Consider the following 72,089-nt stretch of genomic DNA (forward strand, 5'->3'; position numbering starts at 1 on the left):
TTGAAAGAACATCAATAGTACAACTTCAAGCAAAATATGTAGTAAATTGTAGACGAAAACCTCAATAAAAATTGAGCGTTTGATTGATTGTTAGACTACATGTAAAGCCGTATTTGTTACAGATATAGAATCAATTAATATAGAGTCTAAAAGTAACGCTTTATAATGTGTAACTACTATATACAACTGACCTATTAGAATGCCGAAACATGCTGTTTAGCGTTTTCACAATTCCACGAAAAAGAAAAAAAATCTCGCGATCATACTCATTATTTCAAATTCGCGAAATTTTGACCCCGCTAAAATATGTGCTTTAAAGTAGTTTAAGTCTGTGTCAAAAGTATCTAGTAATAATGACATAAAGTGTATCGAAACATTAAATAATTATAAATAAACATAGTTCATGGAAAGATTCTGCAAATGTAATGTACCATGTAGCTAATCATAAAGTTTAAATCACATCTATTTAGAAATGAATCTAGTAAGAGGGGGAATAACTAATTGCGATTTCTTGCCAACATTTTCCATTTTTGTGTAATATAATATGGATGACGATGCGGAACAACCGTTTTAAGTTTAAATCAAATTCAGTTAGTAACAACAGAGGTATGGTTAAAAAGTATCAACATTCAACTGAAGTTCTAAAAGGCGAAACAATTAACGAAATATTTGTGCCAGAGTTATTGACCTTGTGTTATAAAATGACAATGATGAACAAGTATTATTTTAAATTTGAATCAAATTCATTATGTTATTACAGAATTATATTGAAAGAGCACTAACATTAAACTGGAAGTCTAAGCAAAAAAAGAAATAATCTATGAATAATTGGTACAGGAATGTCCTTATTATGTTGTTGATTTGGTATAAGTATATAAAGTTGGATCCAAACGTTTTTTTTTTTAATAAAAGATATACAGTGAAATAGCATCAAGACTTTCATCTGAAGTTGTAAATAAAAAGGAAGATATATCATAAGTTATAAATGCCAGAAGTATGGCCCTTCTGTCAAATGATGTAAGTGAAGTTGTTGAACAATTAGTGGTTGATGACGTGGAACATCTGTTTAAATTATCTATTTTTTAATATCAAAGAATTGTTAAAACTGCGTCAAAATTAACCTAACATTCTGGGTAATAAGGGACCTAATTCATGAAATATTGGTGCGAGAGTTATGGCCCTTGTAAAATAATATGTTGATGATGAGGAAGAATAGATATTTTGAGTTGGAATTAAACCTATCTTGCAATTTTAGAGATATTGAGAAACAAGAGCTCCACCAAATTGATCATTATACGCCTGAAAGGTTATGCCAGAGGAGGAGAATTTAAAGATATTTTCTTTAGTGTGGGGTGCAAGCTTGAGAGGAGGGGAGAGGAGGGGGAGGGGGGGGGGGGGGGGGGGGGTAGAGGTGCAGGTGACAGGATACTAATTATGCTAGAAGGACTTTTGATTGTTTCAGTCTGGTCATCGGCTCATCACCACCTGCCTATATCCAATCCTTAAAAGCAAAACCTTTAATACTATTTTTTTTCATGCTCAGGACGCAAAATATGGTGGACAAATTTTACCTTGCTGTGACCTTGACCTAAGACCTACCACCATGGTTTATACACTTTTCTCATTTTTTTATCAACACCTACCTTCATCCCAAATTTGAAGTCAATACATATAACGGTTAATAAATTACGCTCCGGAACTTTAACCTACAAACCTGGTTAATGCTTTGTTAACCTACGTACATGCCAACTTTGAAGTCAATACCTTACACTGTTATTTATTTTTATACTCCGGGCACAAAATATGGTAAGACAGTTTTTGAAATTTATCTAATTTGTGATATTGACCTTTGACCTACAGAGCCGGTTCAAGCGTTTTGTGTATCACCTCACTACATTCGTATACACTCTAATCACTGTTTTCATGTCTCACAAATAAGTCTAGTGGACAATATATCCTCGAGATCCAGTTATCTTTCAGAGAGAGAAAATAGATCTCACGTACGGGGAAGTCAACTGTTCTGAATATAATAATATCCCTAAATGCAAATTATCTATGTATATATTCAATGTATCCTCTAGATCCAGTTAATTTTCAGAGACAAAAAATATTGCTTCTCTCGTCACAATCAGTTAAAAAGACTAAAATGTCACTACTGATTTGTGAGACATGAAAACAGAGATTAGAGTACTAGTATATATATGCAAATGCTGAACCAGTACGAATGTGTAGTTCAATTCGAGCTGCAGTACATAAAGCTGCATCGGAACTAATCTTATTGGATTAGTGGACTTGCTAGCGGATCCCATTTATGGGAAGGAAAGTCAACTGTTTATCCCTTAATGCAAATTATATATATATATATATATATATATAAAACGAATAAAAAAGAACCCGGAACGGGTACAAAATATCGTTAAATTATAAAATGACTTTACAACTCGCTTAGTTTTTCTTAAATTTTAATATAAAAGTCACAAACTAGTTTCGCCGTGAATAGCTCATCAGTGTGTGTAAATATATAACAATAAGAGAAAGGGAATTAATTCAATAGAATTGATGTTGACGTCAAGGAAACAAGGGGCGTAATTTCGACGTCAAACAGGGGAGTTATTGACGTTATAATGTTATTTATCAATCCGTATCATGTGACATGTTCCGCATGTTAAATTTCGGTTTAAAACAGTCAATAAAGTATTTTTCTTTTATCTAGCTGATAAACTGTTAGTTTTCATTTTATGAAATGGGAATATAGTAAATTTTGGCTACTGACAGGTAATTGTCTTACCGACGGGTCTCTAATTTGTTGAGAATGAATTGTTCTTCTAGTTCTTAATTTGTCTCCGGTTTGACCTATGTAATATTCATGGCAGCCATTACACGTCATAACATAAATTACATTTTTCACATCACAGGACATGTTTTCATTCACGTAAAATATTTTCCCATTAAAGTTAAATGAATCAGATTCTTCTATTTGTTTACATAGGTTACAGTTAGGTCTATTGCACTTGTAAACTCTGTTGTTCCTTTGTTTATTGAATTCAGAAAATTTTGCCCTAGTTTCTTCAAATTTGGCGGCTGCCTTTTGCTCCTAATGATATTATTGGTTCTTAATAGTTCGTTCATAATTGAATCAGTCTCTAAAATTGATATATTGTTTTTATATTGAAATAATAATGAAGAACTAAAAAATGAAGGTATTAGGGTAGTAGACAAATTATTAAAAATGAATAAATTGTTACCAGAACAACATGAAATGTTATATAAAAAATATTTTTCTTGAACATATAAATGGAACAAAAAATAGTATTAAGTTCTGAAACAGTTAAAGATGATAATAAAAATACTCCAAGTGATTTTACAATCAGATTTAGTCGTTCTTTAATTTTAGATAAAAATAAAACTTCTGTTGTTGGTTTGGATAGTATTAACACTATGACCTACTCTTGGCATAATATTAGTGACGAATATGATAATACAATAATTCGTTATAATAATGGTAAAGAATGGAAAGATATTATATTTCACAATGGTTCTTACAGTTATACAAACATCAATAATTATATCAAAGAAACCTTAATGACCAATGGTGATTATGAATTTAATAAATCAGACATTGCTCCAATAAGTTTTGAATTTGATTTAAGTAGTTTTAAGATTTTGATTTCAATTCATGATAATTTTATGTTGGATTTAAGATTCAAATTTTCATACATTGCTTGGATTTGAGAAAAAAGCATTGAGAAATACTGAATGGGGAACTACAACACCAAATATAACTAACTCTGTGGATACAATTTACATTCATTGTGATCTTATTGATAATTCACTTGCTTTTTAGTAATATTAATTATGCTTTAAGTACTGCAGATTTAACAAGAGCTTAACCATTTACAAAAGAACCAAACAGAGTTGGATATTCTGAAATTAATAAATATATTATAAATTCAATAAGAATATATATTACAGATGTATTTGGTAGAATAATTAATTTTAATGGAGTTGAAACAAGTTTTACACTAATATTAAATGAAATATAAATTTTAGTTTTATATAATGGACAAGAAAGTTTATGATAAAAACAAAGGAATATTTATTTATGTTGATGCTCACACGGGAAAAGAAAATATACACGGCACAGGTATTTTTGACACTTTAACGAAATTGTTTTCAAGTGGAGTTGCATCTTCAATTAGCACAGCTGGAAAAAAAGCATTAGAAAAAGCAGGAAAAGCTGCGCTAGAAAGTGGAATAAAAAAGGTTGGAACGGAAGTCGGAAATTTAGCTGCTAATAAAATTGTTGAAAAATTTAAAAAGAAAACTTCTCCGAAATTTAATTGTTAAGGAATTACAAAAAACAAATTCAAATAATGAGGAGGAGGATATAAATATGAGAATAAATAGAATATTGTCAGGATCGGGAGTGGACCTTGGTCCCCCGATGTCTGCGGCAGCTTCAGCTCGACAAAAACGTATCAACAGATTAATTTATAAAAAATAAAATAATATATAATATATAATGTTTAGAACAAAACAATATTGTGAAAGGTACGAACTAACTCCTATTCAATTAGATACAACCTTAATATCTGTCTTGGGAAATAATGTTAAGCAACAAAAAAAAAAAAAACGGATATCACTTTACAATTAATGATAGAAGCTCATATTTTGTATAATGGTTATTTTGAAGTAAGTTTTAAAGTAAATAAGCTTGCTAATGGTAATGATTATGCTGATGGAAATCAGATTGCTTTAATTAATAATGCAGCTTCAATAATTGATCAGTTAGTAGTTAAACAAAATAGAAAAATTGTATATGATTGTAATAATTTAAACAAAGTAATAAATGTAAAAAAATTAGTTGAACTATCTAAGGATTATGCAGAATCAACTGGAACAAATTAATTTATCTCTTTAGATACTACTGCTGTTGATGAGAGTAGGAATGATCAAGCTGGATATAATAAAGGTTTTGCTACAAGGAAGTTATTAATCCAAGGTGGTAATGCGGTAAATGTTAAGATTCCGTTAAATAATTATTCATTTTTTCAGGGTTTAGAAACTAATATTTTACCTCCAAGTCAAATTCAAATAACACTGCAGCTGACGGATGATGATGATGAATTAATTTTTAGAGCTAATGCTGCTGATGCTGGTAGAGTAATTGTAACAAAATAATTCTATGGGTTCCGCGTTTAATTTTCAATGAATTTGGACTTAATCTAGTTGATGAAAGATTTACAAAAGCAAGATGGTCATACCTTCGGGAAATGTTGGCACAGTCGACAGATACACAACAAAATAATATAACCTTTAGAATAACAGCTGGTATAACAAAACCACAACATGCATTTGTTTATTTACAACGACCTGACAAAAGTAATTCATAACAACATAACCCACGTTGATTACATACATTTGAAATTAATGCAGCAAATAATAATTGCACTTTGAGCTCCTGTCGTCTTGAAGTTGGTAATGGTGTTTTTTATTCAGAAACAGAATACACAAGTATATCAAGAATATATGATGATGTAATTAATTATTATTATAAACAAAACAATAAGACTACTGGAAGTCTGCTAAATAGATCAAACTTTTATAATTCATTTTGATTTGTTCATTTTAACTTGGAATATAAAAAGGAAGTAATAACAGAAGATCCTAAGCATATTACATTAACAGCTAAGTTTAATATTCCACCAGCAGCTAATATTCGTGTTTACGCAATTGTATTGTATGAAGAAACAGTTGAAGTTTATAAAATTCTTTTCCTTCGTCTACCCATAAATTTGTTGGTGTTTTACCTTCTGAAACTATTTTTTCAAATGCTTCTGTAACAGATTCTCCAGTTTTATTCTTTAATGGAATAACCCAAGCATATTTACTGAATATATCAATAACGGTTAACAAGTACTTTACTCCCATATTATATTTTGAAAAAGCTTGCATATCAACTAAATCAGCTGACCAAGTATCATCAATGTTATGGACTATCACTCTTCGTTTCCTAAATTTTCTTTTAATTGGTTTGTGTAATTCTTCTGCTAATTCATCACTCCAGCGGTAGCTTGGTGCAATTATTTCGGGGGTATACTCTACCCCCTTTTCACGTTTGTTGACTTATGTCCCAGCCCAAGTTTATATTTCGTTTTAGATATAGGTTTCACAACTAAACGTTTTGCAATCTTTTCTCCAAATGTTTTTGATTTAGTGTTTTTTAAGTCGGAAAGCATTTGCTGATCGCATTTGGCTTTATCAATGCCGTTGTCGTAGCAAAGGTCATGAGTCATACATACTGCGTCCAGTTCGTTGACAGGGGGTCCATTATCTAGGGGATTTCCAGGCCCACAATAGTTATATCCTGGAATTGTTAAACCCTTTTTAGGTAATAAAGGTAACATTGCTTTGTGAATATCAATTGCACCTCCAGAACGTTTAACAAACTGTGTTTTTATATTGCCGCAGGATGCACACTGAGCTCTTAACATAAGTCTACCATTTTTTGTTGTAACATATTGAGGATTTATACTATCAGTAAATTTCTTTTCTTTTACACAATATATTTGTTTTTGATTCATTTATATTATATGTATTTAAATTTAATAGAACTCTTATATTAAATCAGCTGTAAAACGTAAAGTTTTAATAGAACACTTATATTAAATCAGCTGTAAAACGTAAAGCAAAGTATCAAATGTAAATCAAACAAAACAGGGAAGTTTAAACAAAAGTGGTATTCATTCATAAAGTTAGCCGATATGTTTACTTTGTACTACCAGTAAAACGACACCGGTGTCGCAAATACTTTCATTCATAAAGTTAACCGATGCGTTTACTTTGTATAAGTGTATTGGAGTTTAAAGCGTGTGCCATACTCAAACGGTAAAATGATTTTATATGTCTAATAATGTACTTACTAATTGAAAATAAGATCAAATACCTTACATTTTATTAATGAAATTAATCTGCCAAATTTCTGCCAAAAGTTTGTCAAGTTGGCAGACACTGCCACATTGCTGCCACTTGGCAGAAAAATGACAGGCTTTTGATTGGTTGAATTTGTGGTTTCCTACATAGCCATTTTCAGAAAATATGTCAGCTATTTATAACCTGGTTTTCCGAAAGTACGGAAAAAAGTAAGGTTACAAACCTGTGTTTTTTAATTGTGTGAGTGGATCTTGGTCCCTTCAACTTACGTAAGTCCGTCAAACCAGAGGTTTTCATTTGGTTTAACCAAAGATGTTGAGGGTATAAGTGTACCGGGTTAGTATTATAAGTTTAGGATAAGGTTAAAGTGCACTAATAAAATAGGGACAAGAGGTCAAGTGAGGTCAGATTGGCTCAAAACCATCATAATACATTACTACTCATTCACTTAAAATTAAGACAAAAATGCACCAGATGCCACCACTTCACACCTGTATTTCAAACTTTTCCAGGTGGAGAGCCCCTGACAACCCTCTAAAATGACAGGGGTACCCCCTCCCATACATCTAAATGCACTAGAGTCAAACATTCAAACATTTCATACATGTATTTCAAAATGTTCCAGGGAGAGGGCCCCTACTCCCCCCACCCCCACCCCCCTCCCACTAAAATGAGGTTGAGTAACCCTCCAGTACCTAAAGCAATGCACCAAAAATGCACCACAGGCCAACATTTCATACCTGTACATAGAAAACTCCACCACACAACCCTCCCCCCACCCCCACCTCGAAATAAAAAATGTATAAACGGACAGAGACCCCCTCTCGTACTTTTCGCACCTCGACGGTGACGCCTTTGTTCTGAACTGGTGCCCCCACCCCATCTACTATTTTTGGATCCCGGTCTGTTGTGTAATGAAATTCTACCAGGTCCATGCAAGATATATAATACGACGCGCGCGACGTTAATGTCTCATCAGCTAAACATAGAGTTACGTAGTCCTGGAATAATTTTAGTAATGCGGCGAGTACCGCATTAGTGCTTAAGCCGTAAAATATTAAATATATAACGTGCGTATGGCGCGGGACCATTGAAAAGCAAACGTGCAGTTCAGACAGTTTTGCCATTTCAGCCCCCATTGCATACTCATGCATACAAGTCATCCAATCTTGTCTCTAAGTAATGACTGTTGAACTTACCTTATTTTGCTGTGCGACATTTAGCGTTGGTGTTGCGACAGATAAAGGTGGGCAAATTTTTGCGACATTTAATGTTAATTGTGCGACATTTAGCGGCAGGCGATTTTGCGACATTTAACGGTAGTTGCGACATTTAACGTCAACCTTGCGACATTTAACGGTAATTGCGACATTTAGCGGTGTTGAGACGTTTAACGGTGCCACAAGCATATTTATCTCACGGTGAAGTGGTTGTCAAATATTGTAATACGAGTATCGTATATGACTTGTACCGGTGAGATTTTCAGATTGACAAGGTGTAAACTGGGAAGATTAACAACAACAAAAGATCCTGAATATCTGTTCTGAAGCTTTTGTCCTGTTCCTTTTGTCAGTTTAAAGATAAATATAATCTCCTGGTGAAAGGTGAAGGACATTTTCTGTTAGATTTTCTCTTTCTGTCATTTTCTGTTGATATGATGTAATATTGCGTTTCACTTCAGTCCCAATTATATTCAGTTTGTCAATTTGATTACGAACGTAAGACTGCATATCAGATGGTATTAAAATCCGATGGTATTGTTGTACTGAGAGGAAATTTTGGTCTGTGTCCGAACACTTTTTCATGCGGTAAATATCCCATACCTGAATGAACTGACTGATTAATGGAAAATCAAACCGAACTGAGAACTTCATTCCAAGTATTTCCATTGTGTTGAAGGTATGGTGTGAGACGTTCTGCGATAGTTCTGTGTGTGCGTTCACACGCTCCAAGACAATGGTGACTAAAACTTGGTGTGAATTCCTGCGCAATATGCAAATGTTTACAAATATTCTTGTAGACATTTAGAAGTGAACTCTGTTCCTAAAGCACAAATTAATGTATCACATACTCCATATTTGGTAATATTTGCACAAGAGCTGAAGAAACGGAAAGTGTATATCTATTTGCAATAGAGATGGTCACTAAATATTTACTAAACATGTCTATAGCTGTCAAAACATATGAATATCCTTGACGTGTTACTGGTAAAAGCCCATATAGATCTACTTGCCAAACTTGAAACGGCTGTTTGTGTGGGGTAGGCTGTAACCCGTGCCTTTGTCGGTTGTTTGGTAACTTTGCGCTTTTGACAGTAATCACACGATCGTACTTTATCCGTAATTATAGGTCCCATACGTCTGAAAAAATACTTTTCACGCAATCTATCTAAAGTGTCATTTATTTCCGAATGTCAACTCATTGGCGTGTCATGGTCAGGGATGTGCCTAATTATAATTGTAATTTAATTAATTATAATTAATTACAAATTTTGATCTAATTGAAAATAATGATTAATTAAGCACAAACTAAATTAAAGTAATTGAAATTAATTAATTACTGACTTAGAGTTGGGTTGTAATTGTCAATAAAATCTAATTACTTTCAATTACTTTGGCTTTTTTACTGATTAATGGGCGTGTAAAATTTTCACAGTGACAGTAAATAGCTAACAGGTATTGTTGTATCAACAATCAGGTGTTAGAGGTGTTAATCCCTATTCAGTTCTGTTAAGTGTGATCACTGGGTTGAACATTTTAGTCACTAAACCTAATAATTAGAAATGTACAAAAAAACTGATATTGACAGGTCCAGGCTTACAGACAAAATTTTTGAGGCACTCATGTTCTTAAAGTGTAATAAACCTTTGTGAGTTGCAGGATACTGTCTCATATGAATGTCAATGTGTACATTTGCTGATACGAACTGAATGACTGAATTTCAGTATGTTTTCTTGCTGACATTTGCTGATATTAACATGCATGTATTAAGTAAATGATTTGATTTACTGCTTTTATGCACATTTTGTCAAAAAAGCTTTGAATTGTAAATAATTACGTTGAATAATAAAAAATGTTTTGCAAATGACTGAATTAATTAATTATAATTAATTACTTTTGGCAAAATAATTGTAATTAATTAATTAATTTCTTTTTGAAAATGGCTTGTAATTTAATTTAATTTAATTAGCAATTTTCTCATTGTAATTGGAATTAATTAATTAAATTTTAAAAATAATTAGGCACATCCCCGGTCATGGTATAATTGTACAACTTCTTTGATCATAAGAGCAGGTATAACGCAATATGATATAGACACCAATAAAGAAAAAGTAAACATGCTGTTTGTTTCTGCTTGCATTATCCTATAGAATTATCTGGAAAAAAGAAAGAAAATTTGAAACTTGGAAATGTTGATATATATTTTCAAGTCCTCTAGGACCTTTGTTGAATTCCTTTACAAATACAATATCCTGATATCAGGAGGTGTTTTGTAGGGGAAATGGCCTGGCACTATTAAAATTGAACTTGACTCTTGACAGCCTGAAAAAAAAAGATCACTAGGTGTCAGATGAACAGACTGAACAAAACCTGGTCCGCAATATTTTAGTGTGACTACATTTTTAGGTTCTAGACGATTGTCTTTGTGTCCTGACTATTTTTAAGCAATTATTAATACCTAAGAGCAAAAATACTATAATACCTTCATCTTGTCGTATTTCAAAAAGCATTCTGCAGAATAGAATAAGTAAAATACATTCCACGACTGAAGTAATGCCCATTTGTCTCTCCCACCCCTCCAGTTTACGTGCAAATGCGCGAAAATGGAAAAATTATGATCTATTTATTAAGACTGACATTTTTTCGATACACCACGGGAGCACATTTTTTGAGAGAATTACTGCTATATATAAACCTCTTTGCAGTGACGGACACATGTCGTATTTGCGAAAAATGAATTAATTCTGAAAAACTTTTTAGTCTGCCAGCTAACATTTTGCGAAGTGATTCTAATACCCGAAATCAAAACAACGACATCTTGTTTTTGAAAAACAACTAAAAAAGATATATCGTATAATATTATAACGATTTAGATATGTTAGATCTTCACGGTCACGAAGAGTCAAACCTCATTCGCTCGACCAGCAAAATGTTTTTCGAGTTATCAGTTATTGCATCTGGAAAGGAATGTTATTGATCAGCGAGGAAACGGTTACCTATTTTCTGAATCAAGCGGTGTTTATGCCTTTGGCATTTGTTAACAATGTAAAAGAGAGCTACCACTAAGAACGAGTTACATGTCCCAAAACAATAACTCTGTTCTGGATATTTTATCTTCCAATTTGTCCCTTGCCGTGTCCTTAAAACATTTCAATGAACCTTTAGTTTATGCTAATTTGTTTTAGCTCGATTGTGATGAAAGCTTCAAACTTATCGTAACCACTCACGAGTCCGCTTCCTGGAAAAACTAGTATTGGTGTCATATGAGAAGTATTAGTCGTGACCCTAGTGGGACTCGAAAACAGACCCCTGGATTGAGCGGCCGACACCTTATCCACTAGTCAATGAACTTATCAATAAACCTTTATTTCCAGTTGCTGTGGTATTATTTTTCAAGTTGTCTTCCTATGTCAAACTGTTTTGTATTTACAGGACCACAATGGAAATAAGAGATTTCATGTCTCTTTTTTGTGTTATCTTTTGTATATAATGTAGTTGACATGGATCATTAACACGTGTTTGTTTCTGTTTGACAGTGTATTGTGATGCCATGTTTTATACATTTTATGCATACATCTCTCTCTCTCTCTCTTTCTCTCTCTCTCTCTCTCTGTGTCTCTCTCTCGATAGATAGCAGTGTATAAGAACCATAACTCTATGTTGAATAGTTTTAAATGTTCTCCCTGTTTCTCTAAGTTTTCGCTTGTCTACAGCATCAATCGTATTTTCTCGAGATAAATAAATGATATTTGAATTATTGGTAAACGAATAATCTCCCATTCTATACTTAATTAGCTCGACTATTCCAAGAATAGTAGAGCTATTGGACTCGCCCGTGCGTCGGCGTCCGCGTCCGCGTCCCGATTTGGTTAAGCTGGTATCTCAGTAACCGCTTGTGGGAATGGATTGAAACTTCACACACTTATTCACTGTGATAAACTGACTTACACTGCACAGGTTCCATAACTCTATTTTGCTTTTTTACAAAACTATGCTCATTTTTCGACTTAGAAATTTTTGGTTAAGGTTTTGTATGTAAGCTGGTATCTCAGTACCGACTAATGGGAATGGATTGAAACTTCACACACTTGTTACTGTCATGATCTGCCATGCACTAAGCAGGTCCCATAAATCTACTATGCATTTTTTTTTCAAAATAATGCTCCTTTTTTCACTAAGAAGTTTTTGGTTAAGTTTGTGTATGTAAGCTGGTATCTCAGTATCCACTAATGAGAATACACTTGTTCACTGTCATGAGCTGACATGCACTGTGCAGGTCCCATAACTCTGCTTTGCGTTTTTTCCCCAAAATTATACCCCTTTTTCGACTTAGCATTTTTTGGTTAAGTTTTTGTATGTATGCTGGTATCTCAGTCTCCACTAATGGGAATGGATTGAAACTTCAAACACTTGTCGATATAAAACACTATGCAGGTTCCATAACGTTGTTTCCCATTTGTTATTTCTTTATACAAGTTTATACAAGAGAGTAACACAAGACAGTGAAAATATACACTTCAGTTGTAAATAAATTGCTTGATATTCAAAACAACTTTTACATTTCAGACAAAGGAAAGGCAGCGAATGGAAAATGGAAATTGGATGAGAAAGATGGCTTAAGATGTATTCTGGATTGTTACACTTGGTACATTCCTAATGGTTGTCACATGTTAAGGAAAGATGGATATGGTGAATGGAACCATAATATTACAAGGTGTGAAGAAGGTACTAGTAACCATTCAGTTTTGGGTTGATGAATGAAACAACAAAGCAAATGCATTACAAAGAGGTTACATTCTTACTTGCAAAAAGTTTATTCAATGCAATTGTTATATGTTAATGAATAACTGTTATAAACATTCTTAACAGTTCAATATATTGGCTGATTTTTGCCATTTCGTTGTTTCGTTCTGCCGCAGAATATTTCCAAAAAACGTTGCCCCGTCAAACGTCGCACACGTTCTATATCCATACACTGATACATGTATAGTACCAATAACAATTAGCAGCACAATTTGGATTTTTGTTGACATATCATAGAGATCCAGGTTGGCAACTTCTCGCCTCGGTTCGATTTCATAAACGGCGTTTCGGAAGGCAAATGCTAGCTAAACACCATTTGAAAGACGGAAATTTTATTTTTAATGGTACTTACATAACGGGTCATGATTATATCTAAAATATACCTATTTTAGACAATTTATACATGAGCAGTTTTGCTATTCGGCCATTCCGTGTTCAGTTTCCGGAGTGAATGATACGTAGGCAGTGCTTAGCAACAATTTAAGAATCTTTGCATTATATAAGTTTTGGGCGAACATGGTAATTGTTTATTAGTTGCCTGGTAAAATTAACGACTATTATATCTTTTTTTTTTTGGTTGTAGGCAACGTAACTAATGCTTTTTTTCTTTTATCTGAAGGATTGCTTACATTGATAATTGAGATGCTGTTAGAGTTATCAGCTGGTATAAACTGACTAAAAATACGCGATTTACTTGCCAACCTGTACCATTTCATGGTAGGCCTATATATTAAGTGGTCGGGATATTATTATTAGAACTTCAAGCGCCTGTGGGTGGGGCAACGTTTGGTGGGGATGACGTTTGGCTGAGCGACGTCTAGTAGAGCGACATTCTGCGGGACATCGTTTGGTTAGGCGATATTCGGTGGGGCAGCATTCAGCGGGACGTCGTGTCGTCATAAAGACGTCTGGCGCGGCGACGTATGGTGGGGCTACGTCTGACGGATGTCATACAGACTTTTGTCGTTCTTTCGCTGTGGCAGAACGATATAGCGAAATGGTACAAATCAGCCACCATAGTTAAATGAACATTATTGAGGTAAACTGTCGAAATTTATTTTAGGAATAACTCTTGCCGTTGTCATTGCTGCGTCTCCATGGATAATTGGAGATTTAGGTTTTTCTGCTATTGGTATTGTTGCAGGTTCACTAGTAAGTGTACTTTACGCTTATTTCGTCATACAGTTTGTATATTATTTGGATCTATCCACCCAAAGTAGGGATGAAAAGATTCAACATGTTCATTTCCATCAAGTTTGGTACAGATATGACATTGGAAATGATAAATGTGTAAAGCATACGTGGCCGAGTTGTTCAGGGCCCGTATTCATAAAGCTCGTAAGGAGAAAACTTAGGAAAATCCTTAACTTAGTAAAATCTACTGAACAACATAGCACAAAAGAAAAGTGTAGACCTTATAAAATATTTCCAATAGGGGTACAATGACCTCAAGGGGAGGGGGCGGGGGGCGTCATGAATGTGTGTTACAATAAGGCTGTTATTATTATCATTGTCATTAATAATATTAGTTAGTCCTTTAGGGAATATAGCTTTATGAATACTAGCCCTGGTCGCTTGAGTGAAGACTTCTTTATATGAGAAAACCATTCAGCTTGATTACGAAAGGTCTGTGGTTCTACCCAGGTACTCGTCCATACCTGAAGTAATGCCTGAAACAGCACCTGCGGTCTTATACCGAAATTAAAAGCTTGAAAAGTCGCCAAATGACCTAACTTAAAGGCGTTCACGATCTGAAGGGTGCTAGGGCGCGTCGTGCTATTGGCGCAAAGGCGACCCACGACAATGCAACACGACATCGCGACAATGTTATTTGAGAATGTCGTGTGTTGTATCGCATTGTCGCGCGTCGACAATACGATATGACATCGCGACATTGCGATACGACATAGCGACAATGCGATACGACGCGCGACAATGCAATACGACGGACGATAATGCGACGCGACATCGCGACATATCGTGCCAAAATTGCCAACTCGACGCACGACATTGCGAAGCGACATGGCGACATTTTGACGAATTTCATATCGCATTGTCGCGCGTCGTACCGCATTGTCGTGTGTCATGTCCCATTATCGCGCGTCGTATCGCATTGTCGCGATGTCGTATCGCAATGTCGTGCGATGACGACATTTTACATGGCAATAAAAGGATTCCGTAAAATATTGATGTGGAATGTAAAGTAAGTAATACACTACAATGTCCTCCCAAGATATTTACAGAATCAATGCATGTGCAGAATGGAGAGATAAAAAGTAATTTTGACAGATCGTGAAAACTAATGACAAATTTTGACAAGTGCATGATGACTCAGGATCTAATCAAACATTTTCTGTTATTTCTACCTTCCAGTTTGATTTTCTTAAAATGGTCCTTCTATACTGTAGTTTAAAACTTACGGATTAAAAAAGTAAAAGAATACATTATTACCATACTATTGTTTTATCTATCCAGATCATGTAATAATTTCTATAGTTTCAGTCATTTGTGACAAATTAGAGCAACTCACAGTGTTGCAATCATACAAAACACGTACCTTACTTTTACATAAATGTTGAAGATTTATCTAATGAGCACATAGTTTGGAAACACAATTTTAATACCAATTATGTATTGCAATAATGCTAAAATATCTCAGCCGTGACGTGTCCTAAAGAACCAGTTTGTTTAAAGTCCCAGACTTAATTATCATGTTACTGAATAAGGATGCTCTGTCAGTAAATAAAACATTTCAAATGTTTGTAGGGCACTGTCAGTGCAGGAAGTCTGTTTGCGTGGCTTCAAAGCTTGGGCATGACAGGGATCAGCTGGCCGGCGTTTTTGAAACTGATGGGCACCGCGGGTGGAGCATGTGATGTGCTAATAGACTTTTTCTCAGAAACTCCATGTGAAGTTGAATAAGCAACGGACACAAACAAATGACAAGAAACCGTTACATTCTTTAACATATTTAGAGTAAATGATTTTGTTCAACCTACTTTTATCTGCCTTTTATATAGCACTCTTATATTTGTTTATGCTGAGCATTCACTGGCTCATGTAGCGGTCTTGCATTTAAGTTACCTAATCTTAGTAATTTTTTCTCATACATATATGCACTACCCATTTTGAATTAGAACGTGTCAGTTTGTCCATAGTGTAAACTTTTTTTATTTTTTTTTTCATTTTCATTTTAATTTGATACACATTTAAATAAATTTATCCAAGTTAGATTGTTATTATTTTTTCAAATTATTTAAATTGAAAAGTTCATGTTATCTTTTCAGTTTATTTTCTACAGTAATATAAATTGTACTGACTTCATACTGAACCGATCATCAGAACTGTACATTGATCGCAATAAAGTATAAGATTTGGGACATAAGAACACTCCTCAGAAATAGTTATCATTTCATTGAAATACTTGAAGCCATCAGTGTAGGATGATACGTGCAGGCTGATCACGGTCTGCACTGTTCGCTATTCAGTCAGAAAATTTTCAGTGATCGAATAATAAGTGGTACTGCCCAAACTGAATAACGAATTAGCAGGGTTAAGGTTAAAGCAACATATTATGTTCACTACTTCTTGCGGGTACCTTAAACAGGGCCAAAATCTAGAAATAAAATCATCCATAATCTAACTAATTTACAGTTAATAAGTTCAGCTGTAAAGGAACTTTTCCCCCTGATTTTGCAGATTCTAAAACTATATCTTTTCAATCAAGGCAATACAACTTAAAAAAATTAAAACGCAAAAATTACAACAGTATTGCACTGTAAATGTTTTTTCTCAATGTAGATCAGCTTACTACGGAAACGTTTATGGGCCTCGCAATGTCGTGTTGGGTAACGCACATATCGATATATTTTCGCGAGAAATCGAAATAACATCACAACAAGTCGATATATTATATCGAGATATGGCATTAATTTTACAAAATGCAACCAATTTTTCTCGAGATCCGCGTAAGCTATAATGATATATCGACAAATTATGACGATATAAAAAGGACCTTTTTTGTAGTCGATTTACTAACGCGAGTTCTCGACTTAGTATCTCGATATAAAACAACCCTTTCTTCAAGTCGACAAATTATCTCGATATAAAACAAGCTTTTTGACGTGACTGTCGGCTGTTCAAAGGGGAAGGATTTGCAAGTAAAATTTTTATTTATTTATATTTATATTCAAAGAATTATAAAGTAAGTTAAATGAGAGTAAGCAGGGGTGTAGGAAAGGTGTGTTTGGTGTGGATTTAGTAAGCAGGTGTGGGTCTCACCGTGGGTTCCAGCAGAACCAAGGCGGAACCCAGGTAGCGGGGCCGGAGAGGTAGGGGAGAAGCCCTAAAGTGGTCAGGTCACTGCCGATATAAGACTACAATTCAGCATGTGTTACAATTTACTGTTTACAGCTAAAATGTGTTTGATATTTTTGTCCCCCGCTTTTTCGAAGAAAAAAGGGGGATATAGAAATGGGCTGCGTCCGTCCTTCCGTCCGTCCGTCGGTCACACTTGTGAGATATTTTTGGCTTTACCAGACAGAAGGTGGTACTAACATTCGCAATAAAAAGTGTTTTTTTCTTGACTGCTACCTTTTATGGATGCTCGGAAATTCAAATAACATGGCACAAACATACTTCGTAATAAAACGAGATGTGGCGTTCAAGTCTCATAACCCTATCTATAAGGTAAAATACACACTTTGAGATCAAAGATTTGTACTTATTTATTCTTTTCCAGTCTTATAACTTTTGTATGAATGTATGTAATGGATATTCAGGTACCTTAGAACAAACATTTACTATGTTGCATGCAAGACAAAAATCCCTAGCTAAAAGGTCAATGTCATCTTTAAAAGCAATTACTTTACTTTACTTTTGTTGTTCAGTTTATAACGTTTGTATTTTCGTATGCATTGATGGAAATTCAAATAACCTAGCACAAGCATTCACCATAGTAAGATCTAGCACTTAAATCCCTAGCTTTCATCAAAACAAGGGAATTCAACTTTTAATCATTTAATGATAAAATGAATATTGACAATATTTTTTCAGTCGGTAAATTCAGTATATGTGATTTTTTTTGGTCAAGGTTCCATAACAGGAGTCATATTTTTACGTTGTTTCGTTCGGGCCATCGTGGTTTCGCACTGTCGTCCTAAGATCGAAATCGCGAAAACACGATGCATTGATGAAAAACACGAAGCGACAGAGCGAAAACATGGTACTATAAAGCGAAAACACGATGCAAAAAATATCGCGTTTTTGCGCTATTAATATCGTGTTTCCGCCCTTGATCTCCCATCGTGTTTTCGCCTTCGTGGTCAGTAGAGCGAAAACGCGTAAACACGATATCAATAGAGCGAAAACGCGATATTTTTGCATCGTGTTTTCGTGATCTTTTATCGTGTGTTCGCGTTTTCGCTCTACTAACCTCGAACGCGAAAACACGATGTGAGACCGAGAGCGAAAACACGACATTTTTTATATCGCACTTTCGCCTTCTGGTTTGACATGCGTAAACGTGGAATACGAATTAGACTCTCGTATCCAGGAGTATTTTTCAGCCGGATTTTCATGTTCTCTTCAAGAGATCTCGAGATATTTTGCCTAACTTCTACGGTATATATATATTATGTGTAAAGACAATTAAATGGTTAAGTATTTGAGACAATTAAACAGTATATGCATACGTTAAAACACTGACGCACGTGTATGGATTTAGCAGAGCAATAGTAAAGTTAAATAAGGAAATTAGGAAATTTTACTTCATTAAACCTGCAAACCGGATCCTGTTTGTCTTATGTCTAGGAAAATCACCTGATTAAGGTAAAACATAAAATATTCTCTCCCTGTACATGACTGGACTTAATTCCAGGCTATGGGATCACGTGATTAAAATGCACAGATATAGATACTGAAATACACAAAGGTGAAAGTTGTATGTTTGTTGCTTGGCGTTTTATATTTCTTTCAGACATATCCCAGTCTGGAGCTATTTAAGCATTTTCTGACGCTATATCTCTTTTTAGCTAAAACTTCCCACTTCGTTCAAACACTTAAAAAAGAACATAATAGTCGTCAAGCTAAAAAGTCATATACCTTAAGAAACACATGACTATATAAATCGGCTATTGATAGTTCGTGATGTTAATAACACTGGTTTGCTGCGCTAAAGTCAAAACTTGAGTGAAAAATATAAAATATTTGCCGGTCCTCCGAAGCGCTGGCAGCTAATTTTGACTATCACTTTAAGCGTAAATACAACTTTCTCTACCAATAAAAGGGAAGATGACACTTTTTAAAGATTGTTAATAGTATTTCAGCCGAAAATAAATGTACCCAGGCGTAACTTTCTCGGTCAAATATTAAAGGTTTTGGGGTTTTCAGTAGGACTGGTCTATCAATTTCTAGAATTCGCTTAGCTGTTATATTTTTCTTGAAAACTGTGTGTGATAGGCTCAAGGATGCAGGTTTTCATGCTTATAATCATTGATAAGATGTGTTTTAAGCATTTTTGTTCAGAATGTATATGCATTTGTAATATTTTAAGATCTTCTGTATGCGAATGTGCATTTACTTTGACTGACCGTATGGCATTCCATGAAGAATCATTGTCTTATAGGTGGTAACATTAAAGTATATAAAATCTGATTTCTTGCTGTTAAAGATTAACGAAATTAATGAAAATCATGAACAGACTCAATCAAACCGAGTCTGCAATTTTCACTGTTTGTATTGTTTTCGGTGCTTCCGGGGGATCTACTTTCCAGATTTTATTTACTTCACAACAGCGGGTGTTAAGTGCTGTGTGGCGGCCGTAAAAAGTCGCCCCGACTTCATCTCAGTGTTGTTATATTTTCTGGTCCTTCGGGATCATTGATTTCAACTCATTTAGATTTGAAGATTGAATACTGCTTAAGCCGGTGCTAGGGGGCGTGGGCAGTGTTGCATTTTCCATTACTGCTCATGAACAGACTCAATCAAACCGAGTCTGCAATTTTCACTGTTTGTATTGTTTTCGGTGCTTCCGGGGGATCTACTTTCCAGATTTTATTTATATTATAGTATGCTAATTGAGCCGCTTAAATGACCACATGTAATCGCTAATCAAATGCAATCATTACCATTCCATTGAAATGAGTCGGGGATAATCGACGAAAAAGTAACCAAGTGTAAATTTGTAGTGCATTTATATACATACCCGGCATTTGTAGAAATGATGTATTAAGTTTCCGCTTCCGGTATTATCCGGAAATTAAATATATTTATCGATTCCAGGTCAGGTAAGTATTTTATATGTGTTTTTCATTTTCTTATGGCTATATTATAAAGGCAAAATTGTAATTTCAGCGATTTTTCCAGACGAAAAATTTATTTTCATATTCTTCAGACAGGAATAGTTTTTTTATGATTTAGACAATAAAATCAGTTACATTTTACAAGAAATTTCAGCCAGGTATCTTATTTCCATCTCATTCTACAATTATTTGAATTTAATTAATTGGGATTGTTTTGTTCATTTCTTACCGTCAACCATCGCGTGATGGTAGGATAGTAGGATAACAAGATGGTAGTACAGTAGGATAGTAGGATGGCGATGGTAAGATAGGAGGATGGTAGGATAGTGATGGTAGGATAGCAGGAGTAGGATTATTATGAGGATAGTAGGATACCATCGCTATCCTACCATTCTACTATCGCTATCCTATCATTGCCATCCTGCTATCCTACAATTCTACTATCCTACTATCGCAATCTTACCATCCTACCATCGCGCTTTGATAGTTAGGCGATGGGCGATGGTTGAATATGATATAAACAATATTCCGTAAGAATCAACCATCGGCATCCTACAATCACACCATCGCCATCCAATCATTCTGCTATCGCCATCATACTATACTACCATCTTGCCATCGCCATCCAACTATCCTACTGTACTACCATCTTGTCATCCTACTATCCTACCACCGCGCCTTGATAGGGTTATATTTATCTAAATTTACAGTTGCATTCTGCTGATTCTTACGGAATTCTGTTGATTCACCCATCGTTTAATTATCAAAGGACGATGGTAGGATGGTACGATGGCGATTGGTAGGATAGTAAAATTGTAGGATGGCAGGATAGCAATGAGATGATAGTAGGATAGAGCTAGTAAATCCTATTATCATACCATAGCTATCCTACCATCCGAATATCGCTATCCCTCTGTCGTACCCTCGCTCATCCTATCATCATGCCATCTTGTCATCCTACTATTCTATCATCGGCGATGGTATGATATGAAGAAGACAGTATTCCGTAGTAATCCGTCTGATAATGGGATAAATATTGCTTTAGTTCAGTTTCGAACTGCGGTACAGAAGAAATATTTTCTTTCACGTGCGCATGCGGTAGTCTTAACGTGCGCACGCAGTATCTTTTACGTGTGAACGCAGTACCTTTCACGTGTCAACGCGGTAGTCTTTATGTGCGTATTTGGTAGTATTCACACTTTAGCTTTCACGTGAGCACGCATTTTCTTATCGTGCGCGTGCGGAAGCTTTTACGTGCGCACGCGGTAGTATTCGTGTTCACACGCGGTAGTTTTCGTTCACAGCCAGTAGTCTTTACGTGCGCACGCGGTAGTCGTTCACGTAAGCACGTGGTAGTTTTTACGTGCGAACGCTGTAGTTTTTATGTGCGTACGCAATAGTCTTCAAGTAATGCGGGGTACCATTTACAAGAGAGTGCACACGGTAGTGCGCAGGCTTTCTCTCAGCCAATAAGAAGATGGGAAATAGTAGCCATTTTCTATGTACGTAATTTCTAAGTTCTGAAAGCAATAGCGTATATTGTCCTTAGATGAATATCAGTTTTGTTAGAATGTGTTTTGTATGAGAAACAAGTATCTTAGGTATATTTTAATACAGGATCAAACATGCACGAAACCATCGTTTCGAATATAAAATCCGAAACCATAACAGTCATCAAAAGTCTAGCTACTTTCATATACATGTTTAGTGCCTTTAAAAACAAAAAAAATCTTATAGTAAGTGACTGTAAATGGACATAGTGTTTGTATTCTACATTTTTGATTGTTGCACTTTTACCATACTTGAACTAGGATACACAGTCCCCTGTCATAATGAGGTAAACATTTCCTTAAAGTAAAGACGTAAAAAAAATGGTACTAGCAGCTTCCTCGCTTGGCGCTCAGCATTAAGGGGATAGTGTTAGGACTGGTCAGCCCGGTGTCAGTATAATGTGACTGGGTGGGGTATAATGCCAAGTGTCTACGGCGTGATAATCCAGTGAGGCAGCACTCTAAAGTTGGGCATTGTGCTCACTGCTACAAGTAGACACCGTTGTTTATATGACTGAAAAATTGTTGAAAAAGACGTTAAACCCTGACACACACACACACACACACACTTATTAATCCTATTTCCGCCATTGACAAACATTTTCACCAATTTGTTAATACTTGTAAAATTTGCGTCGCACGAGGAGAACAAAATATATTTATGCCCCCTTCGAAGAAGGAGGGGTATATTTAAGAAATAATAAGTTCGAAGTGTGGTTTACCGTAGAATTACCCGTGTTTTGAGTTCTTATGCGTAAGAATATATCACGAAGGTCGTAGGCCTGATTGATATATATTCTTTCGCATAAGAACGAAAAACACGGGTTATTCTACGATAAATCACACTTTGGAACTTGCTATTTCGATTCTAACACGACTTATTTGAAACAACAGTGTTAGAAAAAATGGTAACTACTTTTAACTACACTTTGTGCTACGCGTCTGGATTTGGCTGTTAAAATTTCCCCCCACAAAACTGTAAAAGTTGCAGATTTATTCATAAAACTTTACACGCAATGTATAAATGGAATAGCCAAACACGATGCGCGCGCAACACAGTTTAAGGGTAGTTAATTGCAGAATAACCTCAAATAGATTTTGCTCTACATATATGTAGGTTATTCGCTGGTCGTATTAGAATGTTTTGTAAATGCCGTACGGTTTGTCGGTCGGTTGGTCTGTCTGTCGGTAAGTAGCCCAATCGGTTTCCAGATGACAACTCAAGATGTGTTACATGCAATAACGTATAATTATTGAATAAACGTCCTCTTGTTCCTCTTCATTCCATCTTAAATTACGCATTTTTGAATGCATTGGTATTTTAAAGTATGGTATGATTCCAAATTAAATGTGTATTATAAACAGCAGTGTTTCTTTATGTCAATATAGAGCTATTAATGCTTATATTACTATATTACAGTTTTCATTTCTGACAGGCTTTCTGATATTTTTTAGATATCTCTTTTGGTAACGTATGTAACATGTATGTTACATCGGTCACAGATTTTTTATATATGTTCTACATTTGTTCTTCACGTAAGGAACGAACATTCTTTAAATATCGGTTTGATTTTACGATGACTTTAAAGGGGACATTTTCAGATGTAATGGCATAGTATTAAGTAACGTAAGTTACGTTTGTTACATTTTATTTTTACACACACCCTATTGTAAAAGGCACATTTACTAATATAATTATTATTAAAGGAAACACAGTTTATTTACAATTCACATATATCTACGGACATTAGAGTTAAATATTTATATCAATTGTAACGTAGGTAACGGACATTACAGTTATGATACTGTACCATTACAGTTGTGAAGAATTGTACCTATGTTCTTTGAATGGATAAAAATAGTATATGAATACTATTTATCATCACATTTTGCTATTACTTCTCGAGTTTGAACTGTAATAACACATATTAAATCAAGAGCTTGAGATAAGCTTGACTCTTGGGGAAATTATTAGGTAACGCAAAGTCATCCCTGTCATGACTTCAATCTCAAATTTAAAATTGGCAAACATCTTACAAAATATACTTTAGACATATATTTTTCAAAATATATTAATGAGCAAAAATCCCTAGGGGGTGAAGGGGTGTCTATAGTAGCCCGGGGATTACTTTGTTGAAATTGTGAAAACTAACTTATCAACAACGTATTGTTCTAAGCGTAGACTGTACGTTTAGTAATTTTTAAATTACTGGCAAATAATCTAAAGCGGGTTAACTGTTTTGTTCATTATACTTCTTATCTCGTTGTGTGATCTCTCATCATTTATACAGTTTCAGTTATTTGACATTTTATTTGACATAAAGATTTTTTACATAAAGGGGCGATACCCTTTCAGCCAGACAACATAATTAATTCCAAATTTTGTCAGCTTTACTTCGTGCTCCGGCAAATTTATTTAAATTTATAGTCGAAGTCTCCGTGTTATTATTGTCATACTTTCATGAAAATGCTGACTTAATTTTTCGTTTCTAGTAAACATAAGCAGACAATATTTCGTAACAGTCCGTGCTGATGTTTAATATTATTTGTAATAAAATTACTGTACATGTTAGATAGTCACATGCATGCTTGCAAATAGCCATTTCTCAACACGTAAAGTTTAAATTCAAACATCAACCTTTCTCAAATGGGGTATTTCTATCTATTAGTAGCTTAAATGGTAATTGAGTCATACTTCCTGCCTGCACTCACTGTAAGCACCACTGCCACTGACATAATATAAGTGCAAAAATATATTTCACCTAACTGGGGTTAGATAACAAATTATATATGAAATCCATCCATTGATATATATAACATGTCACGATTTTGTCATTTTCAGAAAATGATAACGGGAAATTAACGTTTTATCTAAAGGGTAGATTAGATCTCTCCGTCATTGCTATAAAGTTATCTTTGTGGACTTGTAAATGTATAAAGTAATTATTTGTTTGATTTACTTGGTTTGAGCTGTACTTACCAGACAGGAAGAATGGCGCTTTTGGTAGTCCTAAAAGCATTTGTAGTTGTCATTTCATTTCACTTGCTATTTAACATGGTGATGGTGAAATGCAACGAAACGTCAGAAACTTACTGCCCAAGTAAGCATTTACTTTTATTTTATATTCAACTTCTTTTTATCTCTTCTGTATTCCACAGAGAGATATTATTTTTATTTTTTAGTTTAATCATATTTTATTGCTCTCTGTTTCAATAATACACACAATATTACATACAATATTACATACATTTTTAACACACAACAAAAAACAAAAGGGTTGGGCTACGAGTTATTTCAACATCAGCATACAGCCCTTCCCATAGAAAAAAATCTTATAATATTCTATTCAACAGACTAAATGTGAGCAAGTTACTTGAGAGAGAAATAAACAACAGAAAGATTACAATAATCGAGAGAGAGAGAGAGAGAGAGAGAGAGAGAGAGAGAGAGAGAGAGAGAGTAAAAGAAGAAAACACCAAAGAATACATTTCTGTAATGGAGCTATTATTTTGATTCATGAAGCTGCCTCTGCATCCCGACTGTACCCCCCCCCCCCCCCCCCCCAAAAAAAAAAAAACAACAACAAAAAACCCATGCTTGATACAAATCCATATTTTGTTCAAGCAAAGAAAAACATAAATAGACAGTTTCATTCATAACAAAATGTATATAAATGTTCACGTTATTGAATTTATTGTACTTACTTAAACCGATTTGATTGTTGAATAAAAGTTTGTACTGCTAAAAAAATAATACCATTTTCTTCTTCAGTTAGTTCTACTTTTCCAAAGAGTAATATATTTGTGTTTAAAGGATGGAATTGTCTTGCTGATTGAAATAAACGAAGTCTTTCCTCAGAGTATATTGACAATATTTGTTTCTGTTTTACATGAACTAAGACGTTCCAAAAGTTTAGCTACTCACATTTTCTATTAGTAATGTTCAGTATATATATATGAGATATATATGTACACCGATTCAATATTATTAATTACAAATTGTCAGTCAAAATTTAACTTCTGAAATTTTTGTTGCTGGGAAACAAACGTTTTTTTCTCTACTTTTATCAAACCAATATAAGTACACAAATCGTACACAAAAAGAAGAGTCCGGTCCAATTTCAGTGTAGGTGATTGTTTACGCTACCTGAATGTTTAATTCTTCAAAGTGTGTTAGTTACGAATCAACCTGTTGATTTTCTTTTATCATGCAGTAAACAATGTGTGTTATATGCCCGAGATTATGCGTTGATCCTAAATACTTATCACCGTGAATTAACCGAATCAATTTTCAGCATTTTCAGCAAGGGAAATAACTAACAGGGCCTTTGATTGGTTGAAAAAGTATATGGTATTCCGAGACAAATATTTAAGATGTAAAGTGGTCTCTCATTGGTGAAATATCTGTCGAATATGTTTGAAAACCGTTTTATTTCTTAAATTGAAGTTCTAAGCCATGATTAATGGAGGAAAAAATATTTGAAGTGTATTCTGTTTGAAAATTTTGCTTGTTTTAGTGATTTGGTATTTTCATGAAATGTAAACAAAAATTCACTGCCGGACTGGGGGTTACTGACTTGCGGGTGAAAAAAGTGCACAAAAATGATGGTCAACATGTATATTTCTGGCTGTTTTCTTTTAGGTCTTGAATAGTTCTTTCACCCTGGGTAGGTGGCATCAAAAGTTTAAATGTTAAGAAAGGGCTATAACCTAACACATTACAATGTAAGTCTATGGGAAAACTGTTACTTACCTTTGACCTTATACGTCGGTCACAATGGGGAACATTAGTCAGTTACTTCCCCTGATTATGTCCAAGAAGTAGATTGGTCCTTCCTTTGTTTTTATCGTTGGCTTCTTTGTAACTTTCAAAAGCAATATCTATACTAAATTTTATTGGATTGGAAAATGATCAAGGACAGGTTTTCTTTTAGTGGCCCTCTACTAAATTTAGGTTCAATTAATCATTTTTATTTAGAAACCTACACATAAAAAGCATATTTATTTTGACCAACTGCAACATCTTGGATAAATGTTATAACGAAAAAGTCAGAGGAATCCAACTGAAAGGGACCAATGTTATACTTGGTTATCCTTGCGCTTTATCATACAAACGTTCAAAGGAAGTAACAAGCTAATGTTCCTCATTGTCTGTTCACTTCATTTGTACGCAGCATGCCGAGTGGTTAAAGTCGCTGACTTCAAATCACTTGCCCCTCACCGATGTGGGTTCGAGCCTCACTCGGGGCGTTTGATTCTTCATGTGAGGAATCCATCCAGCTGGCTTACAGAAGGTCGGTAGTTTTACCCAGGTGCTCGCTCGTGATGAAATAATGCACGAAGGGGCATCTGAGGTCTTTCTCAATCATCAAAGCTGAAACGTCGCCATATGATCTATAATTGTGTCGGTGCGATGTTAAATCCAATTAATGTACTAGTAGTACTGAAGACAATTCAATGAAAGCTGCAATATAGATAAGTATCAAAACGTGCTGTGCAAGAGAACAAGCAAACTCTACTTCATAATTTGTTTTTGTTTTTATAATTTTGTTCAATTTTGTACTTATTTTTTCTTTAATAATGACTTTTGACTTTAAATCAATGCATTTAAAGAAATCTGTCAAATTTGTCATAATGATAGATGGCAATGAGAGGAAGTTAATCATGCAATGAATGTAATCTTTCCTCAGTTTAGTGCAGTATTAATACTAATTTGGAACATTCTAAAAAGTAATTGTATCACAAAAAAAAAAAAAAAAACGTAATGTCACCTGCTGATTCCATGTTGGAAAACCTCCAGCGGATCCACCGATAGCATTTGGAATTCTGTTTTCACTTCCTTTGTGATTTCTAAAATTTAAAGCATTTTACAATGAAAACATTCACTTCATTTGTAAATAAATTGCTTTATATTTCAGACATCTTTTACATTTCAGGCAGAGGAAAGGCAGCGAATGGAAAATGGAGATTGAATGAGAAAGACGGCTTAAGGTGTATTCTGGATTGTGACACTGGGTACAGTCCTAATGGTTGTCACATTTTAAGGCAAGATGGATATGGTGATTGGAACCATAATATTACAAGGTGTGAAGAAGGTACTATTAATCATTCAGTTTTGGTTTGATGAATGAAACCACTAAACAATTGCATAACAAAGAGGTTACATTCTTGCAAAAAGTTTATTCAGTGCAATTGTTATATGTTAATACATAATTGATGTAAACATTCTTAACGGTTCAATGTATGGGCTGATTTTTGCCATTTCGCTGTTTCGTTCTGCCGCAACGACTCAACGGCATACTTCGTTGTGACGCCCCGCCGAACGTCACCCCGCAAAACATTGGGATGTCGATATGGCGCCAAGTCGAAAGCGCCGGCGCCTTTACAAACGTCATTTCGTCGATGTCGCCCCGCCAAGCGTCGCTCCGCCCAGAATCATCCCAAAAATAGTTGCTCCGCCAAACGTCTTCCATCCATTAACACGCACGTGCTATATTCATGCTATGAACCTATGAACTATACGTATAGTACCAATAACAATTAGCAGCACAATTTGGGTTTCTGTTTACATATCATAATTGAAATCTTTATACACGCTGTTCATGCATGACTGTTCACAATTTATTTGTAAAACACTTTGTTTTGTAATATACACTCAAAGACTTTTATAATCGGTCACTGTTGTAATTGCGATGACTTAGATAATATTTAAATGACAAGACTGAAATTTTCCCGATCACCTTATTCATGAGGGTAATTTTCCATTAAAATGACTTATTTAATAAATCAACCATGCTGGTATACTTAATTGTTTTATTTTCAGCATAGTCTTAATGAAATATATAAAAACCAAAGGTGACCAATTATAAATGTCTATGAGTGTATAGCCTAACGTTTTGGTATGAGATATTGTCACTAATCTAATAAAGTTACACAGTTGGTAATATCAAATAGATTCACATTGTTATGATCAAATTAAAAGAATTGCCGCATCTAATGTGTGAAATATAGTTACTGAACGATACTTAAGACATAAGACATAGCAAATCATGTTATGAGAGATATGAAATGCAACACCTCTCACAATTCCTGGCACCGGCTTACGCAGAATTCTATTATATTAAAGTTGATATTCTTCATGATCCCAAAAGACCAGAAAATATAACAACAATGAGTCTAAGTACGGTGAGACATTCTGCGGGACGTCGTTTGGTTAGGCGACATTCGGTGGGGCGCATTCTGCGGGACGTCGTTTGGTAAGGCGACATTCGGCGGGGCAGCATTCAGCGGGACGTCGTTTGGTTAGGCGACATTCGGTGAGGCGCACTCTGCGGGACGTCGTTTGGTGAAGCGACAGCAGCATTCAGCGGGACGTCTTTTGTCGGGTCGTCATAAAGACGTCTGGAGCGGCGACCTATTAAGGGGCTACGTCTGACGGTGGGAAATACCGACTTTTGTCGTTCAGACGCTGTGGCGGAACAATATAATAACGAAATGGTACAAATCAGCCACTATGGTTAAATGAACATTATTGAGGTAAACTTTCTAAATTTGTTTTGAAATAGTATGTTGATGTGTTCTTTCTCTTGACTTAACAGCCAAAATATTGCAATATTCCTTTTCAGAATCATGGCTTAATAAGAAGAAGGTCGCCTGTTTCACAGCAATTGCTGGTATCATTGCTGCGTCTCCATGGATATTTGGAGCTTTAGGTTTTTCTACTATTGGTATTGTTGCAGGTTCACTTGCAGCAAAGTGGATGGCTGCAATAGTACGCCTATTTTGTCATACAATTCGTATATTATTAAAATCTACTCACCTAAAGTAGGGATAAAATGATTCAATAAATTTCCACCAAGTTTGAATGTATATACCATACTGAAAAGATAAATGTGTAAGGGCATCCGTGGCCGAGTTGTGCAGGTCGCTTGGGTGAAGAGATTTTATGTGAATTATGAAATGTCTGTACTTAGACCCAGGTGCCCGTTTATTCCTGAAGCAGTGCGCGGTCTTCCGCCGAAATTAAAAGCTTAAAAAGTCGCCATATGGCCTAAATTGTGTCGGTATGGCTCAAAGCTACATAACATAAATAAATGAATACAAGAAGTGAGTGAAAATAAGTGTTTTCTACTGGTAGAAATGAAAAAGGGATATTGACTTTCTTTATTGTTTCAAAAACGTTACAACGGTTTACTCCATTCTGCACAAAAGGTGTTGTAGTTTATTATGGTATCTTGCAAAACTCACAGTATGTCAAGAAGTTTTTACCACTGGTCACTTCAAAGCACCCACACTGACAGAAAATATCACCTGAACAGTGTGAACGAGTCGCTTTAATTAAAGATCGTACGACAAAATCAGAAGTTTTTAGATATCAGAAAATTATTGCAATATTTTAAAGAAGCCTTTAAAACTTAGTTACTGACAAATTATGTGTTATTGAAACACATAATAAGAGAATTAGTTGTTTTACTAGTTTTTTTTTTCATTCACAACAGGAAGCGTTTTTGTGACGGGTTATCGTCGGTAAACTGCTCTAATTATACAGTTTTATATATAACTACCGTAAAGTACGCAATCCTCCGGAGTGTATTGGTCAAGACCAAGCAAGCAATATCATGCTGGCTCTGCAAAATATATCTTACTTGCGAATGACACATCATAAAATGTAAGAATCTTACAACAAAAGCACCAGAGTCACAAACCACAAAGCAGGCCTCCAACAAATAGAAATTGTAGTTGGAAGATGTAATAGCAGAGTGCTTTAAAAACCCTGAACAAGACCCCTTTTAAAGATGGTCAATCTCATTTAAGAAACATTTTATGTTATGTTTAATTTTCTTATATTCTATTAAGGATTTATATAAGGAACAAGATAGTCTATTGCATAGAGTTCGATTCCTGTTATAGATATATGCGTTTTAACACAGAAATCAATAATTGAATCACAAGCACCCCTTAATATAAGAGGAGTGTCGATTAATAACTTCTACTTTTTCGTGTAATAGATAGTTTTCAAAGTTTTCAACGAGTACGTTAAAAACCAGTATGTTTAAACTCTCAGACGTAGTTATCATGTTACTAATTAAGGGTGCATTACATGGAAGTTAAATACCTTGTTTATTGTTCGACTAAGGTAGACGTATCTGTCAGTAAATAAAAACATTTCAAATATTTGTAGGGCATTGTCAGTGCAAGAAGTCTGTTTGCGGGGCTTCAAAGCCTGGGCATGACAGGGATCAGCTGGACGGCGTTTTTGCAACTGATAAGCATCGCGGGTGGAGCATGTGATGGGCTAATAGACTTTTTCTCAGAAACTCCTTGTGAGGTTGAATAAGCAACACACACACACACACACAAATGACAAGACACCGTTACATTCTTTAACATATTACAGTAAATGAAGTTGTTCAACCTACTTTTATTAGCCGTCATATTTGATTACTCTGACCATTCACTGTAATGGTCTTGCATCTCGGGTACCTGTTCTTAGTAATTTCTTCTGTTATATATTTATATGCACTATTCATTTTGAAATAGAACGAGTCAGTTTGTCTTCTATGAAAAACCTGAAGTGTGAGTCCTATTTAACCATAAATTATTATGATTTGTTTCTAGTTTTTTTTTTGTTTTTTTAAATGTACTATGTCCGGTAGCAGTTTGTTTTTTTGTATTTTACAATTGTATATAAAGAAGATAAGAGTAAGCAAGAGATAACTTTTGTTTGAAAATATAAAAATTTGTTCTTTTACCTGGTATTCTATTCTTAAATATGTGTACGTTTTTATTTAGATAACAGGATTATGCTGTTTCGTAGAATTCAGTATGTTTATTTCATCCGGTAATACATTTATAATTACAGTTTACTAATTTTGGTTTTCTTTCGTTTGGAATTCACGCATCCACTCTATTATTGTGATTAGAAATTCTCTGCGGGGTATATGATACCCAATTTGAAATTGTTCAAAGGTTTTGATTGGCTTACTTTCTGTACCAAACATGTATTTCATGTAACATACAGTTTTTTATTACATAAAAAGAAAAAAGTTAGTGTTAAATTATTTGTTCTGATAATATTAGATGCAAAGTCTTTGTTGAACATTATTTTACTTTATGACATAAGAAAATTGTATACGAATACATTCCATAATTTAATCTTTTCGTAATATCTTTTTCGATTTAAGTTTTATATTTAAATAAATTTATCCAAGATTAGATTGTTTCCTAGTTATTTGTTTATTATTTCTTCCAATTTTTCATAATGAAATTGAAAAAGATCCCGTTATCTTATCAATTTATTTTCCACAGTAAAACTTAGTTGTGCTAATTTCACATTGAACTTTCATAAGAACTGTACATTGATCAAAATTAAGTTTAAGATCTGGGTGATGGAAAACTCCTCCGAAATATTTATTGTTTCATTGAAATATTTGGAGCCGTTAGGCGGCATGATATTGATATCATGTGCAAACATACTTGCTTCCTGTAGCTAAAAGAACTAATACAGTGCAGTATAAAAATATATATTAACACTGCAAACTCATGACCTTTTATAGATTCTAATGCCTTTGAACCATGTTACAAGCTATAATGAAAATTACACTTTAAACAGTACGACAAGCTGTTATCATTATAACTTTGCTCCATAAACAATCTGTTTTCTTTTACTGTTTTAGCTTTTTGTAATTGTTTAGTGCTTCCTGTCATTGTGCCCTTAATTTCTTAATTTACTCCCACCTTTAACAACCAAATTTAAAAACAAAACTCCCACCCAAAACAAAGAACAAAAAAAAAAAAAACAGAAAAAAAACCGGCAAAACCCATAGGCATTATTTTCTACCTGAGAAATGAATACTGTTAATCCTATTGTTAATCCTACAGTACTAACATAATAAGAAGATCATTACATTTTGTGTTACTGGTAAAACATCCGGTACGCGCGTTTATCGTTGTGAAACCTTAGATAGATAAAATAACTATAGGAGGATGTTAGTTGTTCAAACTTATAGATGACAAGAGTGGCAAATTAAGTCTTTTGGAGCATAGAATGCAGTCAAGCAAAAGGATAATATACTCGGTTTAACTGGGTCTGTTTATGAGAGGTCATGGACATTGCAACACCCCTCATGCCATTGTATGTTCATTAGGAAATATTCTCAGTACATCTAGAAACGCAACGTTTTTATCCATTTTTCATACTTTCCTTGTACATGTACATGTATATTTGAATTTTGTGTAGTAGTATCATAAAATCGTGTAGAAACCTGACTATCATCCAAAACAAAAACCAAAAATAAAAAAAATCAGATAAGTGCAGTTTTCTTGTCAAAAAAGTCAGGTTAAAAATATTGACTGTAGTCTTTATAAACAAAGTCAATTTTTTAAAGTATAAAGTATGTTACACTTTTGGTATACAAACAAGAACCTGTGTAGAGATGAAATTTTAGAGACTTGTCCAGTGCAAAATTTTATGCTCGCCGGTATAATTGAGAAAGATATTCCGGAGATGTCTAAGGACAGAGTTGAATAAATCGTCAATGCTGTGACATATAACATGTATATCCCACCCACATTCCTATTTAGACTGCATTTGTAGACAATGTCTGTTCCTTCTTTTTTCGGCGTGCCGTATTAAGCACGATTTTATGACCTCGTATGACCTTATGCCGCCTGAATAATGTACCAATCAGATTGCTCGGTAAGGTATTCTCGGTATTTTCAGCCATAATGAGAGATTTTGTAAGAGTGGCGCTGATTGGAGGAAAGGCTGAAAATGATTCACTCTGAGCCATGTGTGACACTGAGTGAAATGACAACGCGTTCGTCATCTATAACCTCTGGCTTGTATGCGTACCACTTGAACAGGTGTGCGTAACCAAATATTTATCTGCTCATCCGGACATATTTCTGTTTTGTTAAGTTTTCTTGTTAAGTTATTTCTCTTTTGTTAAGTTTCCTTTCCTTAAGTTATATTTTTACAAAAAGGTTATTTGTTTTATACAGTCATTAACTCTTACCCTGCATTACAGGAACAATTTCTAACCAGTGCAAATCATTACTAACCTGCAACAACAATCTTTCCGGTGAAAACAATACTGTACATATTCTGAATGATAGACAAATCTGATAATAAGTTGAAGTAGGGTATAAGAGTTCATGTTGCTTCCAACAATTCCAGAAATAAAGTATAGAACGTATTTCAATATTGTTTGCTTACTGTTACCATCTTTTAAGCACCAAAGGCTCAAAGTGAGCTTTTGTGATTGTTTGGTGTCCATCGTGTGTCCCTTCACAATTTTTAAAAACCGCTTCTTCAGAACTACTGTCCTCATTTATACAAAACTTCACATAGGCCCCTTTCAACATCGCCAAATGATTTAAAATACCGGTTTCTGCCCATATATAACTTGTGCTTCAGTTACATCACGCCGACCATCTTTTTTAAAGATATTTCTTGTTTACGATTATGTGTTATATGTAAAGGTTGCTACGCTCCTGTGAGTGCAGGAAGAAAGGTTGTAACGTAACACAACACAAGTCTGAACGTTTTTGATGTTTATTTACACAGTAGAATATTTCGTACATAACTTTCGTAAATCATTTCGTAGTTTCTTAAATCTTATATTAACAAGCGTCACATCTTAAAACCTAACTTAGTCTTCTACATTGTCTCTCAATATTTTAATATCTACGAGTCAGACCAATTTCCTAGGTCTGCCTTGGACTCCCGGTCCACATCCGGACTGTCCTAGACCCTTTTTCCGAATATACGAAATATCATAAACAATATATAGTCATACTCTATATTAGGTGGTGCATTTTCTGACGTATTGACATGTAAAACGTGTAGTAACTTGACAGATGTGGACTGGTGTGTCTAGTAATCATATGTCAATCTGTGCAGTTTGGTCAAGATCCATGCTGTTCGCTTTCAAAGCCTATTGCAATTAGAGAAACCGTTAAGCAAACAGCATAGATACTGACAAGACTGCGCGGATGCGCAGGCTGGTCGGAATCCCAGCTGGTCGCAAATGCACTATGTTGGTTTTTTCATGGTGTGGCTCAGTTATATTGATTGATATGACATATGAACTGGCTACATATAGTGCTGTGTATTTACTAAGGACTTGAGCAGAAGGAGCACCTCACATCTAAACTAATGTTGTAAGTGACATGTACACGGGATAGTTGCACAATTTTCATGTATTTGATTATGTATAATCTTTAAAAAAATAAAAACATTCATCGGGAAATAAGATAAAAGCGAACATTGGTAAAAATCATATATATTAAACCGCACAGAATATTGACTTTATTCATGTTTTTGTTGTTTTCCTCCCAGTGTTTTACTGAGAACTTTTCAAACACAAAATGACAGGAGCACAGTCAAGTTAAAGTCATGCGATTTTATCTACTAATTCTTTTAACCGTTTTTATTAAGTCTACTTTTGTAAAATAATCAAAGATTATTTTATTTGTTTAAGTCGTTATATAAGACATATGACCAGTACATTCTGTCAAGTCGATATATGATGCATTTATGAAATTGTTTATTACATCACACTCACACGTTTTATACGTCAAATTGTCAGACAGTGCATATAACTGATGTTAGAGCTATATATTGCTGTTTTAGATATTTCGGAGACAGATATCAGAAAGGGTATAGGACAGACCGAAACAAAGACCTAGGAAATTGATCTCGTAGATATTAAGTTAGGTTTTAAATATGACACTTAAGAGCAGACTTAAGAAGTCACAAAATGAATTATAAGGCCTTCCAGAATAAAAAAGGAAATTCCATTTGTCCTTTTTCCATGGGAACACTGTAAACTGTATTTTGAAACATAGAGGAACATTCCTCTATCTATAACATATGAAAGATAGAGGAGCTTTACTCTCTCCAGGTAGTACTTGTTTTGTAACATAGAGGAACATTCTTCTATCTACAATATATGAAAGAAAGAGGAGCTTTACTCTCTCCAGCTATTAATTTTTTGTAACATAGTGGAACATTCCTCTATCTAAAAGATATGAAAGAGAGAAAAACATTACTCTCTCTAGCTAGTAGATTCTTTGAAACATAGAGGAACATTCCTCTATCTTCAACAGATAGAAAAATTATACTTCTCCAGTTAGTAGTGTTATTGTAACATAGAGGAACATTCCTCTATCTTCAAGATGTGAGATAGGGGTACATAACTCTAATATCTAATAATGTAATGTACTAAAGTGGCAGTCTATTATATTTCTTTACAAAAAATAATTAAAAGCATGCCAAAACAGTTGGTACTAAATAATATGCATTGCACCTGATGATTATTACACTTTTTATATAAACTGGCCCGGCAGTTTGGCAATTGGAAAAGGTGCAAATCAAAGTGTATGTTAGCTATTATTTGAAACTAACTTTTGTCATTTAACATGATTAAGGACGCATGTTTCTGCATGACAACTGTTTAATCACAATACTCTTCAATCTGTAGCAGTTTGAATGTACAGTTTGTGTTTTTGGTTATGTTAACATATTACATAAATTAAACCAAATATGAACTTATAAACACTAAGAAATAGTAGCTTTAGTGCTACTCTTTTTGGCAAGCACAGGCTAATACTTTCGAAGTGCTTCAAACACTCTCTTTACAGATAAATCATCAAACTCCAATAAGTCATTAGAACAGAAGTAGAGCGGACACCAAACATTATAATAGAGCAGACACCAGTATCTTCCTTATAACATCTGCTTGTTACATACTGCCAATTACATTTCCTACTCCTGTCATGTAGAAATTATTAAACTCCCGTGAATCAAAACACAGAAAAACATAGTTAGAATGTATTGAATCATGCATGTAAAAACATCGGTGCAACAATTTCAAGGGAGGCACTTTTCACAAGATTGCATGCACGGTTTGATGTCATTCACAAAAAGAATGAACAAAAATGGCGTTGTTCGATAGAAGTCTTTTCAGTCCTGGAGAACAATATTATAAATACAACTAAAAATTATTAACATTGAATCAACAAGACAACATTTTGTATATTATTTTATTGTTAAAACCAGGAACTGTAGCGAAATTACATACAATTCAACATGTAAGATGTTGAAACAAGAAAATTTGATGAATACGAATTTCCGCCAAAATGGTTTGTGTTGAGGAATGGCAAAGAAATATATCAGGCAAATAGCAAATCTCTTTTTTTGTGGGGGCGGAGGGGAGGGGGGGGGGGTGAGGTGCATGATGGAGGTGATGGGGAACCCTGGGTGGAGTAGCAAGTTGGAGGGTATATATTTGCATGTTGATAAATATTCATAGACGGTTAAAGGTTTAGAAAAAAATTGTGGGATAGGGTTGAGGGTGGGGTGGGAAGGGGGATGGAGTGTGACCAGGGTGTAAGGGTTACACAACTTCACATGTGGATAATAAATGTTCATGGAAAACAATGAATGCAGTTTATTGAAATTCTACTATAAATTGGTTAGTTTGTTATGTACAAATATATGGATTTTTTTAAACAATTAAAGGGCAATAACTCTGAAGTTACTAAAGAGATCATGATGAAATTGAGTGTGCACTACCACATTAAGGTGATCTTAGTTTATTATAACTTTCATGGTTCTAGATCAAATATGTCGCAAGCCATTAAGCAGAAATTGCCATATACCTCATACAGTTAACACTAGAAACTACTATTAACTGTGGTGTTATTTTGACAATCTGACTGACACTTAACAGGCCGCATTTTCCTGTAGTGGTGAACATGTATATTAAGTTTTATCATTAAAATATACAAAACCACTTCCTAGATATGGCTCCGGACGGACGGACAGATGACGCCAAAACTGTATCCCTCCACCTTCGGCAGGGGATAAAATCAATAGCATGTCATCTAATACTCGCGATATGAAAACAACTTAAATGATTTTAGCAACAAATGTAAATATAAGGACACTAACTTAGCACATGGGTATGTAAAAAGTCTCATTGTGGTTTATATCCATCTAAATGCTAAAAATCAAATGTTCAATATGTTCACACAGACTTGGCAGACATGCACACAAAATATAAGATAAATAAAATAAAGAACACAACTGAAACATATAAACACAAAACATATATTAAATAAATGCACAACCTCTGAAAGGTAACTGCCCACAATAAGAATCCTTTACACATAGGAAAATATTCCCTCGACAGTTATAAGTAACTGACACACATACTAATACTGGTAACAGGCTTGACACACATCCTGTATAGGATTTTAATTGTTATTTTTGCTACAGTTGTAAAGGACCTTATTTGCAAACGAAGAAATACTGCATCTGTTTCATTTACAGGCATGCTCAAGTTGATCTGGAGACTCAGTAAACTCAACTTTCTTCTATTTTTCCTTTTTTGAATAGCAAGTGTTTTGTAAACTGTATATAAAATCAGCATTTTGTTGAGATGCCCTGAAAGCTGATGGCCAGGTCAATTCGTTCATTGTTATTTTTTTCAAGGAGATGCACATTTTTCTTCAAGCCTTGCTCCATCCCTAATTTGAAAGCTTGAATATCCTGAGCATTTTATGTACTCCAGTAAACATAATTCACTTGGCTGAAAGATTCACGGAATAAAAATTTTTGAATAGCAAGACTTAGTTTTTTGTAAACTGTATATATAATCAGCATTTTGTTGAGATGTCCTGAAATCTAATCGCCAGTATCAGAGGTATGTCAATTCATTCATTGATATTTTCCAAGGAGATGCACATTTTTCTCCAAGCCTTGCTCTATCCCTAATTTGAAAGCTTGAGTATCCTGAGCATTTTATGTACACCAATAACACAATTCACTTTGGCTGAAAGATTCATGGAATAAAATTTAAAGGCTCTCAGCATGGATTTCATCAAATGTTGTTAACTGGCTAGCCTTTCGTCATCAGAGATTTTCATCTGGCCCATTAACTTGACAGACTAAAATTAAAGAAATTTTAAATATGTTAAATGAAGTTATTAGTACTAGTTGTCATCATTTTGAATGACCAAATGGATTATTCATGACATAATGTTACACTTAGTTGTAATAAACTATTTAAAACAATGGAAACATAGTTATGTACATACCAAGCATGTGCTTTTCATTCATGTCCCAATCAGAATTTCTCATCCATAACTTTACAAAATCACTAATAACTGCATGTAATCACTGTACTCATAACTGATCAACTGAAAATTTGAATTTGCCGGGAGGCGTTAACGAGGTCATGAACCCTGGAGAAATGGAAAACAAACCTGATAAGCAGAAGGCTCATGTATCAATGGAAATTAACACAGGTCTAGAGCCTATTGTAAAAGCTTTACCAGAAAAGAAACTTTGAATTTTTAAACTGCATAGAATATGATAATCATTTCTGCAATTATATTTTCATGGTATTACAAATCATGTTTAAATCAAGATGCAGGGAATTAAACTACAGACATACAGTGGGATGTTATCACAATTGAAGTGTCTGCATTCAAGACTTGAACTACATTTATTGCTGGATTATCTTAATTAATGGACCAGTGTCAGGTAAATGATTGTTTCACTCAGTTTACATTAAGAAGTTTAAATATCAGAAATCCTAGTCTCAACTTTGAATTTTTTCTAAGATTGATTCTGATATGGATGTACAAAATATGGACAAGGAAACATTTAAGTTCTACATTCGCTTGTGAATCATTGAAGGGGAGCTATTTTTAGCTGACCAAATTTACTGCCAGGGCATATAGGCAATCAGAGCAAACAGATTAGAAAAACTACTTTTGGATAGTTATTAATGAAAGAGTCAAAATATCTCATTCTCAGCTGTTATCAAAATCTGTGTGCAAATCAAGGCCTTGCTCTAAAAAGGATTCAAAGATACAGATATGATTCTTGTATATTAGGATTATTACCATTTTAAAACACATTCTAAAAAGGATGATGGAAATGTAATTTCTAATCCTTTATGTGGAAAAGAGGACCGCCAGATTGTTTGTGTCATACATTGTGGAAAAAATCTCATGGCATGAAGAAGTATAATGCTGCTTTCATAACTTTGATGAAAATGCAATATGGTCAACAGATAACGTGATTCTTGGTGCATTAAGTTTATTTTGGCTGAACGTTTTCATTTTCTGCGAATATGGTTAAGAGGACTGGTTGATGTTTTAACGATTTCCTTCAAAACTGCAGTTCCCTGGAGTAATTTATCTGCATCATAAGCATGGCAATTCTAATAAGGATTAACATCTGTTTTACCAAAAGAAGCTGAAACCGATCAGGCAAATACGGAATTAGTAAGTATATATGTATTTCATTTCTGTTTTATGCATACTCTACATTGAGCAAATCTAGTAGATCACGTTTGCAAATGACAAGTAACCTTTAATGATGGTCAATCTGATCTAAGCAACATTTTTTGACAGTTTTCATTTTTTGTGTACTCTTTTAGAGACAAAAACTATTGATGAAAATGTGTATCACCAGTTATGTAACCATTATCATTATCATCATCATTGACATCCCGAAAACCCATTTATCACCCAATTAAACACTCAAAATACTTAATGAAAGGAACTGTCTAAATTTCAATCATGGCCATTTCTATTAACAACAATAGAAATGCCTATAGTCATCATCAATAACAATAACAACAACAAACCGTTATCTTCTGACGACACCTGTTTTTCATCTTGTTCATCAGCAAAAACATCAGTAAAACTAACGATAATAATGATGATGAAATGACAGATGATGATGATGATATTGATAACAGAGGTGATGATGACAGTGGTGATTGTGATGATGACGTAAATGATGGTAATGATAACGATGATTATCTGGTGTTAATGTTGTTGCTGCTGCTGATGATGATGGTGGTTGTGGTGGTGAAGATGATAATGTTGATGATAATGCTGGTTATGATGATCTTGATGATGTTGGTGCTGCAGGAGATGACAGTGTTTGTAATGATGAGAGTTGTCGTTACGGTTGTGTTGATAGTCTTGATGCTGATGATAGTAGTAGTGGTGGGTGATAAAAGATGTTGATGATGATGACTGTTGTGATTGTGATGATAGTGGTGGTGGTGGTGCTGGTGCTGCTGCTGATGATGATGGTGATTAAAATAATGATTTTCAAGTTTCCATGATACTTCAATGTGTCAAAGCATAAAGAATTACATATTAAATGAATGGATTTTATAAGGCACGCATTTAAGAAACAATTTGCAGGTGAAATGTGTGGGAAATGACGAAACGATTGGTCTTAAACTTCTAATGGTTCCTTTGCAAGAGAAAAATTTATTTATTATTGCCTGTTATCTTTCAAGAAATGTTCTGCCCAGAAGACACAGTAATTAGATCGGTGATAAAGGAGTACCCATGCATGAAGCAGTGTAATAATGCCATGACTTGCACTGATAAGCTCAGTGTGTTTGATGTATAAAATAAACAAGGTTAATGCTTTCATGTATCCAAATCTGCAATATTTGTTTTTTTTTTTTTTTTTTTTTTTTTGTGGTTGAGATATTCAAATCTGATACATGTATAAAATATAATTTAAAAAATTTAAAAGTTCCAATAATGAACTGTCCAGTTCTCTGTTAGTAAAATACCATTTTCTGATGCTGTTGTTAATAATGATGACGATTTGAAAATTAAAACTTAATATACAGTTACTACATTTAATTGGAGCACCACTTCAAACAAATGTTGTAATTACACTTTCATCAAAAAGAACAATATAAATCATCATCACTATCATATACATGCCATTCTTATTTCACTGACAACATTGTAAAGAAAATATCTTCATCACTACCAACATTATCATCAACTGTCAACAAAATCATCATCATCATCATCATCATCATCATCATCACCACCACCATAAGTATCATCATCATCAACAGCAGCAGCAATAAAACCCAAAACAAAATCATCATAAAGAAGTGCCTAACTACATGTCATTCTTTTCGCCCCCTTTCTCAATTCCAAAAATTAACAACATCATCATCATCAGTGCTATTAATATCATCAGTTGAATCTTCAACATCAGTATTGTCAAAGCATTGACAAAGGTAATATCAGCATACTTCGCATGAACATCATGATAAAAAAGCTACAAAATCTATTATAATCATAATTATCATTATCATCATCAGTTGCTTCGTTTTTTCCAACAACACTCTAGTTCCCTCACTCCTTCTTTATGGCCTTTATCATATTATCAGTATATCTGATATAGAAAAAAATGAAACATACGAGTTTGACTCCAAAATCTCACTCCATTTTTTCACTCCAAGGTCATTCCAAAATCTCATTTCATGACTCCACTCCAAGACTCCACTCCATATTTTGTCGCATGCCTTCAGAGATTTATCTAATGAACAAAAAGTCCCAGTACATAGAGTTATATATCTATTAGAAATGTATGTTTTATTACATTTTATGAAATTTTGTAATTGCTTTCCTTTGATACGAAATGATTAAAATGGTGGGCTGTCATTTTATTTTAATACAGTTTCTAGTTTTACATTTATATTTGATAGATATTGAGATGTTTCAATAATCTTAACCGAAAGAGAGGGGTAATATTAAATTTAAAAAGTTGCATTTCTAATGAATTTTTGCAAAGTATATATTTGTTTCCTGTCTTTGAATATAAATCAACATTTTGATCACTGGGGGTTGACGCGTGTAACGAAAAGTGTTTCTCAGAGACAGCACGTGTATTTTCCTCTTTCAAAGGAAGACTATGTTGACCACGTGTTGGATACAATTTTGTGTATTTCTTGGGCTTTTGTACTTGTCATGAAGATCAAATAGCAGTTACACAATGGTAAATGTTAATTCAATGCTATAATACAAACACCTCTTGTTGTTATACTTTATGTTTTAGTGCGGTCAATGTCATGAAAGTACGCGTTTTGTGCTTTGTTGCATAATTTCATGTACATATTAACTGTACAAAGAAAAAATGATTAATAATAGTTATATCTAGATATCTTATGTCGTGATTTGGAAAGAACATTTGCTTCTGTACATAAAGATTTTGTGTGTGTGCGTGTCGCACAGAGAGTGTTTTCAAACAAAGTCAAATTTTATGTATGTATTTATCAACGAAATCATGTTTAATTTCAAGAAATGAACCACGCGATATGTCTATACTTTCGCCTTTCATTGAGGAACATACACGTGCTGTCTTTTAGAAACACTTTTCTGTACAAGCGTCAGCCATTGATGATTTGATACTGAGTTTATAAATCTTAAATAGATCACTATTTTGTTACCTACATACTCATTTTGCTTTACTTATGATAAAAAGTACATAAGACATTACTTATTTTAGAACAGTATATTCTAATGCAAAAGAGACACTCACATGGAATTATTACAGAACTTTAGTTGCTCTTAACTGCTAGCTTGAAAAAACTTTTCTACAGGTCAGCTCCTGGACATTTTATCATAATGTTTATCTCATTTCAATTACTGGCAATTACCAGACAAAATTCTGGACGTGGTTGCTCACTGACCATCTGGGTTCATCTCAGAGAATATGTTCTTGCTCTTATATGCAAGTTGATCAATAATACTAAGTGTTGAATTGCACTTGTGATACAGAAAAATATTAAATCAAATGCCATGCGTAACGATATATATATACCAATAATTTGATGATTTAAATGCTTGTATATACATTTTCATCATATTGAGTCATTTGTAGAACATTCACTGGGTCTTAGCACATTAAAATGTGAATGAAACATATGTGAATAGGAATTCGTAGATGACTTGGTTAAACAAAACGACAGTAAGGCCTCACCAAATTAAAAAGTTTTTCATCGGATTTGACGCTCGTATATTTTCAGAAACACACAAAAAAAATATTTTTGTTTGTTTTTGGCTTGCGCTCGCCCCATTGAAAAAAATCAATCCAAAATTGTTTGGTGCGCTACTTTTTACGGACGTAAAAGTGTATAAATGCTTTTGATTCCAGTCCTAGAATGTTCTCAAATGGATTTTAATCAAAATAAATACATACTACGCACACATGGTCTATAATAAATCATAACACTTATATTTAGTTGCGTTAAAGTTGTTTCCCCTTTATGCAGTTACGCCATTTTCTTCAAATGTTTACCAAATTACATGCTAAAAATAATCGATTTATTTCATTGAAAACTGGATGAAGAAAAGCTTACTAATTTATTTCATAACATCAATCTACATTATTTTGGTAAGGGTAAATACTTATTGATGCATGTCACTTATCTGTTTTCTGTTTTTCCTGTCCAAATGATCAGCGTTTGCATACGAAAGTTGGTGGGGTAAGGAATTTACATTATGATTTGTTTTCAGAACCGTTTCGATTTTCAAATTTTCCAATCAATTAGGTGACTAATGTTAATGCTAATGCACGTTAATCTCCATTTCAGACTTTAATTGAGACTTTGTTTCAACAAATTTAATATGTTATGAAAGTTTAAAGTTAGAAAAAGAGTTGTACAATAAGACATCATGCTCGACTTTTCTGAATCAGAGCTTTGCCAGTAAAAGGGGCATAATAGTCAGAAGCTTTGAAAGTACAGAGCTATTGGTCATTATATAAAACTTTATATTTGATGTATCAAAAACTTTGTAAAGTCAGCCAAGAATGCTACATTTTCATAGCAGTAAATATTCAAGTCACATATGTATGTGATAAGTATGGTGTAAGGTTATGCATTGTTGTTTATTAAATATTTTCTAACAACATTTTCAGAAGCATGCAATATTTGATTACAGTGTACTGTATGACACTGTTGATACATTTTTTCACGAGTTCGCTATGTTGTGCGTCTGCAGGTCAGATTTTCTCAATCCCTGGGGACTTACTTTATAATTTAAAAGGGCTATGTATTCTATTTTAAGGTTTTGATTAGTCAGCCTAGAGCCAAATGCAGATAGATAGATTTCTTCGCTCTTCGCTCGCTCCTGATTTTCTCAAAAACCTAAACAAATATTTAAATTATTTTTTCGCTCGCCGCCTCAATTTTTTCAGAAAAAAATCCGATGAACAACTTATCAATTTGGTGTGGCCTAAGGTAACAATATATTCTTTTATTATTTTAATTCACGAGTTGTAGGCTACAATATAGAAGACCCATTTTTAAGAAAATCAAACTGGAAGCTAGAAATAAGGTCATGAGTCATCATATACCTGTCAAAATTTGTCATTAGTTTTTACGAGCTGTCAAAATTATTTTTATCCCTCACTGTTTTTGTAAGTATCTTGGTAGGATATTGTAGTGTGTAACTTACATTACATTCCATTCCACATTCATATTTATGCTTGAAATTGCTTTGTTGAGCTCACCGAAGTCACGTAAGAATTTCTATTGTTTTAGTTTATTGTCTGTAATAAAGGTACCAAACCTCAATATTAAGATATAAGAATTGTTCCTTTCTGGTAGACAAAGGAAACTATTTGGTTGAATAATAACATAACGGTTTTTGGAAAGAACTGAATATTCTTTGGTTTTTTGTTATTCACCGGAAATTTAAAACGTGATAACACCTTAAATAGAAAAGGACCTAATTGGAAATCAAAAATTCAGTACCCCACAAATTAAAGTTGCTTATTTTTTCGGATATTATGAATGTTTTTTTTTATATAAAAAAGATATTTTAACATTTGATTGGTCCTTTTTGACTTTAGATAGACACACCTCAGTTCATAATTATATATTCTGTAGAAAACGGGAAAAAAATTGACTTTTTCAAATATAACTGATGAAATGAGATATTTTCTGCAAATAATCAAAACAACTGTACCCCTAAGATGTAGATAAATTATTCAATAATCTTTATGTGTTATTTGTTTTAAAGTTGATAATGGTTTACTTGGTCCTTTTTGCATTTTATTGAGTAAAGTGAACATTTCTTCAAATATTACGTTTTTTTCCGCCGTTATCCGGAAGTACTCGGAAGCTGCTACGGAAAATATTGTCGTCTGTAGACTCTAGATATGCTCATGATTATTTTGCATAGAATGTGTAAAATTCTAAAAGAATGGTTTTCACACGGACCGGCTATATCTTGAAGATAAAAATCGACGAATGACTACTTTTATTTATGAATACAGAATAAAATATTTAAAGGAGGTTCGGAAAAAAGCAGAATGATAATACCAGTTCGTCAGGGCTATCTTTCAAACTGAAGTTTCGTCACATTATGAACATTATAATAGAAAGTTTTGTCTCTACTGAAAAATGCCATATCAAGAAAAAAAGATGACGGCGTCGGGAATAGAATACGGACTGCCGTGACAATAAAGAAGTTTTCCGCTGTCGTTCCCAATCATGCTATGGAGGGTTTAGTGTACAATGTGTGTTTAATATACAAATTTCATCGTAAAAAGTAGATAAAACAACTAATTCTCATTTGATTCCGCAACATATAGTCAGTCAGTATAAGTTTCAAAGCATTCTTAAATATAGCATTAATTTTCAGATATCTGAAAACATGATTTTTACACTTATTTCATTAGTCTCACAACAGTAGGAAGAATCAGTGTAAACAATTACCCAGCTTTAGAATTTACAGTACTTAATAAGTTATCATAATGGACATGTCCATCTATAAATTTAAATTATACCATTAATGTTAATAGAGTTTTTTCCGTAAAAATTTACTGAGTGAATAGCGAACAGTAAAGATCCTGGCCTAGACTTACAAAGTCTGTTGAGATCAAATAATCTGTAATAATATTAATTTCTTCAAACTGACACTGCTATTTTCTAAAAAAAAATATCTCAAGGCTAATCTCAACAGAGACAGGCAGGACATACTGTATTTTTTTTTTCAAAAAGTGGTATCAGAGAGAATTGATACTATGGCCAGGTGCTTTACATTTAATGACACTAACGACTGATGCCAGTCTAATCCTGGCCTAAATTTTACGATAAAACTCCAGGTATCATTATTTTTACTGTGGGTAGGGGAAGCGCATTATAGTACACAGAGCGAAATCTTAACGGTGACCCCCGAATTTCTTTTTTGAAATAGATAGCGATTAAAATTATGTACGCTTGTTCAAAATTATTCAAAAAACTATTGGACAGTTTCTCAAGTTAATCATAGGCATCTTTACGCAAAATTTTAGGTTAAACTCGACGTCAGTTTCACGTGTTTAGCATTCATAATTCATTTGCCTACGATGTGACGTCTAAATAAACTTGCAAAAATATATCATTGGAGAGATAATTTTAACACAAACTTGAAAATAAAGACTTTTTGCCGTATTTTTGGTGTATATATACTATAGGAACGCTGCGTAGAAAACCTGTCAAGCACGTCTTTTGCGCTTTGCTGAAAAAGACGTTTGTGGTCATGTTTGAAGATTTACTGGTGCAAAATGGAGAATAACAGAACTGAAAAAAAACAGTCTGTCAGAAATATTGACAACTTTTATCTGTGAAAAACTCATAATAGTCTGTTGAAAATTGGTAGGTGGCGCATATTTGAAATTACAGACTTGGTGTAGCAATTACTTGTTGTTGTTTTTTTGTACATAGATGCGTCAGACCAAAGCTATTAATTATGGATTTTTCCCCGTGTTACTACAACAATAACAATTAGTACGGAAATCTACGTATGTGTCCGAAGCACTGATATTGGATTACTCGTTTTATGGTTTTATTATGATAGGTAAAGCTGTTCTGCTTTATCGGTTTAGAGATGTTACTAAAAGTTGGAAATGGCACTGTGTACATGTGTGTGTGTGTGTGTGTGTGTTCGGGTTTAACGTCTTTCTCAACAATTTTTCAGTCATATAAACGACGGTGTCTACTTGTAGCAGTGAGCACAATGCCCAACTTTATAGTGCTGCCTCACTGGAATATCACGCCGTAGACACGTGGCATGATACCCCACCCAGTCACATTATACTGACACCGGGCTGACCAGTCCTAGCACTATCCTCTTAATACTGAACGCCAAGCGAGGAAGCTACTAGTACCGTTTTTTACGTCTTTGGTTTGACGCGGCCGGGGATCGAACCCACGACCTCCCGCACTCGAAGCGGACACTCTACCACTAGGCTACCGAGGCGGTGATTTCAAGAGAGGCCTCCATTGCCGAAAACCTCACATGAGATGTTTGAATTCTTCTGGAATGTCGGCTGTAATCTGATGTCTGGAACAATGCCTTGAGGTGCACCTTGGGTCTTCCTGTACCATTAAATGCCACTGCATGACCAAACTGTGACAGTGTGACTCTACTCAAACTACATACCCCCAAAATACCCCCCAAAAAACCCAAAAAGTTCAAAAATATCTAATAAAATAATACTGAATCATTGTCTACATCATTTGTCAAATTCAGAACTTTGTCAAAATTTAATGTGTCTTAATTTATACTCATGAAGTTTGTGTGAGTGAGTGAGTTGGATTTTACAGCGAATCGGCACAAAATGGTCAAATATCGATGAGACATTGAAAGAAGGGAGATGTTTAATTATTTACAAATATATAATATATTAGATAATAAGGAGATTGTATTGAAATTGCACTTCATGTTCTGTCTGTCATTGGTTTTGTAAAAAATAAGATCATATTACTACTATTTTCATCAAATATATTATGTATTAATTGACCACAGAAGTCTGTTTACGATAAAAACATCAACTCCTGTCATATTGTCCATAACAAAAGCTGTTATAAAAATATTTTGAAGGGTGTTAATGTTAAAAAGATTTAAGGTCAGTTATTTAGCAACTGCAAACCTTGAACTATAAATCTTGAGCATACTTTTGCAAGAAATTTACAATGTGGTAAAGGCTTTACTTTCTTTCATTTGTAGAGAAAAATCATACATCTGGCACAGGTAATTTGAAATAGTTCAATTAATCTTGTTGCGTCAGTTTAGGGGTGGCTATTGACAGCTAGGTGGTATTAATCACTCTTCACAACAGTATATAACCTCATAATCGCATTTTTAAGCATGTTGACATGTGCCTAGAGAGAAAATGTTTTGTTTGTTTTGTTTTTTTTTTCTGAGAAAATATGGGTGTCAGTATGAAGAAAGTAACTAACATTATTCTAAACAGACATTTTACATCTAAAATTAGGTTTAACTTTTGTTTTCTCTCAGAAATATTTATACAGCTACTTAGTGTGAAGTTTCTACATGTAACAACAAACACCTGATTCTGAAAACTGACCCCTGCAATATTCATGATGGGCCAATGGTCATTTAATTTCCATGTTATAAGCAGATTACTGATAAAAGTTGCCAGGAGAACCAAGTCTCTCTGTAATAATAACCAAACTGTGATAATTGGCTGTTAAATGGCCATTAATGTTAGGATCAGTTAAGACAATAAATCAAAGATAAGCAGGGGAAGCAGAAACCCTAAAGTCATATCCTCTCAAATTCACTGATAATGCACATCTCTGAGAACTATTGTTTAATGCTACAAAGAAAGTTTATGATTAGTCACATAACTTGAAGCTAATTTCAAAGGAATTGAACAAACAACAAATAAAATTATTATAATAAGCATTTTTAGGCATACAATCATATAAGATAATAAGTGGTTAAATATTTTAACAAATAACATTTTACAGAATAACATTTTACAGAATAAAAGTTCACTAACAGCATATTGTAAAATTATAATGAAACAAACTGTCAGACAGACTTACAAAGTCTGTTTTGATCAAACAATCTGTTATAAAGTTTGTTCCTTTCTTCATTATGGCACTGATAATTTCTAAGGAAACCCTTTATCCTATAATCATGATAAAACATATTTTCCAAAATGCACAACTGGTTAATTGATAAGGTAACCGCTCCAGTCCTCATTACAGGAGATTAATTTAAATTATCATTTAAAATTATAGATAAATTACATACCATAGCTACTTTTCTAATGTGTTTAACAAACAGAACATTTTTTTTAATTCATGAAATTGTCAGGACTTTCTTTCTTTCTTTCTTTTATATTGAATAATAATATTCTGTTGTGACAAACAGCTCTTTCTGTGTCATCGGCAAGGTACAATCAATGGCTTAACTTCGGACGAGTTTGTATGTTTCCGCCCGCGTTAGGAAATATCACAAACACGAGCAGATGAAGAATTTTTACAAAAGTCATAAGCTTTTAAATGTCTGGGGAAGCAAGGAAACATTAAAATAATTTGAAAACAGAAATATATATAAAAGATTTTCGTCAGTATAATACTTCAATAGGATTAAAAATATTCCCAAAATATGAATGAAGTGACTACAGAGGAAAGAATAAGATATGTATCACAGGTTTTTATTTAATTTACTCAGTAGCTGTATGCCGTAAATCGCAAATGGAAGCATTAATAATTCATTTTAAATAAATATTTTATTTTTTAAAAAGAGAAAAGAATGACAAACACTTTAATAGGATAAAACTATTGTGCCTTCATTCTAATGAAAACAGTATCGTTCATTTTTTCCTTCTTTGTTTCTATTGGAATATATCAACCAGGTAAAATTTACCGATAAGACAGCGAACTCAACCTTATTGTGTTGGTCATGGCATTTTACATGAGCCTATGAGACTTTCTGTTTTTAAGAATATAGCATTGACTGAATTCCATTGCTTTTTCTACTTGGACATCTTTTATTTTTACTTTTTAAGGAAAATGTTCTCTAAGATGTTTTATATGATCTTTTTAGAGAATAAATGCAGTTCAAACATACATTATTTTGTTTTTGTGTAAGATGATAACACTGTATAGCAATTATCATTCAACTAGAGGGGAGGAAGCAAGCATCTGTCAGACATAATTAGATACCTGCTGTGCTTAATGGCCATTTTATTAGTCTGTGGTCAGTAAATTACATGCATTATAATGTGTGAAAATGTGCAGCATAATAGTCTTGTCCAGCAACTGTATAAATCAATCCTAATTAATTCATCATCACGAGGGTAGGAACAGAGAAACCAGTTTCCCCGTTAAATGCAAGTGAGCTACTGGTAACATTTTTCACGTCTTTGGTATGACGGGGCTGGAGATCGAACCCAGGCCCTCCCGCACACAAAGCGAATGCGGACTAGGCTGTCTGTTCTGTTAAAGAATATGCTTTTGAAATGCAGTCGTCAGTCTAAAAATAAAGGCGCATGTACATGAATGTAAGCAAGTATTATTTACTGCATGCGCAGGTAATCTCTAATATTTGGGCACTTAATAAGATTAATGTTACATATGCACGTTTTAGTATAAAACATATGCGCATATATTTAAATCATCTGCGCACATATCACTCGGCTTGTTGGAAAGCTTACTTTCACGCACACTTATTAGTAGACTAGCCGATAAACTGATAATAAATATATTTCTACATTTTTTCCCCTTTTGTCGAATTCAATTCCATAGAGACAAAAACCAGTCTATTTTAGAGATTTTCACAGAGGATGATATTGGACATAGGATATAGACTGGCTCAGTTCACTACATTCAGGCATAAAAAAGTAAAAAGATATATCATAGTCCAGGAGCTAGTTTAACTTATTAGCTGTTACATGCGCACCTGCACAGGACTTTCTTAGACATGCGTACTGAGCAGTTTGTCCGTTCTTTTTGCTGCAGCCGCTTCATCTCGAATCTGTTAGAAAGCTAAACTTGCATTTCGATTCGAGAAAAGAATTTTAACAAATAAGTACGAAGTATAACTAGCTATACATGCATATGGCAACAACACCGCCTCTCAATGTCTCATTGGTGTATAATTTTACTAATGTATAAAATGCAGCGAAATTAACTTTTTCTAATCAAAGATGTTTGTCACATATCAACTACTATATACAGCAAAATTCATAATCAATGAAAATCATATCAAACAAGTTCAGTGTCTGATTTCCTGAATTAATCCTTTGAATTTACATGTTTGTGGAAGTAAATATCATTTACTACACTTCGCTAAAAATTAAAAGATAAAAGTTCCTGCGTTTATTGTCTACGTACATGCATTTTGCTTAACAAAAGTAATCAAATACATTAAATGATAAAAAATGATGATATGTAACTGAAATGCAAACTTCCATGTAATTTTATGACATGTTATCCATAGCAGACCAGTTGTAACAGCACAATAAGGTATTATAAACTCATGGGCTCTAAAAAAGTTGAACACCTGGGGCCGTATTCATAAAGCATCTTAAGTATAAGTATAAGAAATTGATTATTTACTTAAGTATTACTTAGGTTAGAAATTTATTTTACTTAAGTATATTTGTTATTCATAAAACAACTTAATAAGTAATTCTTGTTTTTTATTGTGGACGAAAACATTAAAAAGAATAACATTAATTGCAGACTGATACAACATGCACAATTATGTTTAAAGTACTTTTATCTGATAAAAACAACACTTTAATCGTACTCACCACGCTATTTTATTTTCTGACTTAAGCCATTTCTTACGTATCTTAAGTTTTAGCTGGTTAATGACTAGAACTTAAGTTTTTACTTAGACTTATGTTGAAATCACCACAAACCTAAGTAAAATCTTAAACTTAAGTCAAAACCTATTTAATACTTAAGATGCTTTATGAATACGGCCCCTGGACTTCATCATAAAATATTAACGATTACTCATTATGCCCTAAATTCCATGAATATGAATTCAAAAGTGTATTTTTTTCTTTTTCAGATTTTGGGGACCTCAGAGAAAGTGAAACAGGACAGAAGATGCACAAAAATATCCATAAAAATGTAGTAGATTCTTCAGATATTAGCACAGTAAAATACTTTAATGCTGTCGCATGTGAATACGCAAAATACCATAAACCACAACCATAAATGATATATTTTGTATGTGGCTGTCACAATTGAAGAAAATAGCAGATATATGAAATGGAAACTCAAAGTCAAAACTAACATGATATGGAATTAAACATTTACGCTCATGTAGAAAGTGCCAAAACCATGTTACAAACTATTTTTTAATTGTGTACATAGCGGTAGTGATACTTATGCCTACATGTACATTATGATATCATGCAATATAGGAAATTATGGAAAGACTCAAACCTTTTTACCTGTACCTTTTATGTCCCTTTTAAGGAAGAAATCAGCAAAAATAGTAGTTTTTGTCAAAATTAAATGAGATATATGGTTTTACAAGACATATGACATAAAGTCGCCATATTACAGTTTTTAATGTACCGGTAGTCATAATCATTTAATAGCTTGCATTACCTTACAGCTATGAAAAAAGGTTTAGTGCCATAACGTTCCTCTTTTTTATGGGGCATATTTTTCTATCATTTGAAAATTACGATTACTGTTTTTAAATGACATCCACGCTCTTTTCAGTGTTTGACTGTATCATGGTGAAGGTACTGTTGAGCCATGGCACACAAAGAACCTTTTATAGTCAAAGATCTTTTATAATACATGGCACGGCCTTTTTCTTAGATTTAAGTTTGGTATGTATTAACTGATATTTCATGTCAGACACTTGGGGTTCAGCTGTCAAGTGAATTGCTGTAACAGTCTTTTCAAGTATACTTTAATAAATCATTCCGATCATAGTATCTTTTATGGATATAAAATTTTCCATAGGACTTTTTGAGAACACAATGTTTCGGTTTATGCTACATTTATATCCCAATCTTCACATTTGGACTAAAGACACTCATAATCAGAACTGACAGTGAACTTGTATGAAAAATAGGACCTATCTATTTTTGATGATGATAAAAATCCATTAGTTGAGGAAGTATAATTAACTTCTAGAACTTGGACTGTATGTCTTTATCTTTGTATATGTTAAAGATGTTTACTTGAAATTTTAAGATTTCATTTCACGAAACACGTGTCTGAAAACAGTAAAGATCTTATTCTGAACTTGAATTATTATATCTCTGCATATGTGGGGGGAGTTCAGACTACCCTTCTGAGACTACTGGTGAGATTTCAATTGTATTTCGTACGGATGTTCTGTACCATGGCTGTTGTTGCATAGATCATTAGCATTTCTGGGATGAAAACGTATTTAGGTGTCACAGGTTATTGCGACTCGCAGGTCCATTTTTTGCTCATCTATTTGTAAAATAATAGTCATCTTCTATTTTTAGATACTAAGATAAAAATTATTCTTCATGATGGTTTATTGAAACAGTGAACTCACAAGTGGCTTGTGACACAGTAATATTCATATCTTTCACATGTTCACACTAACACAAGAGGTGGATAACTGCATTGACATAAAGAAGATTTTACTTATTTATTTTGTTGGGTTTAACGTCGCACCGATGCAATTATAGTTCATATCGCGACTTGCCAGCTTTGATGTTGGAGGAAGACCCCAGGTGCCCCTCCGTGGATTGTTTAATCACAATCAGGCACCTGGATAGAACCACCAACCTTCCATAAGTCAGCTGGATGGCTTCCTCACATGAAAACATTCAAAGCCCCCAGTGAGGCTCGAATCCACATCGATGAGAGGAAAGTGATTTGAAGTCAGCGACCTTCATCACTCGGCCACGAAGTCCCCATGACTTAAAGAAGAGCTCATTCACTATTTGCACTAAGGTGACATTATATTGTAGATAGGGGGTGGGGGTGGTACTCATCTATTCAACAAAATCATAACCAGTAATATCCTCCAATGTTTAAAAAACGTAACAGCTTGAAAGAGAGAAGCACTATCTTTTTTAGAAATAATGGATCATATTGTAGATAGAGGAATGTTCCTCTATGCTACAAAAATACATCTAGCTGGACTAAGAGTAATGTCCCTCTATTTGTCATAATTATGTTACAGACAGAGGGATGTTCCTCTATGTTACAAACTACTACAAGCTGAAGAGAGTAAAGTCCCACTATCTTTAGTTTTTTTTTTGTAGATAGAGGAATGTTCCTCTATGTTTCAAAGTAATACTAGTTGGAGATAGTTATGTACCTCTATCTCACTTCTTGTGAATAGAGGAATGTTCCTCTATCTGCAACATATGACCAACAGAGGGACGTTAGTCTTAGTTCAGCTAGATATATTTTTGTACATTTATCTTACTTCTTGAAGATAGAGGAATGTTCCTCTATGTTACAATAACACAACTAGCTAGAGACAGTATTGTTCTTCTATCTTTCATATGTTGAAGATAGAGGAATGTTCCTCTATGTTTTAAAAAATGCTACTAGCTAGAGATAGTAATGTTTTCATACTTATGTAGTAGATAGAGGAATGTTCCTCTATGTTACAAAAAAGGACTACCTGCAGAGAGTAAAGCTCCTCTATCTTTCATATGTTATAGATGGAGGAATGTTCCTCTATGTTTCAAAATACAGTTTACAGTGTTCCCATGGAAAAAGGACAAATGGAATTTCCTTTTTTATTCTGGAAGGCCTTTTATGAAAGTTATGTACGAAATATTCTACTGTGTAAATAAAAATCAAAAACGTTTAGATGTTGTGTTACGTTTAGTATATATTTGAGTTTAAATACCACAGCTCGATAAATATGTTACACTGCATGAACAAAGTATGACCTGATCATTACTAAAAATATTGTAGAAAAAACAAATTATTTTATTTTATTTCTTAATTTTTCTATATAAATTATGTTTAATAACCATTATAGAACCAACAGTGTACATTTATTTGTGGCAGATCTTTAAGGCCCTCCAGATGCGTAATTGAGTACATGTTTCTGTGCATGAACATAGCAAATTCTCAATAAATCCTCTCATTCATATCACATACTGTGTGTAACATATATTTCGTTTAAAGTAAATTATTTAATAATATAACTCAGATGTTATGCTTTGAAAAAAAAAAAACAGTTTGAATTATGCTTTCAATATTAAAACGTTGCCAGTCAAATTAGATTGTATTGCGTGAAATAAACTTTGTGATGCGTTTAAGAAAATAGAATGGGTAATAATATTGTTAACGCCATGCAGTCCTTTAATTATGAGAGCGCTACACATACAAATATGTTAAACTAAAATAGAGTAATGAATTATATTTAAGCATAAGCATTAATGGAAATAAAATAACATTTATTGCATAGTCAAGGACTGAATTGATAATTATAAACCATAAAATTCAATAAACGAAAGCTAAATTGGTTTATTTTAAATTCGTTTAAAATATTTAATTCAAGCACCTACTTTAGCCCAGTACATAATCATATTCCTTAGAATTGAGCCGGTAACCAGTTTTTTATATTAACAGGTGTCATTGGTTATTGATTATCGATAATACAGGTATTTTGATTGGATTGCTTATTTCTTTATATTGAAAAACCGCGAAATTTAGCGTCACTTGGTTCTTAGTTTTTGATGTGTCACGTCATTTGAATTATTAATAGTAGTAGTGTTCAAGAGCTAAACATAAGAATTGGAAATTTATTTAGAAGTGTTAAATTTGAATAAAAACATTACAAGGAGTGATTTAGGAATAGTATAAAGAGTGTAATAGGCCCTTTTGGGTCTATTTAATCAAAAAACAGGAACTTTTATTAGCTTTGTAACTTTTGTTTATTTTGACAAAAATCTAAGTTGTAATTGCAATAACTTTATAATTGTGATTTATGCATCATGGATCATTGATCGAGTTCATGATTTAAAATGCCGGCAGGACTGAGAAAAAGTCAAAAAATTAACTATAAAGTCATGAATGAGGAAGGACTTCAACAAACAGATGATAGTTCAGAAGATGTCTATCGGGGGATGATAAAAAGGATTCGGTGTTCTCGCCTGTAAAGAAATTAGCAGGTGCGGAATCAAGCGCATCAGCCTCCGGAAGCATGCCAGTACCAGTAGATTCGGATATTGAAGAAATTTTATCGTTGCAGAAGGAAATGGACGATCTAGAAAAAAGATGAAATCAAATTGAGGAAGGTAAAGCATAAAGAGAGCTTCGCCAAAAAGTAATACAGAAAAGAAAGGAGGTCAACGCTCTAAAAGGTTTGGACATTTCTTCCTCTAAATCCAAATCAAGTTCTACCCCAACTTCTGTCAACGAAAAAACCACTGATAAGAAAACTTCTGACAGTAAAAATGTGTCAGATTTATCGTCTATCACGATTGCTGATTTAAGGAAATCAAAATCGTTAAGGAAACAGGCCAACAAACATTTAAAAGAGTTAGGCTTGCAGGTTGATTCAAGTGAATCAACTTCGGACAGCTCAGATTCGGATAGTGACTCGGAATCGGATAGTACCAGTGAGGAAATTGAAGACAAAACCCAGAATGTCAGTTCAAAATCCAAAATCAAACCAAAAAAGTAAAAAACACAAGCATAGTAGAAAATCAGGAATAACAATGAAATCTTCAGACAAAGTAAAAAATAGACAAATGTACCCGCACGCACAATTAAGATACGAATTTGTGAACCAGCACATTTCTTTTCAAAATCTAGATTTCAATCTTTTTGTAGCTGGTGAATTGGAAATTATTTCGGACAATTCAATTAAAACTGCAGAAAGAAATGGTAGAATTTCGTTACTTAAACGAATTATGTACTTGAGTTCCTCGTATGACTTTAAAACATTGAAGTCTTTTTATGCTGCAGTATTAAGAGAAATAGAGCTTGGTATCAAAACATGGTCAGATGATTTTACATATTTAGAATTAATTGTTTTAAGTAAGAGTTCAAATAAATCAGGATTGCATCAGGGTGTCCGGGCAGGAATAAAGGTTACTTGAACCCTCATCACAAACAACAATCTCCTGAAGATCAGACTCCCGTTTGGTTTTGTTCAGTGTATCAGCGCAATAAATGCGAGCACAAAAACAGTCATACGGTAGTGGTAAAAGGTAAATTACGATATGCACAACACATTTGTGCTACTTGTTGGATACAAGACAAGATAAAACTCCAGCATCCTGAGAGTTCATCGTCTTGTCCTCATATGAATGCCTGACTGAATAATTATTTAGTAGATATCAAGGATGAAGGAAAACCTGAAGATCTGTTTCTGCCAAAATTTTGTTACAAAAATCAGGTTAAAAATATAGTTCCCACAGTTGATGATACAATATGTAAACACAATGTATCATGTAAAATTTGTAGTAGCTTATCATCAATATCAGCTCATGCAAAAGTAGAACAAAGCGTTCAAATTCATGAACATGTAAAAATTTCAGGCAAATTTAATTTTGAGAAATGCCGTATTAAAGTTAATCAGAAAATAAACACAGATTATATGCGTACAACTTTGGAAATGTTTGGTTACAATGATATACAGGTTTGTGATCTTATCGAATTCGGTTTTCCAATTGGCTTTCAAGGTGATAAAAATTCATTTCCACAAATAAAAGAAATTTGGAAATATACAAATTACAAAGGGGCAAATGAATTTCCCTCTGAGATCAACAAATATTTAGTAAAGGAATTTAGTGAAGAAGCTATCATTGGTCCATTTAAATCTAACCCATTTTCAAACAATTTGGTTATCTCTCCTTTAAATTCGGTTCCGAAAAAATATGTCACTGAAAGAAGAATAATTTTAGTTTTAAGTAGTTCAAAATTTAGTTCAGTTAACGAGCACATTGATAAAGACTTCTATCTAGGTGAACAGGTTACATTGTTATATCCGAAAATTGATGACTTTGTGAATTTGATATTAAGCAAAGGTCAAGGGGCATTAATGTATAAGAAAGATCTCAGAAGAGCTTATAGACAAATTAGTATTTGTCCCTCGCAGTATAATCTGGTAGCATATGTCTGGAAAAAACATATATTTTGTAACACAGTACTTTCAATGGGTCTAAGAAGTGCAGCATCAATTTGTCAAAGATTTACTAATGCGGTGGCCTTTATCTTGTTTAACTTCGGAGTTTATGTGTTGAATTATTTAGACGATTTTGCGGGAGTAGAAAAGCCTTCAAATGCACAGTGTGCATACTTGTTGTTAGAAAAAGTATTAGAAAATTGTGGTATTGAAGAGGCCAAAAACAAATCTTGTCCTCCAAGAAATTATGACTTTTTTAGGTGTACTTTTTGATACCATAAAAATGACCATGGAAATTACTCCAGAAAGATTAAGAGAAATAAAGTCCCTTGTGCATTCTTGGTTAAACAAAGATAGAGCATCTATTAAAGAAGTTCAATCTTTATTAGGTAAGTTGAATTTCATTGGTGCATGTGTCAAGTCTAGTCGTGTTTGTATAAGTCGTTTGTTAAACTGGTTAAACAGTTGCATTCTTTGTCAGATAAGGTTTTATATGAAATTCCTGAAGAATTCAAAAAAGACATTCTGTGGTGGAATGATTTTTACCATTATACAATGGTGTTTCTCTAATGTCATTAGGGTCTTGGTCAACTGCAGATGTTTTCTCTTCTGATGCTTGTCTTCAAGCCTGTGGTGGGTTTTGGAATGGTCATTATTTTCATTCTCAGTTCCCAGAAAGTGTATTAATGAAACAGTTACATATAGGAGCTCTAGAAATGTTATCGGTAGTAGTTTTGTCTGCATTTATGGGAAAAACACTTCAGGCATTTGAGAATAGTCATACTATGTGATAATTTGTCAGTTTGTATTACTTTAAACACAGGCAGGTCTAGATGTCCATTTCTGCAAAGTTGTCTGCGAGAAATTTGTTTCATAGCAGCAACAAATGAATTTGAAATAAGAGCTCAACATTTAAAGTCAGAAGAAAACCGTATTGCAGATCATTTGTCAAGATGGCATTTAGGTGAACATCATGAGCAGGAATTCAGAAAACTGGTTGAAGGTTTAAACCTGTTAGAGTATTCTGTGTCAGAATCAAATTTTAAATTTATAAATAACTGGTAATATGGTAGTCTGGTATTTCAGTTATTGTTCCGGTGTTCAGTTGTTTTTTAACTTGTCGTTTCAGAGTCTCAGTTGAACACTTTGGAGAAAGATCTTAGAGTTACTAACAAGGCTGCTTACGCAGAGGGCCCTAGAAGGAATCTAAGGATTCAATGGGAGACTTATTTAATGTTTTGTGTGTATTTTAAATTGTGTTTTCTACCGGTTTCAATATAAACACTGCAATTGTGTGCATAGTTTCTTAGTAGAACATTTAAATCTGTTGACTCAATAAAGAATTATATTAGTGGTGTCTAAGTTATGCGTCAGTTGTTAGGCTGTGATACTAATTACATAAATTCCTTTTTATTGAACTTGTCATTGAAAGGTATCAGTAGTATAAGAACTACCGATGCGAGCCCTATTTGACCTAATTTAACCTTTAGTCTTTGGTACAGATTGTCCAATGCCGGACAATTAAAAAAAACAGATTTTAACAAATTATTGTTAAAACTTATAGTAAAATAAAGTAAATCTATTTTTAGTAACGTTTACAATGTAAACGCCTATTTTTTAGTAACGTTTATTTTTAGTAACGTTTACAATGTAAACGCTTATTTTTATATTTGAAATACCGTGCATAATATTTGTGTTTATTTTTAGTAACGTTTACAGTGTAAACGCTTATTTCTTTACGTGTTGTATTGAGATGTGAAATATGAAATAATTATTTGTTCATTTACTCTTTGATTGTTAACTTTTAGTATTTTATACAATAAATCATAAATGTTTATACCATCTTGTAACATTTTAATGAAAAATAAACAATAATAACCACAGAGTGTACTTGTTTTGTCTTGATATTGTATGTTGTTATACTTGACTCCAGTTATATATCTAAATACTTCTTTTGGTGGAGGAAGTCCAAATGGGTCAAAGTACAAAGTCCTTTTCCATAAACCTCTGGTTTGATCAAAGTACATATTATTTAAGTAACAAACCCAATGTGTTCCAGGTCCAGCAGAGTCATCTAAATTGATTATTCCACACCCCTCCTTTGCTTTTGTTTTTGGTAAACCTATGGTCTCCGAGAGTTTCACTCTTGGTAAATTATTTCTACTAAATACACCCCTAAAGTTTTTAATTTTTAATTGTTTTACCCATTGTTCAATTTCAAAGTTAGAAATAGGTTTGTTTATAAATTTTATTTTTTTTTTACTATAGGAATTCGTCTGTACGGCCTTAGTTGAGAATCAATCTGTATACCCTGACCATGTCCTTTTCCACTTAACAAAGATGTAATCAAAGGTATCCCTAGACTAGCAGCCAACATACCTAAAAACCCACCGTCTTGTTTTTGTGTTAATTTAATCACTCCAGATCCTACTAGTTGCTTTCTTTGATTAGGTGTAAGATATGGTGATATAATATTTTTCTTATCATTAGCTACTGAAATCATACCATTTCCAAGTATTTTACTAACACCAGTACTGGCAAGACCAGAAAGGGCTCCGATGCCTAGATGAGCTAATATTTTTGGAGCTATTTTTTCTGTCATTGGAAGAATTGTTTTTCCTAACAAACCAGCCAAAGCTCCTAAAAATCCTCCATTTTGACCTTGACTGGACATTGTTTTTTCGAAATTGTAATTTCTAATCCCTTCTTATTTGCAACAGCTTTTTTAATTTGATTAATTTGTGTTTTTGTTAAAAGTAAAGGAAAGTTTCCACGTAATTGTTCATGTTTTAATCTAAAAGTATGTGGAATTTTATTATTATAAGCTTGTGCTAAATTTTTCTTTTGTCCATCTGTTAGGTTAACTTTATATTCAATATAATTTGTTACCATTATATATTTAAAATTTATTTTATTTAAACAATAACAGGTTCATTTCCAATAGTATTTACTTCAACTGTTTCTTCATACAATACAATTGCGTAAACACGAATATTAGCTGCTGGTGGAATATTTAATTTAGCTGTTAATGTAATATGCTTAGGATCTTCTGTTGTTACTTCCTTTTTATATTCCAAGTTAAAATGAACAAATCCAAAATATTTATAAAAATTTGATATATTTAGCAGACTTCCAGTAGTCTTATTATTTTGTTTATAATAATAATTAATTACATCATCATATATTCTTGATATACTTGTGTATTCTGTTTCTGGATAAAAAACACCATTACCAACTTCAAGACGACAGGAGCTCAAAGTGCAATTATTATTTGGTGCATTAATTTTAAATGTATCTAATAAATGTGGATTATGTTCTTGTGAATTACTTTTATCAGGTCGTTGTAAATAAACAAATACATGTTGTGGTTTTGTTATACCAGCTGTTATTCTAAAGGTTATATTATTTAGTTGTGTATCAGTTGACTGTGTCACCATTTCCCGAAGGTATGACCACCTTGCTTTTGTAAATCTTTCAGCAATTAGATTAAGTCCAAATTCATTAAAAATTAAACGTGGAACCCATAGAATTAATTTTGTTACAATTACTCTACCAGCATCAGCAGCATTAGCTCTAAAAATTAATTCATCATCATCTGTCAGCTGCAGTGTTATTTGAATTTGACTTGGAGGTATAATATTAGTTTCTAAACCCTGAAAAAATGAATAATTATTTAATGGAATTTTAGCATTTACCTCTTTACCACCCTGGATTAATTCCTTTCTAATACCAAAACCTTTATTATATCCGGCTTGATCATCCCTACTCTCAGCAGTAGCAGTAGTATCTAAATAAATAAATTCATTTGTTCCAGTTGAGTTTGCATAATCATTAGATAGTTCAACTAAATTTTTTACATTTATTACTTTGTATAAATTATTACAATTATAAACAATTTTTCCATTTTGTTTAACCACTAACTGATCAATTAATGAAGCTGCATTATTAATTAAAGCAATTTGATTTCCACCAGCATAATTAGCACCATCAGCAAGTTTATTAACTATAAAACTTACTTCAAAATAACTATTAAACCAATCAAAATATGAGCTTCTATCATTAATTGTAAAGTGATATCCATTTTTTTTTTTTTGCTTAACATTATTTCCCAAGACAGATATTAAAGCTGTATCTAATTGAATAGGAGTTAGTTCGTATCTTTCACAATATTGTTTTGTTCTAAACATGTATATATTATATATTATTTTATTTTTTATAAATTAATCTGTTAAAACGTTTACACGCTCCCGATCCTGACAATATTCTATTTATTCTCATATGAATATCCTCCTCCTCATTATTTTTACTGTTATTCTTTTCTTGTAATTCCTTAGCAACTAAATTACCAACTGCCGGAGCAGGTTTCTTTTTAAATTTTTCAACAATTTTATTAGCAGCTAAATTTCCAACTTCCGTTCAAACATTTTTTGTTCCACTTTCAAGTGCTGCTTTTCCTGCTGTTTCCAGAGCTTTTTTTCCAGCTGTGCTAATTGAAGATGCAACTCCACTTGAAAACAATTTTGTTAAAGTGTCAAAAATACCTGTATAATTTCTTCTTCAGTCTGAGCATCAACATAAATAAATATTCCTTTTTTGTCATAAACTTTTTTGTACATTATATAAAACTAAAATTTATATTTCTTTTAAAATTAGTGTAAAACTTGTTTCAACCTCATTAAAATAAATTATTCTACCAAATACATCTGTTATATATATTCTAATTGAATTTATAATTTATTTATTAATTTCAAAATATCCAACTCTTTGTGGTTCTTTTGTAAATGGATAAGCTCTTGTTAAATCTGCAGTACCTAAAGCATAGATAATATCACTAAAATTACCATCAACAAGTGAATTATCAATAAGATCACAATGAATGTAAATTGTATCCACAGAGTTAGTTATATTTGGTGTTGTAGTTCCCCATTCAGTATTTCTCAATTTTTTTTCTCAAATCCAAGCAATGTATGAAAATTTGATATTTCCAAATCCAACATAAAATTATCTTTAATTGAAATCAAAATCTTAAAACTACTTAAATCAAATTCCAAACTTATTGGAGCAATTTCTGATTTATCAAATTCATAATCATCATTAGTCATTAATGTTTCCCTTATATAATTATTAATATCAGTGTAACTGTAAGAACCATTTGTAAATATAATATCTTTCCATTCTTTACCATTATTGTAACGAATTCTTTTATTGTCATATTCATAACTAATATTATGCCAAGAGTAGGTCATAGTGTTAATACTATCCAAACCAACAACATAAGTTTTATTTTTATCTAAAATTAAAGAACGACTAAATCTGATTGCAAAATCACTCGGAGTATTTTTGTTATCATCTTTAATTGTTTCAGAACTTAATACTATTTTTGTTCCATTTATATATTCAAGAAAAATAATTTTTATATAACATTTCATGTTGTTCTTGTAACAATTTATTCGTTTTTAATAGTTCATCAATTATTCTAATACCTTCATGTTTTAGTTCTTCATTATTATTTCCAGCATCAATTGAACCACAAATTAACTCCAAGTCATTAACCAATTCTTTTGGATTACACGGACAAACGTCTTAAACTTGTCCCCTAATTACTTTTTTAAATTTCATAGATCTTTTATTGATAGGTAATCCTGATTTTTCTGTTAATTCTTTAAATATTTTTCTTGAATGAATTGTATGTTTTTTATTATTGTTGTATCTTTTATTAATCAAATCAATTAAATCATCATCTACTTAAGTGTTAATTACTTCCTTTCCAGTTATTTTATCCTTAGCAATTAATTTGTTTTGACCATAAAGTTTATTTAAGTTAATAATTAAATTACCATATTGTCCATTTGGTGAAACTTTATATGGATTCAGAACCTTTGGTTCTTTAAGAAAACTTTGTTTTTGATTATGATGTTTTATTCCTTTTATATTTTCCTTGTTTTAAAATATCATTGATTACTTCTCTATATTTTTTTAAATTATCCGACTTGGCTATAATTACTTCCTTTTGCCTCAGATCGAAATTTGTGGAATTATTCTTTCTAGTTATTGAACCAGATTGATTACCAAATTTTTTTATATCCTTTGATGCATTTTCTATGATACCCTCTACTTCTTCTTTAGTCATTTTTTCATCTGGTTCTTTAGATTTGCTATGAAAAAATTCAAACACTTCTTGTGGTGTGTTATATTCTTTATTTAAAAGTATTAAATCAATTGTTTTATTTAATACCGCTGGATCGAATGTATCAAATGACAATTCTTGTTCTGATTCTTGTTCTGATTCTTCGGCTGTATCATACTCATCTTCTTTTAATATATCAAATTCTTTTTTTCTGCCATAATCTTCCAGTATTTTATCAATCTCTTCGCCTTCTAGATATTGTGGTAATGGCTGTAATAATGGTTGCTGTAATTCCGGGGGCGGTGGTTCTTCCAATAACTCTGCTAATTTTTGTTGTTGTTCTACTTCTTGTATTTTATCAACAAACCTTTTTGGAAGTAACGCTAATTGCTCCTTAATTCCAGGTAATGCTTTTAACTGACTTCATAATTGTTCTTTTTGACTTTCTATTCCTTCAGTAATTGGTTTATAAATTTCCGTGTACATATCCCGATTTGTAGCTTTTTTAATTTTTTCTCTCATTATTTCTTTTCTAAGAGCTCTCATCTTTTGCCCGATTAAGATTTTTCTTATTCTCATTTCATTAAGTTTTGATTGCATTTATATAATAATGTAAGATAATGTAAGATAATGTAATATAATATATAAATGGAAATTCCAAATTATGATACAAAAAGTGATAAATCTAATAACAATTTAAGCAATATCCTTTTATGCCAGATTCATGTTTTAGAATGTTAATATGCGGATCTTCTGGATCTGGAAAAAAAAATACATTAATGCATATACTTCGAAAACCTCTTATATATTATGATAAATTATACCTATATGCTAAAAACCTAGAACAATCTAAATATCAGGATTTAATAAATCACTTAAATGAAATTGCAAAAAAAATTAAACTAGATCCAAATGAAATACTTGAATATTCAGCTGATTCCAACCAAATTGAACCTTGTGAGAATCTTGAATCAGAAAAACAAAAAGTAGTAATATTTGATGATTTTGTATGTGAAGATAAAAAAGTTCAAAATGAAATAACAAAATGCTTTATTCAAGGACCTCACAAAAACTGTTGTGTTATTTATTTAAGTCAGTCTTACTATAAAACACCAAAAGATATCCGTATTAACTGTTCACATTATATTTTATTTGAAAGTCCAGGTAAACGAGAAAATGATATGATTTGTAATGAACAAAATATTAACCCTAAATCTTTTGCTAATGCAACAAATCAAAAATATGATTTCTTATATATTGACAAATCAAGGAAGTTTTTTAGAAAAAACTTTACAGGAATTATATAGATGGGAGTTTTTAATGATGTAAAACAAATTAATCAACCTGTCAGTATAAGTAAAGTTAAATTTGATATTGATTTAAGTGATTATGCTACTAAAAAACAATTCAAAAAACTTAAAAAGGAAACGGAATCGTATCTTCACAAAAATAAGGAACTTGATAACTCAATGAACAGAGCATTAGATATGGGAGGTAATGAAATAATCAACCTAGGAGATCCAGATAAACCCAACGATGCAGTTTCAAGACGGTTTGTGTTTAAAAAAGTTCAAAGTGTAATAGATAACTATAATCTTGAAGATGTCAAAAGTATAAAACAAACACTAGAAGCAGAAGTAAAGAATATTGAAGAATTAACAAAAGATTTTAGAAAGAATTCATTATTAATAGTTCAATTACAAGATAAAATTAAAAAAGAAATGAAAGCTATGGTTGATTCTATTAAAGAACTTGAAGAGAAATCTGATTTGACAGACGAAAACATAAAAGAAGTATTTCGAGTCAGTTTAAACATTTTATTCACTCAAATTCAAGAATTAAAAGATAGTATGATTAAACATGAAGAACTAAAAGACAAGATTATTGAAGCTGAGAAAAAGTTACAAAATATGTATCAGTTAGAAATCAAAACAGAAATAAATAAACTAAATACTGAAACTGAAAAAAAGCATACAGATTTATTAGAATTAATTTCAAATAAACTTGCAGAATATAAATCTGAACTGGAAAAGGCAGCTTCAGAAAGAGGTGATGACCATGACACAGCATTAGATAACCTTAAAAAAGAGCTTAATTCTAAAATAGATGACTTTAAAAAACAACTTCGAATTTGGATTAGTACTGTTGCCACACGTCACAATTTAAAGTATGCAGACTTAAGTAATCTTACAGATTTATTACAAAAAGATATGACGCAGCTTAATGCTAAAGTTGAAGAACATAAAAATGAACTGGACTTTTTAGTTGAAAAATCAGTTAAACAAGGAGAGTTAATTACTGCTAATACTGAAGCAATTAACATAATTAATGATCAGCTAGAAAATTTGAAGAAACAACTTGTAGACATGATTAGTAATGTTGCTGCACGTCACAATATAAAGTACGCAGACTTAAGTAAACTTACAAATCTGTTACAAAAAGATATCAACGAATTTAATGATAAAATTAAAAAAATAATAAATGATCTGGACTCTGTAGTTGAAATATCAGCTAAACAAGGAGAATCAATCACTGCTAATACCCTCTAATACTGAATCAATAACCACTTATACTGAAGAAATTACAAAAGTAAAAAATGTTTTCTTAAAACAAGAAACACAATTAGCTAGAACAAAGGGTGTTGTTGACAATTTATCTGCTTCTGAAGTTGCTACAACAAAACGACTTGATGATTTAGCTGAAATAATCTTAAACTTAAAAAGAAAGACAAAAAAAAAAAATAAAAGAAGAATTGGAAAAAGAAATAGAAAAAGTAAAACGTGAAGTGTTTCTCTTTGAATACAAAAGTAAAGAGGATCAGGGGATATTACGTGGCAGCAAAATATATTCTCACTTTGAAGTATCAATGGTAAAGTATCACACGGTGTCTGGATATTATCATTGTATACTTTGTTTGATAATGTCGGATAAAATAACCTGGCGGATGTGGGCTATTTAGGTTTATTTAATTTGGAATCTGGAAATATCGTAGATTATAAAGATTTTATAAACACAAACCAAGAATATAAACTAGCTGCACCGTCTGTACCTTTAAAAAATGTGTCCTCAGTAAAAAAAGCCGGAATTTATGTAATAGATGTCAGGTTTTATTTAAGGTTGGGGCTCCCAATATCACATTTAGTTTTTAGGTGGTGGCAAGAGGGTTTTATCGGTGATTTTCCTTCTGGGAGTGTAAATATAACACCTGAGGTCAAAGACATCAGTGACATCAGTGACCTTAGCGACGATGATGTGTTAGCAAATATGTTCAAAACTGATCCGTCAGTATCTGTGTATGAGAAAAAAATCAAAATTTATCCAACAGAAAAGACAATGTTTGACATTAATCCTTATAGCGATGCATCATCCCCCACAGTATAATGTTTTCTTTTGCCACGTAGTTATGTCAAATTTTATATATTGGAGGAATATATAAATTATAAAGAAAGTAAACTTTTGAATTAAAAGCTTAATTAAAATTTTAATTACTGTGTTTTTATTTAACTGGAATAATTAATATAATGGGAATATTCAATAATATCAATGAAAAAGTAAATAAAATAGAAAGATGGACGTCAGTCCCTGAGAGCTGGAAGCTCACACAAATTAAAAGAAAACCTCCATTGTTTTTAACATGTTATACCCAAGATACTGATAGTGGATTATTTCAATGGAAAACTTTAAATGCTAGTCCTGGTTTAGTTCAAAATGGTAATAATGTAACAATTAAACAAAATTGCATCTTAATTATTCTTGTTGATGCAATTAAATTAGATAAAAGAGAAGCTAAATTACAACTAAAAAATAAAGAAAATGTAATTCTTGAAAGTTACAATGCAAAAAAATAACAGAAAAAATGAATCTATTTCTATTAATTATGCTAATGAATTTAAAATAAATGATGTTATTTATATTAATTCTTTAAACATTATGAATATTCAGCTAACAATTTATGGTTCTGTAATTTAAGAATAAGCTAATGTATCAATACCATTATCAAGAATATATCTTTTATCGTCATAACATGATAAAGATGTTTTATTTATAACATAACTGGAAAGATTGTGTTTATCAGAACGAATAACTTTAAAGGTGTGATTACTTTGGGTTGAATTAAACAGAGTATCTTTGTAATTTTTATGAACTATTGTTTTCTTAACAACATGTATTTTAATTCCTTTACATTTTTTAATATTAACTTCGTTTTCTAATAAATATGAATACATTTTACTTCTTAATCCGACAAATTCAACAATGGGAATGCCGGCAGCTTCATCTTTAAATTTTCCAATTACTTTTTTATTATTGTCGAAATAAAATTTTGAATTACTATCGTAATCACTATTATCAAATAAATCTTTGTCCTTATAAAAATCCTTATATGCATCTTTGGTTTTTATTTCATAACAAAATGAATCAGTGTCAGTGAATAAAAGCTTTGCTGAATCCTCGTACTTTTCCTTAATATAATTATAATGAAAATCATACAATAAATATTTTGATAAATCTAGAATGCACATTCCAACATAACAAGGTCTGTTTAATAACAAACTTCCTTTTATTCTATGAATACCAAACAAATTCTTGTTAAACATCGTTGAACTAACAAATGAAGGTTTGGCTATATACTTTAATAAAAGGTTTTCATCATGAGTTAATTTAATATTAACCCTCTTGCGTAAATTCTCCATCGTCTTACCGAATACAGAGTTGTTCATTAACTTAAAAATGTCTTTTTCATATGAATGTTTTGCTTTAGATCTTTTTTGAGTATTAAAATCAATATACATTTTTAACCAAAGACTTTCGTCAAAAGTTAATACTTTGTGTATTTTTGTTACTTTTAACCCTAATTGTGCATATAGTTCAAGATTTTTATAATGAACAACATAATTTTGTTTTTTTTTTCATTAAAGTTGGGACTATTTTTTTTTACATTACTTTTTCCTATTTCAAATTCTTCTTTAATAGTTTTACTATAGTCAGAAAGCCAGTCGTCTGGTATTTTGATTTTTTCAGGAGCCAAAAGATAATCATTATGTACAGTATGTAATTCATTTGGATATTCAAGATCACATTCAACTATAAAGTTAGTTTTACCTTTTGCAATTAATTTCTTGAATTGTTTTTCGGATATAAATTTAAAGTTTCCAGAGGGTAAAGGTTGACACATAGCCCAACCGCAAAGGTTATTGGCGTCAAGGTACATAATGTATTTAGATTCTAATTTAGGATCATAATCGTTCATATATTTATTGTTTGCTTTACTGTATCAGTTTGAAATATAACTTATTCCTCCTCTCAGTCCCTTTTCAATAAAAAGATACATATCAATATCAGTTATTAAATCTAACTTAATTCCAGTCATTTTTAACATTGCAACCCAAGCTAACCCAGGACTACTAAAATAATGACAAGGATCTAATTTGTAGTACTCTAAACATAATTTTCTAAAATTTTCGAATACATCAGCTAAAAGTAATACGTCAGTTTTTAAATATAGATCATGATATTCTCCCATTGTTTTAATTTTAAATTTATTCCAAACATTTTTAGCATGTTCATATTCGTTGTCAGATATGTGTGTTTCATTTAAAATTGAATAAAAATCTTCTTTAGGAGGTAATTCTATTTCTTTTTAAATGAATCCATGTAATCATATGGATAAATACCTTTTGTTTTTAATGATTCAATGTAATCAAATTCTTGAGATAAATATTTAAATTCTGGAATATTTTTTACTAAGTTATCCAATGATTGAGACATAAATTGGAATGAATCAATAAAGACCAAGTCGGAAATCATAAATGCCATATATCTTTCCATATTGTTAGGAATAACATTAATTTCTTTTTTAAATTTTCCTATTTGTTGCATAATAAAATGACCGTCATAACCTCTTAAATTATGAAAAATAACAGGAATTTTGTGTGTTAGTCTAAAATTAATATTACATTCTGAGTGAGCACTTCCTCTGAATTTTCCTGTTATATGACAGTGGTCACGTACAGGATTTTCATTTTCCTTGTATTCTTTTTCACAGATATGACAAAACTTTTGTTTTTTAAATTCACTTTCATCTTTTTTAGACATTCTTAGTTCTTTGTTAAAGTGCTCTTTAAATATTTCTTTACAATATTATTCTTCCTCAAGCATTTTTTCAATAAATTTATAAACTGCATTAGGACCTCTATAAATCTGGGTTGGTTTAGTATAACTGTTATCATAACAACAAACAACTTTATAGCCGTAACCACCATCTATATGATTTTGATATGGTTCAGTAAATGAAGATTCGGGTGATGGTAAAGCAGTTAAAACTTTATTAGTTATTGATTCAAAATCAGCATAAATTACAAAATGTACTGCTAAACCGTTATGATAATTTTTAAATTGTACTTTACTTCCCTCTTTTGGCATTTTTACAGCTTGAACACCATTAATAGCTAAACAATTTGGAATATGTTCATTAAAATATTCTTTCTTAAGTAAAATGTTGTAAGCAATTTTTACAGAAATATTTTCTATGTTGGTCTTTGGTTTTGTTAGTCATTAATCTATTAAAGTCATTTATCCAAGCATAGTGGTTTATCTTATCTTTATTAATTAATAACATGTCACACCTTTCAGAATATTGATATTTTGATATGTACAATGGATAAATTCCCATAGGTTCTTCATAACCAAATATATTAAATGATATTTCATTTAAAACTTCTATTTTAGGTATTTGATTTAATTTAACAGGAAACTTTATTCCTTTATAATTAAGTTTTTCTATATGTATTTTATAATTTGAAACTCTTTCAGAATGTTTTCTTACAGAAAATTTGTAAGCTAAATGACACCATCTAAAACATTCGTTATCATCATTCTTTATATTTATTAATCCTTTCATTGTATTTTGTAATGGTTTTGGTAATTCTAAAGAACTTGAAGCAGCCAATGGACTATACTTATATCTATTTATATAATGAGCTCAACTGACTCTATTCTCCAACCACTTCCTTCTGAAATCCAGTTGCCAATTCTATTTATTATTTCATCAAAAGTTTGACGTAAAGTGTTTTTTATTTCGTTTGTGTTAATAATTTCTAAAGCCTTTGATTGAAAATAAGCTGATTTATATATTGTATCTGTTGCACTCATTTTTACAAAAGTTAATTTTAAAACAACGTTTATTTTTATACCTTTTAAAGTTTTAAGTTCAGATTTAAGCATTTCATAAGAGTCGTTTATAGTTAAATATAATTGATTTATTGGTGTGACAGGAAAGGCCGTACCGGCGACAGTAACCATCAAAACAAATCAACACCCTTTACAATATTTACAAATTTATTTACATAAGATGATTATTAACAATGAATAGATATGAAAAGAAAAAAAACTGATTATAAGAAAGAAAAAAAAAGAAAGTTCAGTATCTCTAGATACAAAAGTT

General features: G+C 32.6%; 1 protein-coding gene and 1 long non-coding RNA gene across 2 annotated transcripts; both read left to right on the forward strand.

The window, feature by feature from the left end:
• The first annotated feature begins 24,731 nt into the window (after positions 1-24,731).
• On the forward strand, positions 24,732-31,909 carry LOC128547144 (uncharacterized). The gene is made up of 4 exons (XM_053518891.1): positions 24,732-24,908; positions 27,744-27,902; positions 29,433-29,519; positions 30,989-31,909. The coding sequence occupies exons 1-4, from the start codon at positions 24,800-24,802 to the stop codon at positions 31,096-31,098; spliced, it is 465 nt and encodes a 154-aa protein (XP_053374866.1). The 5' UTR covers positions 24,732-24,799; the 3' UTR covers positions 31,099-31,909.
• Positions 31,910-39,095: 7,186 nt separating this feature from the next.
• On the forward strand, positions 39,096-53,372 carry LOC128547489 (uncharacterized). Its single transcript, XR_008366589.1, has 2 exons — positions 39,096-40,110; positions 52,489-53,372. It is a non-coding gene; the product is annotated as an uncharacterized LOC128547489 (long non-coding RNA).
• Positions 53,373-72,089: the final 18,717 nt, after the last annotated feature.

The sequence above is a fragment of the Mercenaria mercenaria genome, chromosome 12 (assembly GCF_021730395.1).
Source record: "Mercenaria mercenaria strain notata chromosome 12, MADL_Memer_1, whole genome shotgun sequence".
NCBI classification, from domain to species: domain Eukaryota; kingdom Metazoa; phylum Mollusca; class Bivalvia; order Venerida; family Veneridae; genus Mercenaria; species Mercenaria mercenaria.

Bases quoted from the DNA above. Each gene is read 5' to 3' on its own strand.
- LOC128547144 (XM_053518891.1), top strand. From the start codon at position 24,800: ATGGCGCTTTTGGTAGTCCTAAAAGCATTTGTAGTTGTCATTTCATTT. The intron at 27,903-29,432 runs GTACTATTAATC...ATTCCTTTTCAG, and splicing joins TATTACAAGGTGTGAAGAAG to AATCATGGCTTAATAAGAAG. The intron at 29,520-30,988 runs GTTTTTCTACTA...AAATATTTGTAG, and splicing joins ATGGATATTTGGAGCTTTAG to GGCATTGTCAGTGCAAGAAG.